This window comes from Melitaea cinxia, chromosome 19, assembly GCF_905220565.1.
Source record: "Melitaea cinxia chromosome 19, ilMelCinx1.1, whole genome shotgun sequence".
NCBI classification, from domain to species: Eukaryota; Metazoa; Arthropoda; class Insecta; order Lepidoptera; family Nymphalidae; genus Melitaea; species Melitaea cinxia.
The window spans coordinates 15,372,043-15,443,044 of record NC_059412.1 but is presented as its reverse complement, the minus strand read 5'-3'; the positions used below and the strand labels follow the sequence as shown (position 1 = coordinate 15,443,044).

Sequence of the window (71,002 nt, the reverse complement as noted above, 5' to 3'; positions counted from 1 at the left end):
ATACGTTCCGGACCTCCGACACAGGAGAAAATGCTTCTGCTTTCCGTTGAGTGGGAAGCGTTTAAGCGTTTTAGCGTAATTTCATTAATGTAGACGCAAATTTATTTCCTATTATTAATATTTTAATTGACTAATAGTTTTAATCACTTCATACACAATTAGGCTATCCTGACCGTAATTGAAGAGTTATGGTCATTCAAAAGTAAAAAAGTAGATATTTGAAAATTACAAAAATCGGAAACATCAACATTTTTTAGTTGCCCGCTTCGTGCGAAATGTTCCACTAGCTATAATGCATGACACGTGAATATGATATTACACAAACTTAGGAATATTAACAGTAATTAATGACTTTATCAAAGCCTACTTACATAATTCCTAATTTTTCATGAAAGAAAATTTGATTTAAGACTTTGTTGACCGTTCTCTAATAAGTGTGTAAACAATTTCAGGAATTCAGTGCGAACAACAATCCACTTTGTGAACCCCGAGTCCCTGTACGCATGGTGAGTATTTTAATTAAATTCCTAAAGCTCGTTTAGAACTATTTAACAGATTACCATAGTGTAAAAAATACAAGGGACACTACACTAATTATATATTTCAGGACTTTATTTTCAGAAAAAGATTACCAGATGTTTTTTTCCTAGAAAAACCTAATTTAATTGCGTTCGAACAGATTGTGAACGGATTGTTCAAGTGCAACTTCTTTACAACCGTTGTGATTTGAACTTCGGCGAAACGAAATAGCATCACGATAAAGAAACCAACACATGAATGTATAGTAGTGTATTCTATCAGTCTACTGTATTCTCACAAGTCTCACTTCGCTGTGTGTGACTTGCACAAACACACTATTTTTTTATTCAAATATCCCATTGCAAACGAGTTTGCTTTCAAATTTAGTCGTTGGTGGAACTACAGAGCTACAGCTACACCTTGTTTTGAAAATTTTCTTCTGAATTGTAAATTCAAACGAGTAAGCCCGATCTGATAGCGTGTTTACTTGGTGTTATGTAAGTTAGTTACTTTTGATATTAATTATCTACTGTTAATTGTTACAGGGGTGCGGTAAGGAGTTCGACTATCGGAGCTGCTGCGTCTACATATAATCGAGCACGAGAATCATCGCTGTCCAGTACCCGCATGCGGTAGAATCTTTGCTACCAGAGAAGAACTAAATAAACACACGCAAACACACGTTAGAAATAAACCTTACAGGCACGGCAAGGATAGCAAAAGTGATGCGAAAAGATTGGCTCGGGGAGGACAGCTGATGGTTTATAAAGAAAATAGGCGCAGTGAATGAGCGGTCACCGACCCGCCCGCCCAGCGTGGTGACTACGGGCACCACACATGAGTTCACGTCATTTGTGGCGCGAGCTTGTGAACTTGTGGAGGCCTGTGTCCAGCAGTGGCCTGCAATGGGCTGTAGTGATAGTGATAATGTTAAGGTTAAACACTGTGATAGATTGTGATAACATACTCACTGTGATAACTAGTGTCTTAATAGTTTTAAAACTTAAACAATTAAATTAGGATTTGCAAATAGATACACACGAGTTCACTCCATTTCTAGCGCGAACTTGTGGAGGCCTATGTCCAGCAGTGGACTGTATTAGGCTGAAGTGATGATGAGTGACGAAGACTTCTGTTGTGCGTCCTGACGACGGTCAAAGAAATTGTCAATCATATACAAACCAAAATGAATACCAAAAATTGTAAATGTATTTTTAAGTTAAATTAGATGTCACTTGTTGAAATACACATTGTAAATAAATGGGATTTTTATAATTATAGAGCTTTTCTTTGTTTGTTTTTTTTAACGCCCTAATCTCAGGAAGTAGGTACTGAAAAATAATTCGTGTTGAATAGCCCATATACCGAGTGAATGAACTAACGCAGGTGAACTCGCAGAGCACAGCTAGTCGCATACAAAGCAATTACTTTAATTGTACAACACCTTTATCAATAACTTTAACGTTACACTCGATAACAATATTGCAATGAGCATAAATTGTTTCTAACATTAATTCTGCTTTAGCCTGTAATATCCCACAACTGGGCCTCTTTCCCTATGAGTGACGATCTGTTACATCCCTGTACTGTAGGGGTTAATGAGTAAGTGCTTCATCAGCACCTTTAACTCCGGAGAACGTGCTAGTGAGTGAGTGTCTAAATCCAGAAGTTCCCGACCCGAACTCAACCCAAAGTCATAGCATTGACCATTCTAAACCGGAAAAATCCCGGTATGCTGAGTCACGGAGAGAGTCCATTGTGCAGCAAGCGGTATCTAGCTGTTGAGGCATACACGCCTGACACAGCTCTGTATCCAGCACCGACCTAACCAACGTGACATCCCGACGGCATCCTGACACCGAGTCCAGCTGTTAAACAGTCAAATCAAAGATGAAGTGTGTGAAACTATTCCTGTGAGTCGAACTATTTCATTTTATTTATCCAGAAATTATCGTGAACAATTTCCAGTGAAAAAACCTTTTATATGTGTAGTCATAATTAACATGTTTATAGAAGTATTAAGGCATTTCATAATTTAATTTGTTAATATTTATTAAATTGAAACCTAATTGTAATTCAATATAATTCAACGCAGTCATTCTAATCAATTATTTCTCATAACTATTATCGCATCCGTAACGTATTGATTTCATTTGTATTATAATACCTTAGAATACTATACTACTCCTGTTTACAGATATCGTCTACTTTTAATTTTATTTTTCATATAAATATTTTTTAGATTCTATTTAATTTTGTTCAAAATGTCGAAATCAGATTCCAAAAAGGAATTAAGAGAGACTCGAGTTGAAGAAGAAGAAATCCCATTAAATACAATATTAAAATTTATAAAACCTTTTACCGGTGACCGAGATAAACTTACTGCCTTTTTAAGGAATTGCGACAGCGCAATCGCCTTGGCATCTTCACGACAGGAAGATTTAATCCTAAAATACATCCTCAGTCAATTAGAGGGTAAAGCTGAGACAGCTTGTTCCATAATAGACTTCGATTCCTGGGCATCTTTAAAAGAATTTCTTAACTCGTGAATTCCCAGTGTCACCTCTAGGTGACAGAGATTGAAGTTTTTTTTTTTAACGCATAAAATTAAAAAATAAGTAAAAATATTATTATCACGATAAAATCAACAGTTAGTAGTTATTTATATAATTTTTTGGCAACTCTGATTCATGCGTCACCCGTCAAATTATTCAAATGTTTCAAACGGTTAAGAAAATTTTGTGCGTGAGAGCGGTTTTGTAACTTTTTATTGCTGTAAAAATGAATAAAGGGTAAGTACTGTGAAAATTATTTTTGCGAATTGTTGTTATGGAATGTAACATGTAATCTATATAATAGTATTGCAAAAATCAGTAGCTTTTGTACTAATAATCTCGGCCAAATTCTTAAGTGTCACCTGCAGGTGACACTGGGCATTATTACTACAAAATTACTGTTTTGGTTGCGTTCATAACATCTTATTTTTTTCTTTTAGGTTGACGTTGAATGAAATACTTGATACATTAGAAAGTGAAGATGGCTTAGATGGTGACATCATTTTATTTCCGCCTGGAGATGGGGTCTTTACTGATGAAGAGAGTGGGGACGAAAATGAAGCTAATTTCCTTCACCTTCCGAGTAGAATGTTACGGTCAGAAGTAGAAATACAGGCTAGACCTACCAATACAAACATTGAAGATGAACGGGTTGGAAATCAGGAACCGGCTCCAAAGAAAAAAAAGAAAAAAGAATTTATGTACGAACCAAGTCGTACATTAATTAACCTATTTGCGAATCAGAGAATTTATTAAATAAATTGGTTATTAATATAATAATTATTCAATACGTTTCGATCTATCAAGGCGATTGCGCGTGCTCGCACACCGGGTCATTTGATCATTATCAAGGATCAATAAATTAATTTATTTAATTAATTGTGATTCGGGTTTATTTCATATTAACAAGTAAAAAGTGTGTAGAGTCAATCAAGGACGCTACATCCTTTTATGGTCCTTCGAGCCGGATGGCGCTTAGAATATCTTACGCAACTATCAGTCCGCAGCAAGTGGAGGCTACCACAAGAGAATATCAGGATCAACGACATAGTGCTCATTCAAGACACTAACTTGCCGGCCGGGAGGTGGCTACTCGACCGCGTCCTGCAGCTACACCCTGGAAACGACGGTTACGTAAGGGTTGTTACCCTAAAAACAAAAAACGGCCTTATGAAACGCCCGGTCGTTAAACTGTCAATATTACCAGTTAATGAACAAAAATCAAATGTAAACCAAGATGACGTTAAGCAAGTATATCACGTTACCAAAACAAGCAAGAAAAATACCTATAGCTTTTCGAAACTGGTGCTTAAAATTTTATTTTTTATAATGACATTTATATCAAGATCAGAAGGCTCGTTTAATATTACGCCGCTTAGAAATAATTAAAGTTTGTACTTCGACAAGATAACAAAAATGTCTCTAATCAAAGACGAGTGGCGCCTAGTCGTCTACTACGACATGAATCCCTACTGGGAGGGCTCATTAACATTAAGCAAGTACTTAGATTATTTACAAAACATTTGTAATAGTGAACAAGAGCATTCACAATGTGCAGCGATCATCATCATCATTACAATTACATCACGGTTATGAACAATTAAATCATTATAATAATGTTATGATGAATAAGCATACTGTGCGCACGCGACGAGGAATAATAAACGGAGTAGGTAATTTAGCAAACTCTTTATTCGGAATTTTGGATAGTAATTTCGCTGAAAAATATGAGCAAGACATTCAACTCATCAAGCACAATCAAGAGCATCTCGCCACACTCTGGAAGAACCAGACCTCAATTGTTGAAGCCGAGTTAAATGTATTGAAACGCACGGAGAACGTTATGAACAAGCAACACAAGCTCATCAACCAACGATTAAATCAAGTAGAACAACAATTATACGCCGTCAAAAAGGAAAGCTTTATAAATAACGACTTTATTCTCTCCGCAATAATAGCCAACAACATATTATCTCATCTCAAGGACATACAGAATATCCTACTAGACACTATGACTAACATTTATAACGGCCAGCTCAGCTTACACCTCCTGACACCTGATCAACTACGCCAAGAACTAACCACAATTTCAACTAAATTATCGAAAGACTTATCACTACCTTTTGAGAACATAAGTTTACCTAATATTTATCATTTATTAAAGGTAAAAGCTAGAATGTCAACAAACTACCTATTATTTGAAACTAAAATACCTCAAGTTCACCGAGATACCTACGAAATTCATAAAATCATCGCCGTACCACGTTTAGTAAATAATAACATCATGATTCATATAAAACCAGTATCTAGTTTCCTAGCTATTAATTTACAGAAAGAGGCTCTGTTGCCTATAACTGAAAGTGAGTTAAAATCGTGTCTACAACAAGAGTCAGGCACTCTTTTATGTAAGACCGGGTCTCCGGTGTACACCCTGAAGGACGATGAAAGTCTTTGTGAAAGGGATGTAGCCACCGGAAGATGCAGGATTTATGGGGAACCGTGCCTATCACAGTGGCATGAATTAAATCAAGTGATTACTTACTTTTATTTTTATTGTAAACAACAGAACGTAAAAATACTATGCGACGATCAAGTTTCATCGTTACCGTTATTGTATTCTGGCTTATTGACAATAAATGACGGATGTATACTGAAGTTCAAGGACTTCACTGTGTATACTCATAAACAAGAAATGAGTACTTTGCACTTCAAGCCGAAATTATTGCTCCAAAGTTATCTCCGATAAACTACTTTTATCGGTTCCGACCCTCGGTGCTACTAACGCAAGCGACAAAGACGACGTCAGCGAGCATTCGAAGCGGCTAATGCAGCTGCAGGAGCAGATCGAAGAGATGAAGCAGACTGTTCCGTTGTATGACAGCGTTAGCAGCCACGACATTCATCATTATACGGCAACCTACATCATCGTTGCCGTGGCTACCGTCGGGATTGCTATTTGGGGATCGCGCAAGATCCTCCGCAGGCGGTCGGCGTAGGCGGCGGCGGAGCGCACGGAGCGGCCGACGCTGGCCACCCCGCGGCCGGCGGCAGCTCGGCGGCGGCCGCCCTCCTCCACAACGGTTATTAACCAGCAGTGTGTGTGTAGTGCGAGTAATAAGTGCGTTAGTGGTGTTCCGCGGTACAAATTTACGTCACCGACCTTCCGCTCGGTGACGATAGTGTTAAATTTAATTCTATTTAGATCATTAGTTTGTATTTTTCTTACTAACAAGTGTAGTTTAAGAACAAATTGGAATCACCTTATATCATCATCTCATCACTACTAACTTTTCAACTTTTCGGTGTGGGAGCATGTACGAACCAAGTCGTACATTAATTAACCTATTTGCGAATCAGCGAATTTATTAAATAAATTGGTTATTAATATAATAATTATTCAGTACGTTTCGATCTATCAAGGCGATTGCGCGTGCTCGCACACCGGGTCATTTGATCATTATCAAGGATCAATAAATTAATTTATTTAATTAATTGTGATTCGGGTTTATTTCATATTAACAAGTAAAAAGTGTGTAGAGTCAGTCAAGGACGCTACAATTTACGATAGCAAAATGGACAAATAATGCAACACATTTTACTCCTTGTGGAAAAGGCGACGGCGAGGAAGATGTTCATAACATCATCGATGAGGAACTGTGTGCCACCGATTGTTTTGAGTTATTAGTTACTGAAGACGTAATAAAGTATATATCAGATATGAGCAATTCCTATGCTTTACAAAGAAACCACACCTTGAATGTCACTCCTGAAGAAATTAGGGTTTATATAGCAATATTGTTACTGACTGGTTATTTGTCGCCCAAATATATGCGGATGTTATGGGAGAAAAGGGAAGACACCCATAATGAATTGGTATCTTCGAGCATGAGGGGCAATCGATTTTTCGAAATACAACAATATCTACATTTATGTGATAGTACAGCTTTACCAGAAAATGATAAATTTGCTAAGGTTCGCAAATATTTTGATATGCTCACTTATAATTTTACCGCACATTTCTCTAAAGCACGATCAACACATATTTCGATTGACGAAACTATTGTGCCGTATTTTGGGAGACATGGTACCAAACAGCACATCCACGGGAAGCCCATCCGCTTTGGCTATAAACTTTGGTCAGCGGCCACACGGCATGGGTACCTTGTCAACTGCGAACTTTATCAAGATTCAACTGGCCCGAATCTGAAACTACAACCTGATTATGGTTTAGGTGCTGCTGTCATTTTAGAATTGCACTCCAGGCTACCACAAAATCTTGGTCCATACAACCTGTATTTCGACAATTTTTTCACTGGCTTCCCTTTGCTGAAATATTTAGATAAAAATAATATTGGAGGGACTGGAACTATTAGGGAAAACCGCCTGGAAAACTGTGACCTTATGAACGCCAAGGAGATAAAAAAAGAAGCCTAGGGGTGAGCTGATTTACAAGGTCTCAAAGAAATCATTGTCGCTAAGTAGCATGACAATAGTGTCGTGAATGTAGCCTCCAATTGTCACGGACTATTACCAATAACAAAAGTGGACCGGATTGGTGTAGTCAATAAAAAAAGAAGAAAAATTCAAGTTGACTGCCCATCAACAATCCAATACATGGGTGGTGTAGATCGCTTCGATGAGAATGTCGATTCTATGAGGATAGGTTAACGAGGAAAGAAATGGTGGTTTCCACTGTTCGCTTTTGGACTGGATGCATCATGTCAAAATGCTTGGCTGATGCATAGAAAGCGTAACACTAACTGGACCTACTGCGAGTTTCGTAGAGCTGACGTGACATCCTATCTACAAAAATACGGCAAACCCCCAACAAAAGACACAAAATGCGGAGTACCTCTTGAATCAAGGGTTTCACTCGATACCAGATTATCAGGAACTTCAGCGGATCATGGGGAGGTGGATTGCTCACAGCGCCGTTGTGGACCATGCCATCAACGTACCAGAAAAATGTGTTCGAAGTGTAATGTCGGTTTACATCTAAAGTGCTGGTATAAGTTCCATAATAAGTAAAAAATAAAGAACACACTTTACATCTAAACATATTAACTACATACAAACAAACATTTACAATTACACGCACTACATTTATTATTATTTTCATGTTTCTTTTACCCATAATAAAACTGCAGAAAAAATAAGTCATATTCATTTAACTACCCAAATTACGGTAAAGGTATAAAGTACGCCCAGTGTCACCTCCAGGTGACACATCCCTTTTAAAAAAAAAAGGGATGAAAATTTTATTTTTGTTATTAATTATGTTTTAAATATCTAAACACGTCAATTAACGCAAAAAAAATAATACTTATCCATTTTTCGTTAAGCTTGGGAATTGACGGGTTAAAACCCAATTCGGTGAGCGTAAACATTACGCCCACCTTCTCACAGAATTACAAGACTGTAAACAAGGCAATCTAGAAACTGTTAGCCAGTTTTCCCTTTGGGTAGAAACTTGCTTACAGAAATTATTAACAGAGGTCACAGTTTCTAATTCTAAGAAAATGGAGCTAGCGGGTAGGTTAGCAGCTATGGAGGACCTCGCCCTTCATACTTTCACACCAGGTTTACATCCCCGAATTTCCAACCTTGTAAGGTGTAGAGACCCTAAGAATCTAAATGATGCTATAAACTGTGCCATTTCAGAGGAGAAAATCCAACAGTTCTCTTTTCGTAACAATTTCAAACAAAAATCTAATGAAACAATCCCCAAAAGAAACGACTTTAATGACAGACCCGATCAAAATATAATTATAATAATGACAAAAATCAATATGCCTCTTCTAAAGAAGCGCCGTTTTGTAGATATTGTAAGAAAATCGGTCATACCTTAGATAACTGTAGGCTCCGCGAATACAATAATAAAAAATATTCGAATGGACCTACTAGAACATTTACACCATACCAATCAACTTCAAAACCGAATAATTATAAACCAGGTCCCCACATAAATTATGCAGAGAATGACGAAATTGAAGGTGAAAATGAAACGGATAAGAATTTAAACTAATTACTGCCCCGTATAAGTATCACACGGGTCAGTCTCTTCCTACCAAAGTCGATACTCACGCTAAATCAAAGACCAATGGACAGGGTAACCAGCCCCAAACTCACGGTCTTTCCTTCAAACAGAGCCATGGATAGGGTACTCAGCCCCAAACTGGCGGTCTTCCTTGTAAAAAAATTGAACAAATCTATGAAATTAATACCAAGAGAAAGTATTTACCTTACGTCGTAGTCCAAACATCTGCCAATAAAAATCCACTTGCCTTTCTCGTAGACTCTGGAGCATCCCTTTGCATCTTAAAAAATGATTGCATAACCAATCCAACACAGCTATGCGATACCAGTGTCAAGGTAAAAGGTATAGACTCAAAGGGTGATAACGCAATAAAAAGTTTAGGTTACCTTAATTTACAATTATAATTCTCTCAAGACTTACAAATAATACATAAATTCAATTATGACTCAAAGTCCCTATCTCTGCATACGGTTCATATTTGGTCTTCGCAAATATGACCATGTCTCCGATTTTCGCAATCAACTCAAGTGGCTCCCTATCCGCTTTCGCAGGAATACTCACATCCTTTCTTTACTATATTGTGTACTTTTCCATCCAGATACACCGCTTTATCTAAAAAATCGCTTTGAGTTTCTCTGTGACACTCATGAACGTTCCCTCAGGTCATCTTCAACCTTAACACTAAAAACTCCTTCTCATACTACTTCCTTTTATTCAAACTCCTTTTCTGTTAAAGCTGTACAACTTTGGAACTCTCTTCCTCTCTCTATAAGAAAAGCTCAATCTCTTGCTTGTTTTAAAAAATATCTAAAGGCGCATTTTTTGTCACTAAATACCTCATAATTATCATTATCAGCTTCATAAATATATATATTATGTAGTATTTGTTTATGTAGTATATATGTATATATTTATTTGTATATATGTATGTGTATGTATATTATGTGTATATGTATGTGTATATGTATACTTACTTCTGTTAATATCATACTGCTTGTTAACTATACGCCAATTCTTTATCAACTGTTTGTACACTTCCCTCCCGCTTCTCTTTTTCTTCGCTATGTCCTATGCCCAAAGGTTGTCTGGAAGAAATCGCTCTTAGCGATAAGACCGCCTTTGTACATCTTTCTTTTCATGTATCACTTTTTTTGTAATGTTTCTTTGTGGTGTACAATAAAGAGTATTTATTATTATTATTATTATGTCCCTTGAAATAAAAGATAGTAATATTAAATTATCATTTAATGAACCTTCCTATACTATTATGCCTCGAACAGAAACAGTAATTGAATGCTGTGTTAAAAATCCTGAAATGAAAGAAGAGATAATATTTGACCAACACATTTCGGACTCATTGCTTTTATCTAATTGTATAGTAAAATTAAAAAATAACAACAGAATTAACCTAACAGTACTCAACGTATCAGATGAACCTATACATATAAATTCGAATTTATTATTCACATTATCCCCAATTGATAATACCGAATTAGGACACAGAAGACAAGGTCAAATAGGAACTAATAGTATTAAAAGAAGCTTACAATTATTCCAACTCCTTTAAACATCACACTTAAATACTGAAGAAATCGATAAACTAAAAGAAATTTGTAATCAATATGCCGATATATTCCATTTACCAGACGATGAATTGACCTCAACAGAAGTCATCCAACACAAAATTCAAACAACAACTTCGCAACTGATTAGTGTCAAATCTTATAGATTCCCGGAAGTACATAGGGAAGAAGTAAAGTCTCAAATAATGAAAATGTTAAGCCAAAACATTATCCGACCCTCAAAATCTCCATGGTCATCACCTATTTGGATTGTACCAAAGAAATTAGATTCATCTGGACAAAGAAAATGGAGGATTGTAATAGACTATAGGAAACTAAATGATATAACGATTGGAGAAAGTTATCCAATCCCTCAAATTAGCGAAATATTAGACCAATTAGGCCAAAGTAAATATTTTTCGACGCTAGACTTAGCATCCAGGTTTCATCAAATAGATATGAACCCTAAAGATGCACCCAAAACAGCATTTAGTGTACCACAAGGTCATTTCGAATTTAATCGAATGCCCTTTGGTCTTAAAAATGCTCCTGCAACATTCCAGAGAACAACGAACACTGTCCTATCTGGGTTACAGGGTATACATTGTTTTGTGTACCTGGATGATATTGTTGTCTACTTTCACGACCTGTCTTCCCATATCGAGAAACTATATCTAATTTTCGAAAGATTAAGAAACTTTAACCTCAAACTACAGCCCGAAAAATGCGAGTTTCATCGCAAAGAAGTCGCATACTCAGGTCACATAATTAGTGACAAAGGAATTAAACCTAACCCTGATAAAATTAAAGCTGTCATGCAGTTCCCTGTGCCGCAATGTCCTAAAGATATCAAGTCTTTTCTTGGTCTAGCTTCTTATTATCGTCGTTTTATTCCAGAATTTTCAAAATATGCTAAATCATTAACAAATCTCCTCGAGAAAGATGTCCCTTTTAATTGAACAAATAGTCAACAATTAGCTTTTGAACAACTTAAAGAAAAACTAGTCACAGCTCCGATTCTTATATATCCAGATTTCACATAACTGTTCCTTTTAACTTGTGATGCATCTAATTATGCCATCTCAGCCGTTCTGTCACAAGGCGATGTGGGTAAAGATAGACCCATCGCTTATGCATCCCGAACATTAAATAAGGCAGAATGTAATTACAGTGTTACCGAGAAGGAATGTTTAGGAATCCTCTATGGCACAAAGACCTTCCGTCCCTATCTGTTTGGTAGTCGGTTTACGGTAATCACATACCATAAGCCTCTGAATTGGCTTTTCAACAGCAAAAACCCCGGATCGAGGTTAGTACATTGGCGTCTAAAATTAGAAGAATACGGCTATGAAATTCAATATAAAAAGGGTAAAATGAATTTCAAACGCAGATGCACTCTCGAGATATCCAGTTAACCCTGTACAAGAACAAAATAATCAAAATCCTACAGCTGATTTTAATAGACCTGAAAACTTTCCTGAAACTATTGATTCACCTGACAACCTTGACTTACCAGATGACTTTATACTCCCTGAAGATTTAGAACTGCCGTAGGATTTTAATATTCCCACTCCGCCATCTATCGATAGTAATGTTAGCAATGACGACACATACTCCAAATGCTTGAAAACTTTAAATAATAGATTATTAAAATTTAATACTAAAATTGACGAATATAACGAAAGTCTATTAAGAACAAAAATTAAACATGTAGTCATACCTACTTCTATTGACCTCGAGCATCAAATCATTACGTTGCAGATATTATTGGAAACTTATCGGAGTCTACAGAATTTCTATCTAAAGAAAGAACCTTACACTCATTTGTAACGTTTCAAAAAGATAATACAAATTATTATTTATTATTCGTTAAAGTATACCATTATGAAAAGAATACGTATGAAGAAGCTTAATTAATCTAAAAACCGAATTTATTTCTTTAGTATAACTGTAAAACCTGTAAGGTCAGGTTTTAACTGAATTAATGACCCTTGCTGTAATGAAATGAAATTTAAATCCCAAGAACCAAAATTAACACCAATAAAATTAATTGAGGCAAAGGAAAAACTTACAAATATCGCATATGACCAATTTATGACAGATATCGATAAAATAATAAATGAGCCTAATCCACTTGTCAAATATGATTCACATTATCGATTATCCTATACTTACATACTGTTTGTTTTAATTTTAATTTTTATATGTTTTAAAATTTACCAGAAATTTGGAAATTGTTCTAACTTTAAATTAAAAGCAACAAATCCCGATGCAACAATCGGACCCAGTCAGGAAACAGATGAAATACCAATTCCAAAACTCAGGATAATTGCCTGAAACTTAGCATTAAAATGTAAGTTTCATCTTATGGGGGGGGGGGGCTGTTACATTCCTGTACTGTAGGGATTAATAATGAGTAAGTGCTTCATCAGCACCTTTAACTCCGGAGATTCATTCTATAGTAAAGTTCGAGTTCAATTCGGATCTGATCGCGGAATCATTTAACACTTGCCGAATTTCTCATGTCTAAGTTGTCATACATTTATTATATTATAAATTAATTATCGTAATAAATAAATTCTTTTTTAAAATTTTTTTAACTGTTCCAATGATAACAGATCGCTATCAGGTGTACATGATAACAACCGGGACCGACGGCTTAACGTGCTCTCCGAGGCACGGTGGGGAGACCCACAAGGACTGCACAAACACCCAGATCACGTCAAACATCTGTATGGCTAATACAAATGTTTGTCATGTGCGGGGATCAAACCCACAACCGTCAGCGCAACAGCTACAAATCAGTGCCATAACCGTTGCGCCAACGCGTTTTCATTTCGCGCCAATTAATTTTGTAAGAATCGTTAATGTATTATTATAAGTAAGTATTATTACTGCGCTTTTGTTAAGAATAACAAAAATAATAAATACTCTGTATTGTATACCGTAAAGAAACAAGAGAGAATGTCACGGTATTCTGAGTTAAAAATTAACCAAGTTTATGGCATATTTCAGTAGGAACCAACCCGCAGTGGAACAGCTTGGTGGATTAAGCTTCAATTCTTCTCCTGCATGGAGAAAGAGGTCTATGCCCAGCTGTGGGATGTTACAGGCGGCCCACCTGATGGTATGCTGTTACCTGTAAACTGTGGTCGCGTTTATAACACAGTCACATCGTAAGCGCGTTGCCCACCCTACTCTCGTACATACCCAGGAGCTCTTTACCTTACTTACCACAGGAACACAACACTGCTCGAAGTATTCTTCGGCAGTAATCTTTTATAAAAGTTGAGCTACTGTCCCAATCGATGTGCAGGATATGTGGATATGGCCTACTTCAATAAATTAAAACAGAGTATCCGTATTCAGTAATATTGTACTCGTATAAGAGATTTAGAAAAACTTCTTCATAATTTTTAACCGACTTCAAAAAAGTAGGAGGTTACTCAATTCGACCGTATTTTTATATATGTTCGGGGATAACTTCGTCGTTTATGAACCGATTTTGATAATTGTTTTTTTTTTTTTTTGGTGGAAAGAAGATATCCCTAGTTTAGTACCATGATAAGGAAACCAGGATCTGATGATGGGATCCCAGAGAAATCGAGGGTATCTCGAAAATCCGCATAACTTTTTACTGGGTGTACCGATTTTGATAATTTTTAATTTAATCGAAAGCCGATGTTTATCATCACTTTTGAATTTCATCGAGATCTGATAACAACTTTTGGAGTAATCTTTGATAATGCGTATTTGACTAATTTTTCGTCTACTTACGTTGTATTACTTCTCGATATAATTGAAGTCAGTTTTTTTTGTCTGCCTGTAAACACAATTATTTATCACTTATTGTGTTAGAGATCGATAATCCGACATACGTGCTGTGTGGCTACGGCACTAAAGAATTTAGCCACCCCCTCTTTTCCCGTGGGCGTCGTAAGAAGCGACTAAGAGATAACAAGGTTCCACAACCACCTTGGAACTTAAGAAGCCGACCGACGGCGGGATAACCATCCAACTGCTAGCTTTGAAATACACAGGCCGAAGACGGCAGCAGCGTCTTCGGTGCGACAAAGCCAGTACTGCGGTCACCAACCCGCCTGCCCAGCGTGGTGACTATGGGCAAAACACATGAGTTCACGTTATTTTTGGCGTAAACTTGTGGAGGCCTATGTCCAGCAGTGGACTGTATAGGCTGTAATGATGAATCCGACATAAAGTGGTCTAATGGTAGGGGATTTTGGTAGTGATTCGAGTGATCCGGGATAACATAATGGGGTTAGCCTTACACCTTATAAAGTAGGTACTCCAACCATACTTAAGCTCTCTGCAAAGTGGTGAACGCCTTTTTTTACGTGGGGAAAATCCATAATGGATACCCTCCAGCGCGGGGGCACCAGAGGGTTATGTCAGACTCCTACTGACTAAAAAACCACGACATGTGAGCAGTCGTGCGCCTGGGTGGGGCGAGATGGGGTCGCGCTAGCATTCACCACCTCGCCCCGGCGGTAGGCCCGGGCAAAACTTCCGGGCCCCGGCACAAATAGTATCGAACGCCTAGGACAACCTATAAGATTAGTAAATTAAATCTATTGTTAGAAAATTCGAACGTGTCAAATTACTATGCTGCACTATCTCCCAAAATTTGACAACCGTTAGTGTGGAGCATCTTTGATCTGACCGCCTAAAAAGTCTATCACTTACACGGCAGATTAATATTTTTCCGTTATCAGTAACACTACGTAGGGCTCATATAGGTACTATTAATATTTGACGTGCTCTAACCTCAAACCTATTTCTTCGTGACTGACTAAACTATAAGCAAGTTACTTTACTCTTTGGACTAAACGCTCTCCCCACCTCTGAAAGGGTGTACATAAACTAAACTTTTATTTTCTTTTTAGTACCTAAACGAAGCTCGAATAAATCCACATTTAGCTTCCTGGCTTCCACTACCATAATAAGTAGCATACCACCCGAACACGATACTCTCTTTTCAAAATTAAAACTTTTATTTTTTATATGTATTAAATATTTAAAAAGGTTTTTTTTTGTTGATGTTACGGTCGAAAATTTTGAAGTTAAGGATGAGTATTATTTAGAAAAGTTTTTTTCAAATAGTTCTGGCCAATGGCCATTCGACGGCAATGCTTGTAAGGGTATACAGTTAATTATCTAAAAAATAACTTTAGATACCTATTAATCAAAATATTTCTGTAATATTTTTTGGAAGAAAGAATAAACAAATACATTTATCCACTACAGGCTGTTGCATGTTTATAATATACTATCAAATAAAGTGGTTAAGGGCTATATTTGTGTCATTTAAATGATTGGCATGATCTCCTAAAAAAAATGAGTTATTAACTTTTTATCGATGTATTGTACCGTTCTGTATTTCATTAAATTCAGCAAGATTCCGAAAAATATTGCGACTACCACAGACGACAATAAATACTTACAAAATTATTGCAACCTCAGATCAACAAGTATTATAAACTCAAACTATTTTTGTACTAAGAAGAAGGCTTAACGGTTCTATCGTAGTTAATTACACTGCAAAATCAAATCCATACAATATTTGGTAATTAATGAGGATATTAATAGTAGTATTAAAATAATTATTTATTTTTACTAAAACTTATTGAAAGAAAACGATGAAAATGCTCTTTTTAGTGTTATTTTTTGAAACTAACGCTCTTATACAAACTTTGGCAGTGATTCAAAGAGCCTTTGTTTAGGAAACGAAACACAACCTATTTGTACTGTCAAGTCTGTCATTCTGACATTCTATGAGATTAAGAATTTCAAAGTTTTGACAGTTAGAGAATTTCGCGCTCCTACATTTCCAGATAAACGAAAATCATTCAAAAATACTACTACTTGTATGTTAAAAGTATTAAACGATAAATATAGTAACAAAATGAGTGACGACGATGTTAGTATAATGGAGGTTGATGAGGTGGAACCGACACCAAAAAAGCTGATTGGAGGTCCAAGTAAATCGACGTCTAATTTGCCGTGGATAGAAAAATATCGACCTCAAACGTTCGCTGATATTGTAGGCAATGAGGACACCGTGTCGCGGTTGTCTGTTTTCGCCCGCACTGGGAATGCTCCAAACATAATCATCGCCGGTCCGCCTGGTGTCGGCAAAACGACCACAATTCTCTGTTTGGCGCGAGCACTGCTCGGATCCGCATTTAAAGAGGCCGTGCTTGAACTCAACGCTTCTAATGATCGCGGTATCGATGTCGTCCGCAACAAAATCAAAATGTTTGCCCAGCAGAAAGTTAGTATGACCAGCTGCTATACTTTATAATACTAAAAAATTATTGATTACTCTTGTAATCTCACTATATATCTAATCAAAATCAAAAACAGCTTAATTCAAATAGGCTTCAAAAGCACCTTCAAATTGTCATTTATTTTTAATATATTAAACAAGGTCAGTAAACAAGCGTACGGCTCACCTGATGATAAGCTGTTACTGTAGCTTATAGACGCCTGCAACACCAGAAGCATTGCAAGCGCGTTGCCTACCCAATCCCCCCCCAAGAGCTCTGGTCTCCTTACCAACAGGAACAATACTGTTTGAAAACAGTACTAAATAGCTACGGTCTTCTGTAAGGCTGAGGTATTACCCCCAGTGGGGCTGCTCTTTATTTTGAGCAGGAAATTCTTGCTGTGCCTTACCTCAGTTTTACAAATTATTTTTAAAAGTGAAGCTACCACCTTTGAAATGCAGACTATGCAGAAAACCCGGCAAAAAACTCCACTGTTACTTTTTTATTTTTTAAGTTTTAAGCTGTTTTTATAAAAATGTAGTAATATTTTGTATGTGTCACTAAGTCTACACATCTTTATCATTTATGTAATCCTGCACCAAATAAAGCTTTAGCTCTTAATTTCTTTTTAATATGAACTTTAAATCTATGTTCTGTAATACATGTTCAAAATTGTTGTGGGATTTTATTATACAAGCAAATACCATAACCCAAAAAGAAGACGTATTCTTTGCAAAGTCAGAAACTTAGAGTTACAGTTTTGTTATTCCTTCTCGTGTTTATACTGCAATTATTACTCTTTATAAGAGTAACAATCATGTGTGGGGATCGACCCAGCAACCGCCAGCGCAATATTTACAAACCAGTGCTGTTGCTGTTGTGCCAATGCTTCGTCTTTATTAGTAAATAATTACTGCATAACTCAAAATCACACAGTTTAATGATGAAATAAAATGAGTTAATTTATTTCTATGTAAACTACTATCTATACATATATATAAAAATGAATGTTATCTGTATGTCCTTTATAGAATCGTAAACTATGTATTTGATCTTGTCATGATCTTCAGCAAAGTGTTGTGCATGAGGTTTCTGAGTTGGTTGGAGAGGGAACAAAAAAATAAAATAAAAAAAGCATAGCAATACACGCAGGGTACAGAATATAATAGAATATTTCTTATTTCTTTATTTTAGAATTTATACTGAAACTCCAGTCTAAAATGATTATAGCTATTGTCTATAACGAGAAGTGGTATATATTTTGTAATTTAATAAATGGTATAATAATGTAGGTAACTCTGCCTGCGGGGCGACACAAAATAGTGATACTAGACGAGGCAGACAGCATGACTGATGGTGCGCAGCAGGCACTGCGGCGGACGATGGAGCTCTACTCGAGCACAACGCGATTTGCTCTTGCTGCCAACAACAGTGAAAAGATTATTGAACCAATACAATCCCGCTGCGCCGTACTGCGGTACACCAGGCTCACAGATGCCCAGATATTGGCCAAGGTTCCTTCATGTTTTGTTATGTTTTACCTTTTGTATTGAGTCATATTTATACATTGCTAACAAACGTAACTTAAAAGTATGTGTAGATGTGGATGTAGACATTTATTATTTATTATACACAGTATTTAAGATAAAAGCAGTAGCAGTATTTTAATTGAATGCTTTACTGAAAAGTTACCGACTTGCTTGTCTATCGCCTTTCCATAATATGAGACCCATTATCTTGAGTGGTTACTTTTTAAATGTTTATCTTTAGATATAAATTGTTTTTATTTAAGTTATTATTAAAACACATTTTAATTTTCCATAGTATTAGATGTCATTGGTAATTATCATTTATTTCAACTGACTGCCTGAATAAACAATAATAGATAAATGAGTATTAGCCTGAGCTCATTTTTCTTCCAGGTGATTGAGGTATGTGAAAAGGAGCAGTTGTCTTACACAGAAGAGGGCGTAAATGCCATAGTGTTTACAGCACAAGGTGACCTGCGCTCCGCCCTGAACAACCTGCAGGCCACGGCGCAGGGGTTCGCGCACGTCAGCCCCGACAACGTGTTCAAGGTGTGCGACGAGCCACACCCTATGCTCGTACGTGGCATGCTCGAGTCTTGTATTCGCCAAGATATTCACGAGGCTTACAAGGTTTGTGCACGAGAAGCATGTGATCAGTTACTATAATTATACGTTACGTTTGCTTAACAAAAATCACATGAGGGCCCAGCAGGATATATCTAAAATAAAAATAAAAAAATTGAGCAAAATAAAAACTATCTCGCTCAAGATCTGGAGTGACCCGCTAATACCCTAGAGTAGTAGCTAAATATCACTGTTCTTATTTAATTTCATGTACCTGTGATGAGTTAGGTGGAGTTCGGCGATGTTTCTGGTGTCGCAGGCGTCAATAGGCTAGTGTAATCGCTTACCATCATGTGGGCTGTACCTAGCTGTACAAATAAAATATGTGGCAGGTGATAGCCAAGCTGTGCAAGCTGGGCTACGCGGCGGAGGACATCGTCGGCAACGTGTTCCGCGTGTGCAAGACGCTGGACGTGGACGAGGACGTGAAGCTGGCGCTCATCCGCGAGGTGGGGCGCACGCACCTGCGCGTGGCGGACGGGCTCGCCTCGCCGCTGCAGCTGGCGGCGCTGCTGGCGCGCGCCTGCCGCGCCGCCGCGCGCCGCCCGCCCGACTGGTAGCGCCGCCCGCCCACTGGTGGCGCCGCCCGCCCACTGGTGGCGCCGCCCGCCCACTGGTAGCGCCGCCGGCCGGCTGGGGGCGTCGCGCACTGTACGCGCTGCACGGTGTAGAGTGGACGAGGTCTCCAGTGCGAGTTGTGTGACTTTAATGATTAATTCGATTTTGGTGTAAATATATTTTGTATGTTTAAAGGTAGTATTTCATTATCTTTTGCTCAAACATTTATAAATGCTACTACTTACTGAAACTCATCTTTTTAGTAGTACTGTTACGGTTCAGACAATTTTTAAAAACTAATAGCAACTGGTGAAAATTGAAAAATAAAACATGTTCGTATAAAATATATATTTCACATTTCAATAAAAAAATTAAAACAAAAGAATGTTATAAATGATAATGTATAAAATATAACAATATTAGATTCAATTATATTCACAATAATATCCATACATCAAACTTAAACATTATCATATAATATTTTATATAATTTCATCAAACTGGAATGTGTCCATAACTGTATCACCGTGCGCTGGCGATCAGCTTGTTGTGCTCGCCCATCAGACTCTGGAAATTATAATTAAATTTATAATATATACAATTTTTAGCAAAAAAAAAAATGAGTTAAATGAGTAATTTCATTGGAAACAAGAACATTGCACGGGATAATTACAACCGCTACTACTAACGTTATGTTTGTATTTTTAAGCTCATTAGAATGGCCAGATAATTAGAATAATAAACTGGTTAGAATATTCGTACGAGATGAGGGTTATGTGTGTCAGTAGGACATGTTCAGGCTATTTCTTTATAAATTCAAACTGTCGCTATTTATAATGCGACAATTTTAAGTCTACATAATAATTTGATTCTATATGGCATACAGTTTTTATATTGTTTTTACACGTTCGTTGCAATTTTTATATTGTTTTTACACGTTCGTTGGCTGGGCTGAGGCCGTCCCAGTGCGGGCAGCGAGGTACCTGCGTCAGTGCAGCACGTGCTGCTGCTTCACCGGCGCGCTCGCGATCATCTTCTGGTGCTCGCCGCTCAGCGCCTGCCACACACACTCGCTCAAACCCTCATTTTACATTTCTCATGTGCATCTAACTCTACTAAAGTACCCAAACGTAGCCAAGAGAGAATTCTGCCACTCCAGTGGATATGAGTCATATCAAATAAAATTTTTCATCTCCAAGTACCTACTTATAAAACTATATACTGTGAGGAAGTCGTCGGAGCTTGGTGGTGGAGTTGAAAAACTTTATTCATATAAAATTCAGGCTTGAATCGTTTATTCCAGTTTCCTCTCATGCGAACCACACGTGCAAGCACCCTGAGAGTATTCATGCATATGACGTCACCTCCTAGTGTATTGTTTAAAGCTTGCGAGGTGTTAAGGTGGACGACCGACGACCAGCACTCCGAGATTAGCAATCTGCAAGGCATTAACTTCCTCCACCGAAAGTGTATAAGCGTCCCTATAACAAACAAGGAGCCGTCGCATCCTTGGTGTAACATGTGTGTATGGCTCAATACTGTGCTCGATTGTTTATGGTGGACAGTATAACAAGCCACAACAGGCCCGTGAGACCGGGAGCAGTGCGATACGTACTTTGAAGTACTTGACGGTCTTGACGCGCAGCTCGAGCGTGGCGTCCTCGTCGCACACGAACAGCGTCTGCGGGTGCTGCTGGAAGGCCGACACCGTCCACATGTGGTTCACGCCCTCCTCCACCGCCTTGGCCAGCGCCAGCGCCTTGTGCACGCCCGTGATCAAGATCATCACCTGCACACGTCGACATTAATCTAATAAACGGATAGACAATCGAGGAGTTCTCTTGTATTAGTTCAGTCGACTTTATTTTCGTAAACAGTCGTGCTCGTGAGTGCTCTTTAGGTCAGGACGTCGTGATTGCGTGCGTTAGCGATTTCGTGACGCCCTACTATATTGACGAGGACACCGCTGGGTCTTAGTGGGTAGTCTAGTCGTAGATCGTGTCGGGAGTCCCACACTCCCGTCGCCGTTATCGGCAGGATCAGTACGTAAAAGCATTTCCCATTCCCAGGATAAGAAAAGGTGGTGCCACCACTTTGGTGGACACCTCAAAAATATATATAATAAGGGGTAAAGTGAAGCGCACCTCTTGGGCGTCCATGACGGTGCCGACGCCGACGGTGAGCGCCTGGCGCGGCACCTTGGAGATGTCGTTGCCGAAGAAGCGCTTGTTGGCCTCCAGCGTGTCGTAGGCCAGCGTCTTGACGCGCGTGCGCGACACCAGCGACGAGCCCGGCTCGTTGAACGCGATGTGCCCGTCCGGCCCGATGCCTACGCGACCAAACGCTCACTTTTTACTCTTTTTCACACTAGCAACTAATTGTGTCAATGCTGGCAAGTTTAATATCAAGCCTTTAGTTATTATAATTAAAAAAAAAAATTGCTGTCTCATTCACTCCCATAAGAGTCAAATTCAGAAATTTTATTAGTGTTAATTCGCTAATGATAATGTTTCAAAAATAATTAATTTGTCGACCCTCATGTTCCTACACACAGTAACGACCAGTATTAAGACATCATATGACGTAATTAAAGAACCCACTACTGACCACCGATGAAGAGACGGACCCCGCCGGCCTCCTTGATGAGGTTCTCGAAGCGCTGGCACTCCGCCACGAGGTTCGGCGCGTTCCCGTCCAGCACGTGCGCGTGCGCGGGGTCGATGTCGATGTGCTTGAAGAACTCGTTCCACATGTAGTAGTGGTACGACTCGGGGTGGTCGCGCGGGAGTCCTGGATGGAACGGGACCGATAAATTAATCATCAAGATAAGAACATTTGCTATTTCATATCATCGACTTCGTCAGCGTTCAATGTAGTACAATAAACCGTTGAATGTTTTAGTTTTATTGCATTCATTTTCATTTTATACTTTAAGATGGAATAGACACAAAAAACGACAGATTTATCCACAAGTAACAAAAATAATTGTGTTTGATCGCAAACGAAAAAAAACCGATTCGACAAGTAATATGGACGTAAGTAGACGCAAAGATTAACAAACGTACTACTCGTTACTACGATTTTTGAGAGTTTCCCTCGATTTATCTGGGATTCCATCATCGGATCTTGGTTTCCTTATCATGGTACCACACTTGGGATATCTCCTTTCCAAGAAAAAAAGAATTATCAAAATCGGTTTAAAAACGACGAAGTTATCCCCCAAACATAATTAAATATATATATATATATATATACATGATCGAATTGAGTAGTCTCTTCCTTTTTTGGAGTCGGTTAAAAATGCAGCTTAGCAAGTAAATGAATTAAAAATAATAACAGAAAAAAAGGCCGGAATTTTTTTGACTATATTCAAAATAAAATTATTTTATTTTGTGTTGAAAATGCTTATTTTTCTCTAAGCCCTTCTTCATTTTGCGTTACTCTCAATAAATTTGAAAGAAAAAAGTTTTTTGATTCTCACTGTATGGCGCCAAAGTTTCACCATTTTAATTTCCTAAAGTTAGTGAAACGACCATTGAGGTTTTTTATATTTCGAAAAAAAAACGAGAAGTCAGAAGTGCAATGACACCTCACGGTTACAAATTAAATAGATCTAAGTGCTATTCCAGTGCGAAAAACTTAATCATTTAATATCGTTTAGTTTAATGGCTTGCGATGGTCCCAAAGAGTAGAGATGATATCGCTAGTCACATCTTCGGTCGGGTAAAAGAAAGTTACTTTAATTCCTTCTATTGCAGTTACAAGCAGTAGAAGTGAAGTCGTCGAACACTAACCGACGTATTCGTCCATATTAAAAGTGGTGACGTATTTGAAGGAAATGCGGCCCTCCTTGTAGAAGTCGATGAGGCGGCGGTACATGCCAAGCGGCGTGCCGCCGGTGGGCAGGCCCAGCACGAACCGGCGGTCGGGCCCCGGCGCGAACTCCGTGATGCGTTGTAACACGAAGCGCGCCGCCCAGTCCGCCACCACCGACGCGTCCTCTAAGATTATGAGCCGCATGCTGGCCACCAACCGATCCACAAACCTGGGGGATTGGATGGTAGAGTTGGCACTTACGATGCTTCTTGTGTTGCGGTTGTATATAAGCTATACGGTTATCGCTTACCATCAGGTAAGCCATAGGCTTATTTGCCGACCTATTTGTATTAAAAAAACAACGCATATTATTAACCTACTCCTTTACATATTGACTCAACAATATCAATAAAGCACGTATTTGCGATTACTGTTGATCGGTATTTAACTGCAAACAACAACCAAGGCTCGGTGATAAGGTGTCGATGTCCTAATTATCGGTATAATATATAATTATAGAAGCGAGGCGGTTTACTTGACTTGATTTACAATAAATTCAGCAATTAATCAAGTATGATGAAAAACAATCAAATGGGATGTCGGAGAGGTCTTAGGTTTAGGAAAAAATATATTTATTACACTATAAAAACAAACAAGAATGCTATATTTCTTATACATATTAAATATAATCATCGTCGTTTCAAAAATCCGCTATATAAACTATTTTTTATTTAGCTCTGCATAAAAACATTACTTAAAAATTTTGTTGGTATGATTATAAGCTTTTTTGTGGTCTATATTAAAAAGTATTTCAGCCATAGCAGTCAATAATTCTGATAATATTATAACTTGTTTGTTTTTATGTAAATTAAAATAGCATGGAGCAATAAAAATCACGAAATGATAAACGAAATAAAATAATAAGCGTGTATTAAGATGTTCTCTGAAGTCAATAACCTTTCGAGTCACTAACCTCTAAAAATCCTTTACCAAAGTTATGCCTTTGCGTAGTTGCACCTTGACGCAATTATATTCGTTAAATACGACTATACTGCAAGAAGTAACTAGGTACTACTAGTATTTATTTATGACAAGTGTTTATAATACTGTGGGAATGCAGTTGCACACAAATGTTTTTTGAAATGTTGGCAGATCGTTCTAATTTTAGAATGGAAGGAGCCAATAAAAAACTATAAAGGACAAAAACAACTAACCAATCACAAAAAGCTGCTAACTTTTACATGTCTTGTGATTGGTTAATTTAAATAATATTACATGATAGTATTACAGTATTGGCTGCCGGCAAACTTATTTACGACTCGTTTGACAGTTGTCAGCCGTCAACATTAAATGACACAATTGTCATTGTTAAGAATGTTGTTCATTGCCAGTTTCAGTTACAGTAAGAATTTTTTCGTTAATTTCCAAAAAATGCTAAGAAATCAAGAAAATAAAACACTCGAATCGGATAAATGATATTTATTTTCTAATTTAATTGTAATTATTACGAGTACCTAAAATATCAAACAACGTAGAACTAAGTCTAACAACGTACCGGCCAAAACCAACAACGTAATTCTAACGGAGTTTCACTCGCTTTTGAATAGAATATTAATGTTAAAATGTGTAATGTTTAAATTACACCGAGAGAGCACAATGACAATAATAAGTAAAATGACCAATTAAGTATTCTTCTATCAATAAAATATTACTGCCACTCATACTGCAAAACAATCTTTTAAAAAAAAATGAGACCTCATTTTAGGCGAAAAAATGTAGAAATAATTGCTCAATAAATTAAATTAATAATTGTGATGGCAGTGTGATTAAAAATATATTTATATAATAAAATATCTGTTCTCAAGTTGCCAAGGCAAACAGATTCTTTTCCACCGTAAAGATTCCATTAGATAACTCAGTCTTTGACAATGTGAACATGTTGTTGACACTGTATACCAGTCTTTCCCACAGATAATGTTAACTGCATGGTTTCGATTTGTGCTTTGTTTAATGTTAACATAATGTATGCCCCCTGTTTCAAGTAGTCTCTTTTATATAAGTGTGGTACTTCACTAACTGTACCTATAAAGTATATTCCTATTAAACAATACTTCAAGAATACTTGTAACATTTCCAAATATTGCAGATATTAAACCTCCTAATAGATTATCAATTTAAGAAAAAACTATAATTATATACATTGACAATGTAATTATATTCATTTTCCTGTTAAATATCTAGTGTTTAAAAAACTATTAAAACAAAAACATTGTTTTGTCCACATTTTTCTAAACAACTCTTACATAATACCTTACTACAATAATTGAGTAATAAACAGGAAGTATAATATTTAGTTGATAAGCAACGGTCAAAAAGAGAAAAAGAGATTTTTGATTTTATAATCATTGGTAATAAAATTTGGATTCGACACTGAATCATAGTAGGACTTAAATATTTCAACTCAAAATATTCTAAGGATTGGCCACTGACCGTGTGTATGTTTAAGAACACATAGTCTTTAATTTCTAGCAAATACCAAAATTACACGTCTTCTATCACAGTTAAGAATGTATAACTTTAACAAATTACGTTCAACAAAGCTGAATGAAAACTGATCGTAATGTAAACAGTACAGTAACTAGGGTTTCTAAGGAGTTTCTTATGCTAGTAATTGTATCTGAAGTCTATTACTGTTATCTAAATATATAATATCAAATGTCAATATGTGCCAAGATTACCGAATCATCTTACGATCTAGGAGCCTGAAGACTTTTGTAATATACAAATCTTTCTCATACAACTTAAAAGGAACTACTATTTAATACGAATTATGAAGAAATAAATTTTCCACATATAATCGTACCTCGGTGCATCACGGTTGTAACCTCTGCTGACGCTACTTTCACATCGCACGCCACACAATAAACTCGCCACTTTTGAGAACTTTCATTGTACAGGCTTGAATTCTCGGTGCAGCACGATTTTAAAGTTAAAACAAATTTAACTTTTTTAGACTCAGACACTTGCGGTTTTTAAGTATAAACGAGTACATACCACGATATAGTTTTTTGAAACGCTGTTGGAAACGCTCAGACAGGATGTTGCAGTTTTGTTAAGAAAAGTGAAACCCACCTTGCCAAAATTTAACTCGAGAGGAACATACTGCCATTTTGGAATTACGCAACAATAAAGACCTTTATGTTCTGTAAGCGGACCAAGGAAATGCGAGTGTGGTGATGAATGTCGATACATAAAGAAAGGTGAATTACAATCCTACGTCAAGAGTGACCAAGAAAACCAATAAGTTAATCCAGGAACATCGGGACATAATTTTGGGATGCAGTAAGTAGCAATCTTTTAAGACCACGCATTATACAGACGCCAAAATTATATGGGCTACCTAAAATTTATAAAATGGGTGTACCACTACGGCCTATATTTAGCCAGATTGATTCGCCTACATATGAACTAGCCAAACATATAACAAGAACGCTGCAACCGCTTGTGGGAAAAACATTCTCCTATGTTAAATACTCTTGACATTTCGTAAAGTTTTACAGGATACATTGGTCGACAATGATGAATGTATGGTCAGTTTTGATGTCGAGTCACTTTTTACTATTGTACCTATAATAGATTGTCTAGAGGTTATACGACAAAGACTCCAACAAAACAATATCCCGACAGGATGCGTTACGTTATTGCGACATTGCCTCGAACCGAATTTCTTTGTGTATAGGAGTCAGTACTATCTACAGATAGATGGCGTAGCTATGGGTAGTCCAGTGGCGCTATTGGTAGCTAATTTTTGGATTGAATATATTGAAGACAAGGCATTATCATCGGGGCCGAGCATCATTAAAATCTGGAAAAGATATGTTGACGATGTGTATGCGGTAATTCGGGGAGGGGGGGGTTGGAGCAATACTTAACGCACATAAACAACATCTGTCATAAAATCAAGTTTACATGCGAAATAGAGAAAGAAAGAAGTTTACCTTTCCCGGATGTACGCACTTATATACGACCGGACAAAACTATAGGCCACTCAGTATTTCGGAAGCCTACACACACTGATCGGTACCTGCACGGTTCATCTCACCACCAACCATGTCACCTTGCGTCTGTATGCAAAACGCTTACGAATCGTGCTCATGCTCTGAGCGATGAGCACCACATAGAAGAGGAGCTAAAGCATGTCGACGTAGTTTTGCGTAAAAATGGACATAGAACGGTATCATAGCTTTTATCGAGGCAACGGTTTCGACCACAAGAAGCTCAAAGACGGCCAGCTTTCTCACCTTTTGTAAAAGGAGTAACAGACAAGATAGAAAGGTTACTGAAAAAGCAGTATAACATCAAAACTGTTTACACACCTTACACACAAGGTTGATTGCAGCTGTGGAAGCTCTTATATCGGTCAAACCAAGCGATCTATAGCCACACGAATAAATGAACACATAAAAGCTGTGAAAACAACGATCAACAGAAATCGGCAATCGCAGAACATATATTACAATCGGGATCGAACCACTGGATAGAACTTGATAAGCCTAAGGTTCTCTCTAACGAATGCCACTATATACCGAGGCTAGTTCGCGAAGCTATAGAAATTCGGAAATACAAAAATTTCAATCGCGAAGATGGTTTTGTGTTGGCAAATGCGTGGAATCCAGTGTTGGAACTTTGTAAAATTAACAAACGTTTTCAAATAAAACAAAAAAGTGACGTTGTTAGTGTAGTTTGCCGGGAGTCTGTGTCTAAAGTGAGTGATGGGGTGGGTTTCAAAAGAACGAGACGGAGAGTAGAAAGATACTGCCCGTGATGAATGACAGGTGACACATCGCTCCACAGCAGTCTCGTCGTGACCACGGGCCATGCAACTGGTCCGAAATATCGACAAAAATTGTCAAAAAACTATATCGGTATGTACTCGTTTATACTTAAAAATAGACTAAAACAAATTTTCCACCGAAACCGTCGAGATCCAAGGAGTTCATGTTAACATCTAAAATACGTACTAACTTACGCGAGACCCTACAGTCACCGCCGACTTCCGGCGATAGATGAGCGATTTTTTTATCGGTTATAAATAAATGAAGTATTAAGTGTTCCACAAGAGCCAACAAAAATAAAATCGGCGTATCTCAGTCTGATCTCGTCGGTCAATGGAATTCCCTTAGGTTTCTATTCCTAAATTATCACCAAACTTTTTTTTCTAATTCAGCTTATATACGACTTGCACTTCCAACGAAATCGACCAGCGTATGTTTCGATCGTTTCGGGTTGACAGCAATCACACAGCCTCACCCACCGTCACCCGGCACTCCCGAAAAGGCGGCTCTAGGGCGCGAAGAACGCGGGGTGGGCGGTGCCGGCGAAGGGCGCGAGGGCCGCCAGAGGCGAGGGCGCGAGGGGCGCCACGGGCGAGGGTGCGAGGGGCACCAGGGGCGATGGCGCGAGGGGCACCAGGGGCGAGGGCGCGAGGGGCACCAGGGGTGAAGACGCGGGGGCGGGCTGTCAGTCGGCCCGCGCACGCTTGGCGGGCGGCGGGCCCTCTCCACTCCAGTGCGTGTAGTCGGGCAGCCACTTAGCCAGCTGCGCGTCGAAGAACTCCTCCAGCCTCTTCGCGTCCTTGTAGATTTGAGACTCCGGCTGCGAAACAGAAATCAGGGATGCATACTTAAATATATATTGTACTTCGGTCACAATGTAACATCTACAACTATAGGTATATATGATTGTAAGATTCGAGTCTATGAGCGACGCGATTTGTACCATATTTACATATCTCTACCCTGACTTTGACGCACGCTTGGCCCTAGACACTTAAAATTATTAGAGCTCCTGGATATTGCACAAAACCAGGACCTTCTGAGTATCTTAATTCTGAATTTATATGTCACATTTAATGTTATTTTAGATCAGTTAAAAAAATATCGACTCCTGTCAGTGTCACAGACCAGTGCTCAACTTTAACTTACTTTGTAGTGCTCGAACATGTAGTAAATATCTTATATATAAAATTCTGAGAATCGGCCGACATGTATTTCATATAGTTCGCGTCATGTAAAAAGAACGCTGGCCTATTTGGTGGTATGGGGTACGGGACGGGAGTGTTTATCACGTGTCGCATGCTTGCCGGTGTGCTATTGGTTGGACAGTTCGACGTCGACTCAAAATACTATCGCGCACAAAAGTTTTAAATTATGAAATAGTTTTACATAGAGAAATGAGAAAAATTATTTATAATAAATAATTCGCGTCATTTAAAAAGAACGCTGGCTGTCAATATGCGCAAAGGCCTTTTAAAGTGTTGCCAACTCTTGAAAAAACTTTTTCGTGCTGTCCATTTTTTGGAACAGTCTTATTTGGTAAACAAACCACTGCCAATCGTAATTCACGTTTTTTCCGCATTTATCACTCACCTTCACAACACATTTTTTTTTTTTTTTTTTTTAAGAGGAGGTAAATCTTCAAAAGACACCTTTTGGCTATTGTTGGTAGGTAGTGTAGGATTTTTACCCACTAAAACCCTCCTCTCTTGCTTTAGTAACCAACACCCCGGAACCGCGTTAGCATTACTTCGAGGTGTTTGGTACTCCACCCTGCCGGTTTTATAACGGCATGTCCCCCGATCCCTATTTCTCCTCTTTTTTCTTCTCCTGCAGGACCACTCTCACATACTCCGACATTCTTTGCCAATTGTCACTCGTCGCCATCATCCATGGAATGACTACTTCTGCCCTATCAGGCATTTCCTTCTCATTCTGATAACGTAGCCGCATTTCAGACCAGCGGCGACAGTCAAAGAAGGTGTGCTCGGCGGAATCTATGTGTTCCGGATAGTACTGACAGTATGGATCGCTTCGGATCCCCATACGATGCAAGTACTCGTTAAACTGTCCATGTCCTGATAAGAACTGGGTTAAGTAGTAATCCAGTTCCCCCTGCCTACGCAGCATCCAGTCACGGACCCGTTTAATAATACGGTACGTCCACCTTCCCTTTTCACTGGCGTCCCAACGCTCCTGCCAAAAATTCAGCGTTTCCTTGCGTTCCCGGGTCCTAACATCTAATAAAGGTCCGCGGCCATCCCTCCGAGCATCAAAAATGCGTCTCCTCTCGAACACCAAAAGGTCAATTGGAATCACACCCGCAATGACCAGGGCTGCATCCTCAGAAACCGTTCGATAGGCACAGGCTATCCTTAGCGCTCCTCTACGTTGTACAGATGCAAGTTGTCTACGGTTTTTCTCAACTTTGAGTGCCTCAGACCAGACTTCTGCTCCGTAGAGCATTATTGAGCTTGAAACACTCATAAGCAATTTTCTACGGCTACTTCTTGGTCCCCCGATATTTGGCATTAGTCGGGAGAGGCTTGCCACCGCCTTTGCCGCTTTAGTGGCAGCATAAACAACCTGATCTCTAAACGTAAGTTTCGAGTCGATCGTAACTCCGAGGTATTTCAGGGACCCTCTGCTTTCAATGTGCTGATCCACGACAAGTGCGCGAAAGGGAGTCGGAAACCACCTCTGAGCTGTAAGTACTACCACCTCAGTCTTCGCTTTGGCCAAAGCCATACCGTGTTTATTTAACCACGCGTTTACTTCCGTAGCGACTAGGCTGGCCAATTTTTGCGCGGTCTCATATGAACGTGCAAGTATCAGTGCTGCCACATCGTCAGCAAACCCCTCCAGAATCACCTCATCTGGTAACTTTAGGCGGAGGAGAGCATCATAAAGGATGATCCAAAGTTCTGGTCCTAGGACCGAACCCTGAGCCGCTCCCCCTCTCAGCTTCATCCTCATTTCTCCCATCGTAGTCTCATATATCAAAAAACGATCACGTAGATAATCGTCTAAGATCCTAATGAGGTAATTTGAAAGACCTAATTTGTGAAGCGCTTTCATTATATCTGGCCATCTTGCTGAATTAAAAGCATTTTTGACGTCGAACGTCATCATTATACACACTGGGCGGGTCCGATGGTTACCCGTCCAAGCCCGTCTGGCGAATGAAAGCGCTTCAGAAATGGCACCAATGGTGCTGCGATTCGGTCGAAAGCCGTGCTGGTTTTCAGCTAGTCCCACCACATCAGCCACTTCCCTCCTCAGTCGATTTCTTATGAGGCTCTCAAAAATCTTTCCTGCGACATCAAGCATGCAAAGTGGTCTATATGATGAAGGTGTGTAGGGAGAACCTTTTCCTTTGTCCAATAAGACTAATCGCTGCAGCTTCCATCTTTTCGGGAAGACCCCAGCCGTGATGCAGGCGTTGTAGGTATCAAGAAGCAATTTTTCATGCCGCTTCATAAGAACCTTATATGCTTCAACGGGAACACCGTCTGGACCCGGGGCCTTACCTCCTTTAAGGCACCTAACAACCTCCCGCAGCTCCACTGCTGAAAAAGGTGGGCACTCGTCATCAGGTATCACAGTCTGAACGTAAACCCGGTCGTCGCGGTCAGGAAATAGAGCTTCGACTATTTCCTTCATCGCCTGAGGTTCCATGGGTGCTACGGGTCTGCGACCCATAAATTTTTGAGTGACTATACGGTAGCCATTTCCCCACAGATCGTCATCCACTTCTTTGCAAATTGCCTTCCAGCACCTCCCCTTGCTCTCCTTTATAGCAATGACGAGCCGCTTTTTCGCCGCTTTGTACTCGTCGTTCTTCTGCTGACCAGTACCTCGTCTTCGCGATCTCTGAGCTTGCCTCCGAAGACGCAAGCACTCAGTCCTAATCAGCGCAATTTCAGCGGTCCACCAGTAAACTGGCTTCCTGTGTGGGCATGTGGAACGGCGGGGCATCGCAGCATCGCACCCTGCAACGATAACATCCATCGATCGACCGACGTACTTCTCTACCCCCTCCCGCGACTCTGTGGGTAGCTCTGAATAGGTCCTGATCCTGTCAGAGACTGCTTGTTGGAAAGCACCTTCGTCCATTCTCGATATTCTCCATCCATTCCGCTTCACTCGACGCTCCGGCACAATCGAGGATTTCCCCTTCTGATTATGGACCAAATAGGAAATGTATTGATGATCGCTTGCTGTATACTCTTCCAGAACAGCCCAATCCGAGATCATTCCAGCCATCTGTTGAGTAGCGAAAGTAAGATCTAAAATTGACCCACGTACACCATATCTCCGGAAAGTAGGAACATTTCCCCTATTAACAATGACAAGATCAAGACCCGCCATCATGTCCAGGAGTTCATTTCCTCGAGTATCACTGTAATCCATGCCCCATGCAACCGATTTTGCATTGAAGTCACCACCTATCACGATTTCTCCCTCAAGGTGACGGACGACTCGTTCGAGATCATCAACTCTCTTTCGGAAATCAGTGATAGGCTCGTTGGGGGTGAAATAGCATGACACAAAGGTCGCCACTGGCGTAACCACCCATACAATGCCGTCTCTCGAGCCGTTGTCTTTGGTTGAAAAACGCTCTAGCTCCGGAATCCAGATAGCTGCCGTCCCCGAGGGGTCACATAACCAATTTGGTCCAGATACAGCGTGGTATTGTTCTGAAACCAGAACAATATCCGCTCGAGACTCACAATTCCGCGCCAGAAGCAGATCAAGAGCCAGTCTGCATCGTTGTAAATTAATCTGCAACACCTTAGCCATTTTTCTTTTTTAATACCTCACGATACGACGCACAACGTCCAGAGCCCGTCATGTGATCTGTTGAGCGCCCGTCTCCTACCGCAGCACAGAGGTGACAGCTCGGTGGGTTAGTGCAAGTCCTCGACTGGTGGTCCGCCCGCCCACAGCGCCAGCAGAGTCCACTCCTATCAACTTCCGCCTTACATGTGCCAGCCATATGGCCTGGTCCATGGCAACGGTAACACCGGTCCAGGCGCTCCCAGCGCCGAATTCGGCAGATCAACCAACCCACCTTGACCTTTCCCAACGTTTCCAAAGTGGAAGCATCCGTGAGTCCCGCCTCGATGAAAGCGCGAACACCTCCCCATTTATTTGGTTTAGTTATATTAACTTTGAGCTGTTCAACTTCGGTGCCAAGAGCTTGTGCCAGGGACGCCTTCACCTCGTCCACTGTCGTCGCGGCGTCTAACCCGTCAATTACAACTGTAGTGGTTGGGATGAGATGTCGCACCTCAACACTTCCGCCGGCTGCCTCAGTGATCCTCTTTTCAAGAGTAGAGCGATCTTTAACAGATCCCTCAAACTCGATAAGAAGTCCACCCTTCCTCGCTGTTCTAACTGATCTAACACATATGGCGTGATCCTCCAGGCAGAGATTCGACCGTAGAGCCTTCAAAACTTCGCCAGATGATCTTGATTCATCAGGAGTGATCAGTACCGCCTCCGGTCGATGTCGCATCTTGGACTTTTTGGTCTTTTTGGTTACCGTTGTCCATGTAGACCCTGGTCCTCCTGATATGCTGTTTCCTAGTCCTGCTCGTTCCACTGTTACAGCTTCATCTCCGTCGCTGTTTTCCTTCTTCTTTTTCCTTTTCTTCTTTCTCTTAACTTTGTCTAAGCTAACCCTCTGATTTTGCGGCTCTTGTTCATTCTCTTGCGTCTGAACCAGACCTGGGGTGAGGCGTAATTTTTTCCTTTTCTTACGCGTAACAAGACTAAAGTTCCCCTCCTGATCAATAGAGACGTCCTCTTCTGGTCCCTCGGGAGGGCTCGTCGCTGGCCGCTTCTTTTGATTTGTTATCCTCGTTGGAGTCCTTTTCGCAGCTTGTTGTAGTAGAAGTTCTTTCTCTTGTATTTGCTCTTGAAGATTTGTTCTCATCTTCCGTTCCTCTAGCGCAATCCTCCGTTGAGCACTTTTCCACTCCTTTCGATGTACTAAGGAAGTAAGGAGCAATGTGTAAGTCCCTTTAACTTTATTAGTAACTTCGGTCGGTACTGTTCTTTTGATCTTTATCAAGTCGAGTGTAGACTTCAAAATGTCGCGAATCTCCTCGATCATCAGGTCCTCCCTGGCTATCATTTCGTCACGTTCTGTGATGAAGCTAGCAATCTCTGCCAACCCCAATTTTGTTCCTTCTACATTTTCAGCAGCTGCACCAGACAATGGTGTATCCATTGGTACATCTGCTGCTTTGTAAACTTCTTCTATCTCTTCTACTTTTTTATTAATTTTAGTTAAAACATCCATTTGAATCCCACGAGAATGCTCGGAAATAGAAGTCCACCAACACAGAGCCGGCATGTGAGGTAAGGCGACTTTAAAACTGTACAATGAAGTGGCGCCTGGTGCTCCAAGGGAAATCGTTTGCGACAACATCTTACGCCCTGCTGCCATTCAGCTATCGGCACGATTGTCTTTACACCTTAGCTTGGGCTGAGTTCCAAGGTGGTAGTGGAACTGTGCTTTCCCTTAGTCGCCTCTTACGACACCCACGGGAAGAGAGAGGGGTGGCTATATTCTTTGGTGCCGTAGCCACACAGCACAAGTTCCAAGATGGTTGTGGAACCTTGTTTATCCCTTAGTCGCCTCTTACGACACCCACGGGAAGAGAGGGGGTGGCTAAATTCTTTAGTGCCGTAGCCACACAGCAACCTTCACAACACATTAGCATACGGACACTTGTAAAACTCCATTTACTATTTATTTCACTAAAAAACAAATATCAATTTATCATTTTAAACACATAAAAACTATTAAGATACGAATATCGAGAGTAGAAATATTTAATATTTTTGAATACGACATTTCAATAACTAAAAAAATTGATATTGCTTTTGTTTGAAAAAAAATTGTAATTTTGTAAAGTGATAATTATTATACTTATTTAGTCCGAATTATTCGCACTGTTATTTCTAGTATTTTTTAATGTACCTACCAATAACCATTATACGAAGCCGCGAGTGAAAGCCTAATAAAAAAATAAAACAGTAGTACTTTTGTGCGCGAGTATAACCATGCGCAAACGCACCCCCTCCAGTTTCTTTCAGCGTTCTTTTTACATGACGCGAACTATACCCCTAAGTAACATAGGGGGGGGATAAAGGCTTAATAAAGGCTAATAGCTTATATGACAAAACAACGTTTGCGGGGTAAGCTAGTTAGTACTAAATATGTATGTGCTTACGTCAACTTACAACTTCCAACTTATACTTACTTTACTAATACAGAATCCTACGCACATTTTGACAATATCGGTTTCTAAACGCTTATCTAATTGAACAAATTAATTTGTTGTTCAATGAACTGCCATCGCTACTCAGTGGATATAGGTCAGGGTGTAATAGTTATTTCTGACACAAGCTCGTACCGGGTTGTATCTGTAAGCGTTGCGGAAAAGCAGGCGCACGTCGGCCACGAACTGCGAGATGTGAGTGTAGCGGCCCTCCGCGCCCGGCTGCAGCTTCAGACGGATCATGTCCAGGCACATGGGCTGCTGGATCTGGAATGCGACTCAAAGATTTTATTTATTAAATTTTTTTATAAACCTGTAACACAACGGTTCCCTTTAGGATTTATTCCCGTGTCGGAGGTCCAGACACACACAATACGAGAATCACAAGCGACCAGACCACGGCGGTAGGTCGGCGGTACCTTCTGGTGGTAGTGCTTGTTGTGCGGCGGCACGGGCTCGCGGAAGGGCAGCGACAGCTCGTACTGGCAGTACAGCTCCAGCGTGAGGCGCTCGGCCACGCGCCGCGTGCGGCCCTCCAGCGCGCCCTCCGCCTCGCCGCCGTCCGCCAGGCTCACGCACAGCAGGCACTGCCACGACTCCGTCTCCCTGCGGGCAGGCACGGTACAGGGGCCGCTCACTGCGCTCACTGCGCTCACCGCTCGTCCGCCGTCACTCACTCGGGCAGCTTCTCGATGGTGGGGATGTGGCAGTACTGGTGGAAGACCTTGGGGCACTTGTCGCAGCACATGAGCTCGCCGCCGTCCATGCACACGGCGCACCAGTCCTCGTTGGGGTCGGCGCGGCCCGGCGCGTCCGTGGACGAGTGCACGGCGGCCGGCGACGCGGCGCTCTGCTCCGCCACCACCTGGGGGGGGGGGGTAACGTAAGTATTTGACTTCTGCACCATGAAACATGTTTCTAGCATTGGCGTATTTTAAACTATTTCTAGTATTGGTGTATTTTTTAATATTTCTTCATTTAAATTTTACATTATATTCATTAAATATAAATAGTAGGATTATATATCACAATATACAAGGTCAACGCTCAGACCACGACAAACATCTATATGGCCGATACAGATGTCTGTCGTGAGCGGGTCTGCGCCAACGCGTCGTCAATTATTAAAGTAAAAATCGTTTTAATAAATTTATTTAAACTGTGTCATCAAAAAATCAGAATGTGTCTTTTTGTCACCCCTTTGAATGAACGACGACCGAGAGGCATCTAACCTGTACACCGTTGGAGTCCAACTTGGCGATGGTAGCCATGAGGTCCTGCACGGACTCCGCACACACCTTATCCAGCTCCGACGCACAGCCCGCGCCGACTCCCTAGAACGCAAACAAAATCAGTCTCACGTTGAATACGCAGTAGGTGTACCTCCTGTGTATTCAAGTGTTTTTTATCTTTCAACATACACACACGGTCGTCTATTATATCTTTTTCCTAGTGATCATTTTGTGTTTGTGTTTATATTTGTCAAATTTGCTCATCTTTGTGACACGACGCTTTGACCGTTAATGACTGCGACACAGTTTTATGCTAATGTAGTTATTATTGTTACAGATTGTTTTTGCTATGTACCAAATATTTGAAATAAATAAATATGATTATTATTATTATTCTTAAGTTAAGCAACTTTACGTTTTTGTTATAACGACCAACTCTTACAATAAAGAGAAATGAAAAAAAAAATGTTACACTCAGACTTGGGCGGGAATCGAACCCACAACCCCCCGGACCAGTAGGCGGGGCCACCATAAATTTCGCCGTCGGGCTAATCGGACATTTTCATTCGGCGAGACGTACGTTGAGGCTGGGGCTCGGCGTCTCGGGGTTGGTGGAGGTGACGGCGGACGAGGCGCGCGCGCGGCCCAGCGTGATCTTGTAGTCGGGGGCGGGCGGCGCGGCGGCGTCGGCGCGCGGGGCGGGCGGCTCGGCGGCCAGCGCGTGCTGCGGGATGTGCCACTGGGCGGGCGGCGGCGGCGCGGGCGACGGCGTGCGCGGCCCGCCGCTGCGCCGCCCGCCCACCGGCGCCGCGCCCGGCGCGCCGTACGCGCCCAGCACTGCGCAGAGGCGGCCGTCACTACGACTGCCGTACAGCGGTCGGCGATTGATCGCGGCATGTTCTTTTAATTATCTACTCTCCCGATCGTGTGTGATCAAATTTTAGATAAAAGATTATATTTAAATACAGATTAAATATAAGTAAATTTTTTTAAATTCAGCATCGTAACATACGTTTTTAAAAAAACATCGAGGTGTTCTATTGCTTTAGAAATCGCACGATTAACGAAAAATAAACCGTGATATCTTATTAGTCTAGAGGAAGAGCCCCCTTCCTTGTGATATTTTGTGTTTTTTTTCCCGAAACCCTCCCCGGTCTTTCGAGGCTCACGTAATGAAGAGGGACGACCCCACAAGTACGTTACGCTTCAGCATCGAATGACCGTGTGCTCGCTCACTCTGGTAGGCGTGCGGCGGGTGCTGCGCGTGCGGCTGCAGCGGCTGGAGCGGGGCGGGCGGGCGGCCGCGCGCCCCGCCCGCGTTCAGCAGGCCTCGGAGGTTCATCTCGTTCATACCTGCCCGCGTTTGTTATGTTAATTATTGGACACAAATACACGTAATAGACGCTTTTGACACAATACAGTCATAATAGAAAATCCACGGACGCCGGCTCGAAGGACCAAAAAGATGTTTGTTACGTCTAAGTTGCTGCTGCTGATTATTGTAAATTAAAATTTACAATATTTAAATGCTATGGAGTAAGACCACGAACGCGCTGTATGATGACGATGCACTAACTGATTTGACGTAACTAATTTATTATGAGCGGTCAAGTCATACAATATTTTTATCAACTTATTTCAGAGATAGAATGAATTTAATTTTGTTCCTTGTCAAATTTGTGATCAATTAAATGCATGAATTTAATTTGTATTATAATGAAATGAAAATATTTATTTCACTATATCACCTTATACACATTTATCGAACATCAAAACATGAATTAATAAGTGAAACAACTGCTGCAGCGCGGCCCATACCGTGCAGGTGGTGCGGGTGCGTGGTGGACGTGACGTGCGCGTGGCGCAGCGGCGTGTGCGCGCGCGCGCGCGGCAGCGCCATGTAGCCCGGCACGCCCACGCCCACGCCCACGCCCATCCCCATGCCGCCCGACGCGCCGCCCACGCCCACGCCCATGCCCGGCGCGCCGCCCGTCACCGCTTGCACGTACGACTGCGCACGACAGGATACCCTCAATAACACAAACGTACAAGCCATCGGATTCACGTTAAAGATCACTAAAACCAACCTTGTATCTTGCCAAGGTCTAAGACATGAAAAGACAAAAGTTTTGTTAGAGGATATCTGCTAAATAGTATATAATATAGTAGTCATAATAATAAAAGTTAGCAAGGGCGAACTTATCTCTAAAAGAAATCTCTTCCAGTCAACCCCCAGTGAGTGATAATGTGAATAAAAAAGCAGAAGCCATTTTGATATAAGAAGTTAGATGACATCAAGTAAATACCACATAAGAATCACCCATAAATTACCACACACTGGGGGGGGGGGGGGTTGAGGTTCGACGAAAGTGACCAGTTGTGGCGAAAAAATTTGAATTTCACTTGACGTATTATGGATAGCCCCATATTAGAAGTGCATGTGTACGCTCAACAATGAGTAGAACCTGGTGCATGGCGACCTGCTGCAGCGCTACAACGGCCGAGTGCGGTGGCGCAACTTGATTGTGGTAGCCAGTCGGCGCCGGGCCGGGGCTGCCAGTAGGCCCGCCGGTCGCGCCACCAGAAGAACCTCCGGTCACGCCACTCGCCGCCGGCCCGCCCGCGCCGCCGTCTACCTTGCCATCAACCACGATAGCGCCGATGCTCGACAGAACTGGAAGCACGGGACACCGACAAAAGATTATTAGAGCCATGCCGCATAATCGGGGAGGATCGGCACCGCTCTTACGATGCTCCAGGTATTGCTGTTTATTGGTATACTGTTTTTGCCGACCTGGTCGTTTAATAAAAAGGTTGTTGTCAGTCAAGTGTGACGGACTAATATGTACGATTTTATTTTTGTGTTACCCACGCATTAGGAATTCTAACCATTTTTTGAATATCATATCAAAAATTGACCCCTCCAGCGGGGATCGAACCCGCGTCTCCAACTGATCGTTAAGCTATGGAACGATGTACCCGCTAGATCGAAATTTTTGATATGATGATTTTTATATTCGGTTTAAGCGAACCGTGGCGCCGTCTATAGTGAGTTCTTTACAGAGACCTGTAACTATTCAGTTTCATATTACAATACAAATTTTTGAGACGATACCGTGCTATTTTTTAATATGTACGATTTTATTTTTGTGTTACATATTAGGAATTCTAAACATTATTTTGAGCATCATATCTAATAATTCTATTGTATTAATTTTATTGCATTGATGTTTTAAGTGAAACTTCTTTAGAATCGTTGTGATTTGAAATTCAATGAAACGAAAATGCGTCGATAAAGAAACAAACACACGAATGTACAGGAGAGAATGAGATACAACACATTACATTATGTTTTGTACTCTCGGGGAAAAAAATCTCTCGCAGGCTAGTTTTCAGAAGTTAAACTTCTGGCGTGTGCGAAGCGTGTGCACGATACGTGTACCACAGGGCGGCACAGGGCGGCACAGGGCGGCACAGGGCGGCCCAGGGCGGCACAGGGCGGCGAGGAGCTCACCGCGCACGAGGTCGGGCAGCTTGTCCAGCGTCAGCGAGATGCGCACGGGGATCTCGGGGTTGGGGATGTCGGCGCGCCGGCTCTTGATGCGCTGCAGGTGCGCGCTCACGGCGCGCTTGCTGTGCAGCACGGCCGTGTCGCTGCCCTGCGCAGAGGGAGGCGTCAGACTGTGCTGTGCTGCGCTGTGCTGTGCTGTGCTGCGGCGCCGCACGCACCTGCTCCAGCGCGGCGCTCACGAAGTCCACGCAGTGGTCGGTGATGGCGGCCAGCTGCTCCAGCGCGTCCTTCTTCTCGCTCAGCGTGCGCTGCTTGCCGTCGCACACCTCGTTCAGCCGCAGCACCAGCTGCTTGCCGCGCGTGTTGATCGCGTTCGTGAGCCTGGGGAAGATGGCGTCTACGTTAATGCTATTCTGCTTTCGAGCATTGTTCTGTGGATGAGTGTGTAGTCGCTAGCATAGCGCCCTATATCTGTCTCTTTGCTTCTCAGTTATATAGGCCTATAAAGTCTCGTAATAGTAGTAGTAATAGGTAGTAGTAGGTGGTAGTAATGGTAGCAGTAGTAGTAATAGCAGTAGGTAGCGTTAGTAGTAGGTGAGTAATGACCAAAGCTCCCGAGGAGAATTGTTTACCGACTAAGTTACATGAAAAACTATGTACCGTTACATAGATTTACAGGGCCTACTCGATCGCAGACGTTACAGTTAGTGGGGAGCAGATACTGACTTGACGACGGTCTGCGTGATCTCGTGCACGAGCGCCTTCTTCTTGTCGGCGATGAGCGCCTGGCGGTCCCGGATGACCTTCATGGCGGAGCCCAGCAGCACGCGCTTGTAGCTCACCTCCGACAGCAGCGCCGCGATGCTGCTGCGCGCCTGCGGACACCACACACCTGCAGCCCGGGGGCTCCAACGCGTATCGCATTTGTTCCTTCGAGAGCTGGCAGAACTTTAATTATAATACGTAGAGAAAGTACGACCTGTACGTTATTTGACTATTGAGGAGGGCAAAAATCTTATTTTCTTTCCTTTATAGAAAAAAATTGGTTGCCTGTAAAGTCGGTATACGGGCGAAAGTTTTACGTGACAACGACTTTGAGTGGTAAAATAATTTTAATGTGAATATTCATTCGTATAGTAGGAAGAAGGATGAAATAATAGTAACAATTTAAAACATTTATTTTTATGTCTGTCTCTCTCGCTCTTAGGCGGGCTAACCATGCCCGAGTGGAAGGGACGCGTGCCTCTCACTCGCTCTCATCGTGAGCGCATAACGTGAGCGGAGCGTAACGCAGTTTCTTGAAGTGTCACCCGGCAAACCAATTTATAAGACGTTGTCACGTCAAAAGAAAATTACTTTGAAGTGATACGATACGAAATGCCTTCGGGTTGTGTTCATCGTGACACATTAATCAGGAAACTTGGTCACTAAAAAATACCGTGCTGAATCTGAATCTTAATCGTAGAACTCACAAGGTTGAAATAAATGGTATACCGTCATCTAGGTCTCTTGTACAGATGGGGGTTGCTCAAGGCTCAATTCTGGGTGCATTTTTGTTTTTAATATACATAAAAGACTTATTATATTTAGTTGAGAAGAATCATAAGATTGTATTGTTTGTTGATAATAACTCATATTAATTTGAGTCTTCCCACCGTGCCTTGGACAGCATGTTAAGCCGTTGGTCCCGGTTGTTATCATGTACACCTGATAGCGATCGCTACTCATAGTAGGGGATGTATCCGCCATTTCACATTGAAGCAGCGTGGTGGATTAAGCTCTGATCTTTCTCCTACAAAGGGAAAGAGACCTATGCCCAGCAGTGGGATGTTACAGGCTGAATACGAATGCGATACGCTAACAGACTGCCAGCGTACAGTACAAACAATAAATATCGGTACCTGCGCCGCCATCTCGGTGCTGAACTGGTACTTGTGGTCGCGGTGGTGCTGCAGCTGGCAGTCGCGGCACGTGAGCCGGTCGCACGTCTCGCAGAACAGCGCCAGCCGCTCCTGGGGAGGGCGCAGTGAGCGGTGAGCGGTGGTGGGGGCTAGCGGCCACGCCCAGCGGTGGGCGGGCGGTGGGCGGGCGGTACCTGCGGGTGGTCGCGGCAGAACATGTCGTGCGCGGCGCGGCCGCCCTGCGCCGCCTGCAGCTCCTGCACGGCCTCCTCCTTCGACTTGATCGTGTGGTCCTTCGTGATCTTCAGTCTGCGGACGTGAGAGTGACGACTGTCGTGATCTAATGCTCTTTATCTATTTATATATGTAGGTAACTATAAAGATAACTTAAATTTAAAAAAGAAGATGTACATGAGTTACTAATATAATTCATATAACAATAAAATGACAATAAATTTAAGTTACTTTTTAACCGACTTCCAAAAAAGGAGGAGGTTCTCAATTCGACTGTACTTTTTTTTTTTTTTTATGTATGTTACATCAGAACTTTTGACTGGGTGGAGCGATTTCGACAAATTTTCTTTTAATCGAAAGGTGGTGTGTGCCAATTGGTCCCATTTAAATTTATTTGAGATCTAACAACTACTTTTCGAGCTATATCTAATAATGCGTTTTTACTTGACGTTTTTTTCGTCGACCTACGTTGTATTATACCGCATAACTTTCTACTGGGAGTACCGATTTTGATAATTCTTTTTTTGTTGGAAAGGGAATATCCCTAGTTTGGTACCATAATAAGGAAACCAGGATCTGATGATGGGATCTCAGATAAATCGAGGGAAACTCTCGAAAATCCGCAATAACTTTTTACTGGGTGTACCGATTTTAATAATTTTAAATTTAATCGAAAGCTGATGTTTATCATGTGGTCACATATAAATTTCATTGAAATCTGATAACTACTTTTTGAGTAATCTTTGATTAACGCGCAGTTACTTGAGTATTTTTTCGTCGATCTACGTTGTATTATTCGTCGATGTAATTGAAGTCGGTTTTTTTTCGTTTGCGAGCAAACACAATTATAAAAAATACAAAGTGGACATTAATATAAAACCGATTTGAATACAACAATAATTAACAACAATATTTGTGCAATTATTGCTAACAAATGCAAAGCAGTAGAGTGTCGGTCACCTCTGATGCGCGTGTACGCAGTTGTCGCAGATGAACTCTGCGCAGTCGACGCAGTAGGAGGTGGCGGGCTCGGTGTCTTCGCAACTGTTGCACTGCTGCTCGCCGCCCGTCGAGCCTACGCAACAATAATAATATTTCCCAATACACTCACATGAATTTAGTAAAAAACGGTTATTTTTAATATTACAGACAGACACTCCAATTTTATTTATTTATTTGTATATATTCAGAATAGCGTGGTTCTTATGAACAAAGTAGTATAATTAGGGACACGAAAAAAGTATCGATACTTTGTGGTATCGAGTACATTTGCATTCAATTCCGATATTTTTGTAATCGATATTTTGCATTCGATACTTTTACTTAATGAGTACTTTTTGGCGGGAATCGCATCGAAAGTTATAAATGGAGAAGTATCGATACTTTTGTTTCAATACTTTTGTGAGTACGATACTAGCAGGGTGTAAAATGAATAATAGATAAGAGCGGCAAAGACGGTATTCAAGAAACAATAGATAAGAGGACAATAGATAATTACACAGTAATTAAGGTAAGTAGAGTTTACAACTGTAGAAACCTAAGTTGCGAACCGTTAGAATTAGCACAAAATAGATGCGTGCAATCGCTTTAGATGACACCAAAACTTTTTTTTTAGCTTCAGCCGACCCATCGTCAACCGATGAGGGCCGAGGCGAGAACTGGGACAAACTAACTACTATGGTACAATAGCGATTTTAAAGGGTACACACCCTTGTGAGCGGTTTTCGGCGCCCGGCCGGGACGCTTAAAAAGCCGCCCCTGACAATAGTAATTGCTCAGACAGAAATGTAAGCCTTCAGTAGTTATTATGTGTGACATACCGTTAGTGCCGGCCTGCTCCAGCGCAGTCTTCTCGATGACGAACCGCTGGTCGATCATGTTGCTCGGCTGGCAGTGCAGGCGACACGCCGAACACAGGATCGTGACGCGGCCTGCGCCTGCGATAGATGTATGGAATAACAAATGAAATCAAAAATATCGGACTGAAATCACAAACTGTCAAAACTGGACCAAAGTTTCTGAACTTCAGTGACCGGAAATATGTCGCAATCGAGGACCTTCGCGTAAGACGACAGCGCCAGCGGTACGACTGTTACGACTGTTACGACTTTACAGTGTGTAGTAATTTCTCATTTCGTTAGTTAGGGAGAACAACGCCTTCTCAACTTCGGCTAGCCCATCGGATAAAACGGTAGAGGGTTCCTTTCCAGTATTCTTACTGTAGAGAAGGCCGCCGGCGCACCCGAAAAATATTGTGTCGAAAACGTAATGACAAATATGAAGGAAGTACCCAAGAAGTCCCTGCTGCCGGCGAGCTTCTCGTCGACCTTGGCCTTGACGCAGGGCTCGCAGGCGGAGTGCAGGCACTCCATGAGCTTGGGCGTGCCGTCCGCCTGCGCCAGCGGCAGCTGGCAGAACACGCAGCGCAGCGCCAGGAACGACGTGCGCGCCGCGGGCGACGCCAGCGAGTCCGCGCGCTCGCCCTCCGCGCCCGCCGCGCCCCGCGCCTGCCAACAGGTAGCGTACGATGGCTAAATACATCTCCGTGCCTCGATTCTTCTTCTTCTTTAAAGACTATGGCCCCATCAGCTTTTCGCCGATGATTTTGCCAATGACAAGTACTGAAAGTGTATAAGTCCAGAGACGGTCCGTTTTTGACAGCCTCGATTACAATTCTCTGATGCAACCTACAGATAACCTCTAATAGATACCGTATGAAAGGGACTCTCAAGCCCGTAACAATTCGCACTATCACGCCTGTCACGCGAGACTTTAATTGACAACTTTACTTTCGGGCATCAGCAAATAAGCCCTAGTTTTCAAAACTACTGCTTTTTTCCAAAATTATTCAAAAACGGGATATTTATCATGATTTTTATTTTCATTTTGTGGAGCTCGATATTATCTCGTAAACAAGGCATTCCGTAGTTACTGTTTAATTCGTAGCTAATATAACTAACGATGTTAATTTAAAAACTGCTTTTTTGGCCCATTAAATATTTTCGAAAGGCTTTTTCCATAAATAGTTGTAATTGCTCTCAAACGAAAATGAAACCAACTTCAATTACATCGACTACAATGTGAAAAAACAGTCAAGTAAATACGCGTTACCAAAAATTAACAGATCTCGATGAAATTAAAATGAGACCACAAGACAACCCAGTGAAAACTTATGTGGCTTAATACACCTTAGTTCGACAAAAAATATCCAAGTAAATACGCATTATAGCATACTAGCTGACCCCGAAAACGTTGTCCATCTTTTTTTAACGACGCGACGGTTATAATTTGGCAAATCATTCCATTCTCATGTAGAAAGAGGCCTATGCTTAGCAATGGGACGGCTGAATTGTGTTGTAGTGAAGTTCAGTTATAATAGACAGCGATTAAATTGACTAGTTACTAATAAGTCAGTTTAATTACATAATAAATTTTTAGTAACTAGCTGTGCTCGCGACTTAGTCCGTGAGGAATTTAACAAAAAAAGTTATTATGTATTATGTAAGATTTTATTTTAGTGTTACCCACACATTAGGAATTCTAAACATTTTTTTTTTTGAATATCATATCAAAAAAAAAATGTTTAAAAAAGTTATTGTTCAGTTCGTATTTATAAAATAAATAAAACTCTAAAGTAAAAGTAGTTTAAGTTACTCCTTAATACATCAGCTATCTGCCAGTGACAGTGAAAACCCTCGAAAATCGTAATCAAATATCATTTTTTAAAAATTTTGTCTGTCTGTTTGTTCCGGCTATACTCTGAAACGGCTGGACTGATTTTAACGGGATTTGGTCACGTGGGGATCTCCCTGGACCTGGTTGCTAAGCAAAAGTAATAAGCGCGCAATCGGGTCGTTGCGGCGGGCGTGACTTTAACTATCGTTTCAAGATCAAGCGCCGACGCCGATTGAGTAAGAAAATAAAGATCCGTATCCGTGTCCGAATCTGCATATCTTGACACTAAATATCCGTTTCCGGATCCATGTCCGCTGATATACATTTTTGACGATCGGGCACGCACATCACTAATGGTTTTATAGTTTGTCCTTAGAAGATTTGGATAAAAATTGTAGTTTTATAAAACTGTATGTACCTTAATTAAAAGTTTTAATTTAATTTCGGCTAAGATCTAGATTAGGTAAAACCGAATTTCGGGACCGTAGGGGGATGGGGGAGGGGAGGGTGGGGAACACTACCCCTGGTACCACTATCACACCTCGGAACCCCATGGTTATGGAGATATCGATGGTTAAAGTTTTGAGGTTAGAAGAAGAATTGGTCATACGTTAGTTAAGTGGCCTCCAATTTATGGGGTGAAATGGGGGTGGGAGGGTAAAGGGTGGTGGGGAGGGTGGGTTTTTTAGCCCCCCGTAGTGTGCGTTTCGCGTAAACCCCGTGGTTTCGAAGATATCGTGTTTGAAGTTTTGGGGTTAACTTTACGTGATTCAGAGATATTACAATACCTTAGAGCTCCGTGTCTGACTCCACCTTAACTCCGGTGCAGCGGGAAGTGCACTCATATGCTCCATTCACCAACTTTCACATTTTATTTTCGAACAAATTTACGTAAAAACGATCTCGATTGCAAGATCAACAAACGATACGAACTGACGCTTAACGACTGACAAATCGACATTTTTAAACAAAATAACGCGTCAGACATAATATTCTAATAAAATTAGTAACATTGCGTGCTAGAATATAGGTTTAGAAATTCGAAAAATACCCAAAACCGAATCGGAGCACCCCACTGTCCACGTGGTCTTGGTCTGTCCTACCCCTAGAGTGTTTTTTTTGTGCCGCGGAGGCGCGGAGGGAGGGCAGCCCTCGCCCGCCGTGCGAAAGCGCGCGAACGAATGCGTAGAGGAGCGGCTGAGGCTGGTCGCCTTCGGCGGAACGGAGCATGAGTGAGCGTGCTTTCGCACGCAAGGGCGGAAGGGCTGCACTTCCCGCAGCGCCGGAGCCAAGCGTTCCCTCTAACTTTCGAAATTCTTCTTCTAACCTCAAAACTTTAACCATGGATATCTCCATAACCATGGGGTTCCGAGTTGTGACAGTGGTACCAGGGGTAGCGTTCCCCACCCTCTCCCCCCCATCCCCCCACGGTCCCGAAATTCGGTTTTACCTAATCTAAAGCTTTACCAACAATTGCTAAAGTCTATTAATAAAACACTTTAAACTGAAATACCAACAATAAAATTATATTGTCTGCATTAACAATGTTTAAAGGCTTGTAATTTATTGTGGTTTATAAATACAACAACTGTTTCATTTTTTGTAATCAGAGTTTTTGTTCACAGAGAAAGTTCTGCTAGTGTTTTTACAACAATTCTTCTGCACAGAAGATTTATGATACTAAATAGAAAGTATAAAATAAATATTTGCAATGTAAGTGCAAAAAAATGTGATTATTTATGACATCACATTAGAAACCTCTAAAACTATCAATCTTCTTCTACTATATTATGCACGTGTTATACATATAAACTTTCTTCTGAAATCACTCTATTTATTAAAGAACCACATCAAAACCAGCAGTTTTAAAGATATAAGGAAGTGACTTTGTTTTATACTATCTAATGATGATTATATGTATTTTTTTTAAAGTTTTACATAGAATAGATTAGACATTATTTTTGTTTTGAGTAGTCGTATAATTATAAAAATAAATTTAAAAAAAAGGTTACAAAAAGATTATTTAAGTAACAGACTTTTTAGTTAGCAAAAAAATTAAACCTTACAAGGTTTGATATTTTTTATAAAAATATTTTTTGATAGATGTCAAGAATTTATATTTTGAATTCTTCTTTATAATTTATGTTTTGCAATCTATTAACTTTATTATAAACTAGCCGGGTGGACAGACTTCGTTCTGTCAAAAGTTAATAGTAAACATTAATTTATTTTTAATTTTTTTAGTATTAAAACCTTCCGTGGGCCTTAAGGAACATACAACAAAATAAATTAGCTGAATTGTTCAAGCCATTCTCAAGTTATGTGCTTAGCAACATTCATTTTTATTTATGTAATTTTGCTACTACACTAGCTTACATTGTTTTTGATTCTATTATTCTTAATAAGTCGTTGGAGATATCGAAGATCTTATCATTACTTCCCTTGTTATCATATAGCTCATTCGCTAAAGTTGCGTTAATTACAAATAATTTTTCCTGTAGAAGTGGATATTTAAAATACATATTTGCCTTTCGAGTTGTTTTCTAACTATACCAACCATGTTTAAGAAACCAAATCCACAAGTTCTAGTTTACAACTTTAATAAGTAATATTTTTCAACATGCGTAGTTGTTTTAGCCCACTTTTGTCCTATTATTTTTATCTATTAAAATATATAAACAAAAATTATGAACCAAACATATTATTTTGTTATTTATCTAGCGTATTTATAGCAACATTAAAAAAAATAATACAAAAAATAAGTTAATTATAAAAGTCAGCAATAGTTTTAAACTTTTGTATTGTATAAAATAAAAACACATACGTTTCCTCGAGACGCCGTGCCGTCGGCTAGCTCATCTGGCGTCTCCTCTTTGATGGTCACGCCGAGCAAAGGACCTAGGTCCATTAGGGCCCTCTCGATCTCCTCTCCGCATTCGCCTCCCGCAGAAAAACTTGCGTTATCCATTTTTAAAACTTTTAAAATAACTGTATCTCACGTAGCACGCTTCAGCCTCATTTTCACGGGAGAAATGTTTATCCGGGACTTTCACTCGCTACTAAACCTCGACGCTGGCGTACGTCAACATCACTAATTGAGTACTTATTGCAAGATGAGGATACTTCAAGACGATTTCTATTCGATATGTCGGAATCGAATTAGTAGAAAATAATTAGTTTACTGGGATGTAAAGTATCATCATAATTTACCACATCTTTACTTGTACTTTTAACAAAAAATGGATTAGTTTCTCTTACTAAAACTATTTTCAGTTCACAACTACACAAATGTGCGTCCTTTCAGGAATTTACATTGGTTGCAACCAGTAGACAAATGTAGAATTTTATGTCATAGCTGCGATATGGATTTGCCATTATATTTAATGTTATGTTCACCATAGACAATATAATGAAAAGGAGAATAAATATACATACAAAATCTATATTACATAACCATGGTTATTATATATAATATGAAATAATCGCTGCTAGACCAGCTATCGTGGGTTCCATTCCCACAAATAAAGTAAAGATAAGGAAGTATATTTTTGTTGTGATCTGATCCTTGCACGTATTTGCGGATCCTTGATTCGGGATTCACATTTATCTGTGGGGCGTTGAATACGAAACGTTAATTTCATAAAAATAAAATTTTAATCGTCTTTAGATTAGATCCTATTAGAATTTGATTAGAATGCAACTCTGATTCTGATTACAATGTTGACATTAGTTGACAGAGCGAATGAGGTGGTGACATCGTGACAACACGTCAAAATCGTTCAAAGCGAAAATGGCTGACTCTGGGCCTAGTAAAAGCGATATTGAAGCAATATTTCAAAGATTACGTTCGATTCCTGCGAATAAAGTGCGTATAATCAACTAATAACATGTGGAAGTATCGAGGTTTAGTGATGATTTTAACATTGTTGTTGTGGAGCAGGTATGTTTCGACTGCAATGCGAAGAACCCTACGTGGTCGTCGGTGACGTACGGGGTGTTCATCTGCCTGGACTGCTCGGCGGTGCACCGCAGCCTCGGCGTGCATCTCACATTCGTGCGATCCACGCAGCTCGACACCAACTGGACGTGGAAGCAGTTGAGGAACATGCAACTCGGCGGCAACGTTAACGCGGTATGGTGAAATAATTGCCCGAACAGTTGTTTGAATTTCAAGTCATTTTCGTCTAAAGTGAACATATATAACTGCGTTTTCTGCTTATATGTCTAAAAATTCAGTGGTTACTGTATTTCCGTATAGCTATAGCATAAACTTCAAAATTCGTGTTTTTCTCCCCCAGACCCAGTTCTTCCGCTCGCATGGATTAGCCACAGAGGACGCAAGACAAAAGTATAACTCTCGAGTTGCACAGTTGTACCGAGACAAGCTGAGTGCTATGTCAGAGCAAGCTATGAAGACTTATGGAACTAAGGTCAGAACAGTTCTTCACACAGTTACAATGACAGTTTTACATTTCATTTATTTCATATTATTGAAACGTCCAGAAATATTGTGCAATTATTTTAAATTGTACTAGGAACAAATGACAACATCAAAAATACATACATACATATGTAACACATTTTCGGAGTAAGATTTTAAAATGTTATCACACATGCTATAGGATTAAAATTTATTATAATTGTTTGTAACTGTTGGGATTCATTACCAATTTATATAAAATATGTTAAATAAAATAATAAAATATGTTAACAGTTGCATCTGGATCCAGCCCCGGTGGAAACAAAGGAGCCTAAGGAGAAAGAGGTAGACTGGTTTGCGGAGAATGCCAGCCTATCTGACACTAACGCTAATGACATTGCACCGCAGGTAACCCACTGCCACTTGACACAATGGCAGCACTCGCCTGTCATTCCATTATTTAATAAAGACTGTTTTTCTGTTAATTTTAATATTTTCATCAAACTGTTTTTTGTTTTATTTTTATTGAATTGAGCAATTCATATGCAATCCTTAAGTTTCATAATAAATTTTCTTTTTTGTTATCGTAATAATTATAACAGTGTATATAAGTGTGATTGAATTTTGATGTGTTTGTTTTTCTACCATTTCACTAACTAGATGTTTTGCTAAAGTAATATTTTGTTCATCTATAAATAAATATTACTTCTACTTCTGGTTAAAATGGCTTTCAATATAATTAAATATTAAAATGAAACTCAAAATCCTTTGTGTCAAAACTATGAAATATCCTGCTCAAAATCTGTAGCACTGGGGATGTACCTTGACATTACCGAATATAATAATTTTTAAACATTTTTGAATATCATATCAAAAATTGACCGCTCCAGCGGGGTTCGAACCCGCGTCTCCGACTGACCGTGTCGGCGCTCTAGCCAATTAAGCTATGGAACGATGTACCCGCTAGAGCGAAATTTTTGATATGATGATTTTTATTTTCGGTTTAAGCGAACCGTGGCGCCGTCTATCGTATATAACAATTTTTTTTATATCTGTCACCACTTCAGCGATAAGCCCATGAGTGATTCATCTTTACTTTTTTTCAAAATTAACTTCACTTTTAAATTTCTCATATTATTTTATCTGAGAAACAGCTGTCTAATAAAAAAAAAATTCAAGTTATGTAATAAGGTAGAATTATTCAATAATTATCCTTAGCATTGAAGTTTTTGGAAAAATGTTATGCTTATTCTTAGAATCTCTTCAAAGCTAACAAAATTTTAACTAAAGGCAATAGATGATTTTAATAGTGTGTAATGTTTGAGTGTGATGTCGTAATATAATACAAATTGTACCAGGAGCCCAGCACAGGGCAGGCAGTCAACAACTCAAGCTCACTAAGTTCGGCGGCGCGCCTGTGGGGGTCAGCACCACAGAAGACTGCACCAGCTCGCCGCTCGGGGGTGAGTCTAGTCGCTAATACTTGTCAGTCAGTCAGTTAGTTCAGCCTATTGCAGTCCACTGCTGGACATAGGCCTCCCCAAGTTCGCGCCAGACATACCGATTTTCCGCAGCCAGGTATAATTTTGGTTGGCAATACTAATACTTGTAGTAATAATGTATTCTATGCAGTAACTATTCAATGCATTTCTACCATATACATCATATGTAATTTGTTATGAGCATACAAATTGCTTAACGTGCTCTCCGAGGCACGGTGGGGAGACCTACAAAGACTGTACAAACGCCCAGACCACGGCAAACACCTGTATGGCAAATACAAATGTTTTTCATGTGCGGGGATCGAACACGTAACCGCCAGCGCAACAGGCACAATCCACGGTTGGTCCCGGTTGTTATCATGTACACCTCATAGCGATTGTTACTCGTAGTAAGGAATATGTATAATATTGTGAACCAAGTAATTGACTCGTCATATTTGGTTTCAAAATTAAATTTTAAGTGTCCACGTTTAAATTCTAGACATAAAATTACATTTGACATCCCAGCTACAAGAACAAAATTTTATAAAAACGCGTTTATTAACAGAAGTTGTGCCCAGTACAATAATTTGTTTATAAATATTGACATTTTTCATCTCTCTCTCAATCAATTTAAATTGCATGTGATGAATGCTTTAATTTAATGTATCTTTGACAGATGTTATGATATTCTTGATGTTCTTCTTAATTTAATTTTATTTTTTGATTTTAATTTAATTATGATTTTAATTGTAGCTTGATACTTAATTATTTGATTTGTGATTTTTTAAACTGTTTTTTTTTAATTTATTTGTTCCATAATGCCCGTAATGATTTTTGAATTTCTTTATTGATTACTTTTTTTCTCTCAATGATTGTTAATCAATTTATAGTAATGTTTTTAGTATTATTATTAAGTTTTTTGATATTGAACTATTGTTGTGAAGCATCTCTTCTGAACTTTGTCATATGTTCTTTTTTAATATCGGAAACTATTTTTGGTTAAGTGATACTATTGTGTTGTGTTTTCCTGTATATTTATGTAATACCGTTTGTTTCCAAAATAAAGTAAAAATAAAATAAAAATAAAATATATCTGCCAACACGTGTTGGAGCAGCATGCTAGATTAAGCTGTGATCCTACTCCTACACGGGGAAAGAGGCTTATGCCCAGTAGTGGGATATTACAGGCTGAAGCGTAAGCGTAATACGAATTGCGTAGTAGTATTATCATTAAGAATTATTAATTTTTTTTTGTTATAATATAATTTCATTGCCACTTCAGCTGGGCGCACGTAAAGGAGGCCTGGGAGCTGTGAAGGTAGCCTCGAACTTTGATGAGATTGAGCGAGAGGCGTTGATGGCTGAGAAACTTAAATTGGAGGTAAATAAATAGTAGTTGTAAATATTTTATAATTTTACATTTGTGGTTCATGTTAAGTGGATATTAGTTTTTTTCTAAACTATCTCTAAGGTCATTAAATTAAATACCCTATATTTAACTGAATCAGTTGAATCGACGTACTACTGTTACTTCTTCTTCTTCTTCTTCTTCTTCTTGAAAGACTATGGCTCCATCAGGTTTTCGCCGATGATTGTGCCAATGACAAGTACCTACTGAAAGTGTAAAGTCCGGAAACGGTCCGATTTGGACAGTACAATAGTGGGATAAGCCGCTTAAACTGCAGTTATACTACTGTTACTGCGCCGACATATATTGTAAAAAATGACAATCGGACCTGTCGCAGGCTTCGGCGGCGGAGTCCGAGGCGACGAAGCAGAGCCGGGAGACGGAGCTGGCGGCGCTGCAGAGCCTGGGCGCCGAGCTGGCGTCGCTGCGGCTGGCGGGCGCCGAGCGCCTGGGGCTCGCCGGCCGGGGCTCCGGCCGCGCCGCCGCCGCGTCAGTACCCTACATCTGCACCATATGCGATACTCGACGGTGTTTGTGCTTGTGTGTATTGGGCGTGTCTGGACCCCCCCACAGGAGTAAACCCTAGTGGGTTGTGGTAAAGTGAGGCATTTATTTATTATCACACGCGTGTGTACCATTCCCGTTCGGGATGGATATTTGTATTTTGTATAAATATTTCTTTCCGGTTTGAATTGCTTTCGTTATGGGAATCCCCACCGTGTCTCGGAAAGCCCATTAAGCCGTCGGTCCCGGTCGTTATCATGAATACGTGATAGCGGTCTGTTACGCGGCACCTCCCGGTAGTCTTTTTAGAATAAACACACAAGTTGTTCAAATATTGATAAAGTTTATTTTATAGTCCAAACACTGACATTAACTGTCCCTAAAAACACCTCACTTTCCTTTTCTGGATAAAAAATATATATAGTGACGCGCTGGATGGTAAATGGCAACTGACTCGACCGTATGGAAAATGGAATATTTAAAAGTAATTGAAATAGGCCGCTATTTCAAGCACCAACCGCGAATTAAACCTAGGTATAACAGGTCGTTACTCTCAGTGGGCAACACATCCGCCGACCCGCAGTGGAGCGAGCTCGGCGGGTGCGGCTCGATGCAATAACACTAACGCGAACAATCGACTTGCAGGGGCGTGTCGCACTCGGCGGCGCGCGCCATGACAGACATCGCGCAGGAGGGCGTGGCGCCGCGCGCCGCCGAGCTGGACGACTTCGGCTCCTTCATGATCAGGTGCGTGGGCTGGACGGTTGCAGCATATTGATGGTAACGAGGTATTTCGATGTGATATCTTCTTGTGGGACAGTAAACCGCTCCGTTGCGGTGCCAGTCTGTCTGGCTTCCCTTTCTCTCACGTATACGGCAGCGGTAGGTAGGCTCCTCCTCTCTGACTCTTAGCGCTAGATTTGTTTAAGTTATCACTTCTATCGGGCGTCCCGAAATGTACACGTTTTTTTTTTAATACATTTATTTAGGTAAACATTTAGTTTGATCATGTCATGTTCTTCAGCAGTGTTGTGCATACGTCTGCAAAGATTTCTGAGTTGGTTTGACCAAAAAATAACAAAAAGCGTAGTAACGCAGAATTAGCAAGTTGAAGTGGCAGTGGGCTGGTCATCTGTGTCGCAGGACCGATGGCCGTTGGAGTAGACGGGTCCTAGAGTGGAGACCGCGTCTTGGCAAACGCAGTGTAGGACGTTCTCCAACCCGTTAGACCGACGATCTACGTAAGATTGCCGGTGTAGGTTGGATGAGGATTGCGGAAAACCGGGATGTCTGGCGCGAACTTGGGGAGGCCTATGTCCAGCAGTGGACTGCCATAGGCAGAAGTAATGATGATGAGTGATGTAGCAACGCGCGCAGGGTACAGCTAGTATTAAATAAATGAACTCATGTTTATTTACTGGGATTTCTCACGTTCAGAATAAGCTCTCTTCGTTAAAAAGACAAAAAAAAAAATACAGTTTCAAAGCCATGTCAAAAATATTCAGAAGTTAAATATTCATTTTAGTTTTTTAAAATGAAAACGTACGGAGACATGAAGTGACATACGTACGTGTGCGTGTCAGGAACGAGCCGTACGGCAGCGGGGACCGGCTGGGCGGGCTGCTGGCGGAGCCCCCGCGCGAGGACGACTGGGAGAGCATCGAGCCCGAGCCCGCGCGGCCCGTGCGCGGCATGCTGGCCGAGCGCCCCGCCCCCGCGCCCGCCCCGGCGCCCGCCCCCGCCCCCGCCCGCGCGCGCCCCTCGCGCCGCGCCGAGCCCGAGGACGACTCCGCCGTCAAGAAGTTCGGCTCGGCCAAGTCCATCAGCTCCTCGCAGTTCTTCGGCGAGCAGGTGAGTCGCGTCCGCTGACACAAATCCCGTTAATGATCCCTTGCTGTGAGTAGCCTAATCGCCTCTACGGAAGGCCGATCGCCCCCGTCGTTTCACCGTATTAAAATCTTATATTTAATTTTTTGAAGTTAAAGTTCTTTAAGCACGCTCAATTTGGTGAGTAAGCTGATGAATGCGTGACGAGAGCGTTGCGAAAAGTGCGATCGGTCGACACGACAGTAAGTTGAGACTTCACTTCTTCAGGAGTTTCACTGTAATTATGTTTTTTTATTACGTTTTATTTTTATTTGGAAAGCGAACAATAGGGGATCGTACAAATTTTCAGAAAGCGTTTTAAAAATTAATCTTTATGGATATGGATATTTCCATGAAATTTTTTTTTATGGACTCAAAATCATGTTTTAATATTGTTTGTGTAAAAATCTTAGATTATTAAGTTTTTTGGTTTGTACAATTTCAAGGCATCAAATTCTCAGAACTTGACTATTGAACTTCAATAGTCAAGTTCTGAGAATTTGATGCCTTGAAATTGTACAAAAAAAAAAAAAAAACTTAATAACTTAAAATTGTGCAAATTGTACCTATTTAAATTTAAATTTTTAGTATAAATTTTCAAAATTCATATAATACAGCTTAAAACGTAACTTAAAAATAATATATAATGTATTTGGATTTGGAATCTTACATAATGAAAGAATTTTAATGAAGAGATGTCTATTGACTGCTACATGTAAAGATGCCTGATGATGGTCCAATAAAGGATCGAAACGTCGCATGAATTTGCAATTAGTGGTTTGATTGGCACCTTATGTCCACTTTCCTGCGAACCGTCAAAGAATAAATAATAATTTTGCGATTTGTCTGTCAGAGTTACCCTTGTCGATCAAAGTTACCCTTGTCAACCAAAGTTACCCTTGTCGATCAAAGTTACCCCTGTCGATCAAAGTTACCCTTGTCAATGCAAGTTACCCCGAGTGACCGTACCAGTTACCGTGAGGTCCCGTTGTCCGCAGGAGCCGCGCTGGGGCGGGCACGAGAGCAGCCTGTCGCGCTTCTCGGGCAGCAGCAGCATCTCGTCCGCCGAGCTGTTCGGCGAGCCGCCGCAGCGCGCGCCCGCCTTCGCGTCCGCGCCCGACCTGCACGAGGTGCCCGCCCGCCCCATTGTTGTTTCTCCATGTACAAGACCACGCTACATTGCCGCCAGTTCGACACCAGCAATTTATACTAAGCTAACTCCTAAAAGTGAACTTTACAATAGAGGCTTATAAAAGGGAAAAACGTGATACCTTTTATATTAATTAAGAAACCTTTTTGAAATTTGGTATCTTTAATAGTTAATTTATTCATTGCAATTTAATTTTTTTTTTTTATTACATATAAAAAACACATTTTGTCAAGTTCGCATTAGAAAAACAAACTTATCGAAAAGTCGAATTGGCGTAGTATAAATTGTTGGTGTCGAATTGATTGATGATATGTCCCTATACTATACGCGGATATATTCCTTACTATCAATAACGATCGCTATCAGGTGTACATGATAACAACCGGGGCCGACGGCTTAACGTGCTCTCCGAGGCACGGTGGGGAGACCCTAAAGGACTGCACAAACACCCAGACCATGGCAAACACCTGTATGGCCAATACAAATTTTTGTCATGTGCGGGGATCGAACCCGCAACCGCCAGCGCAACAGGCACAATCCATGGCTGTGACGTTGCGCCAATGCCTCAATATATCCGCCAACTCGCATTGGAGCACCGTGGTGGATTAAGCTCTGATCCTTCTGCTACGTGGGGAAAGAGGCCTATGCCCAATATTGGGATATTTACAGACTGAAGCGTGATTCTGTGTTTTTTCACGGGCTTTTTTCCGCAACTCGACGGTGCGCTTTTTTTGCGTGTTTGTTGTTGTTTTTTCACGGGGAGCGTGATACTATACGCAATGGTATGTGATAACAAATCCCACTATCTAGTGTAATGTCACATATTTTGCTGTTTTCAACTATAAATTATTATTTATTAAATTAAAACATCAGTAGTGACATTATTTTTATTTTCATTTAAATAACAGATATATTCAATTTTGAAATGCGCTGTCACAAAACTTTCGACTCCTCCGCATGTCACACAATATTACAGTTCACGTCCCCCTGTCACATTTTCCCCCTCCACTTGTGACGTAATTTATGAACAATAATATCGATACCAACAATTTATACTACGCCAACTCGAATTTTCGAGTTCGTTTCTTTAATGGGGGCTTGATAAAATGTGATTTATAACTACAAAAAAAAAAAATTGTTAACTACTAAAGATACAAAATTTCAAATAAGTTTCGTAATTAATATAAACGGTATCACGTTTTTAACTTTTATAAGCTTCTATGGTATAGTTCACTTTTATAAATTAGCTTAGTATAAATTGTTGGTGTCGATATATGGTCCCTAAAAACAAACACAAACATTCATCAACGCGCACCAAGCCCACGCACGACTCCACCCGAGCGGTCTACGACCGCAGCACACACACACACACACACACACTAACACACACCTCTAACTGCGCGTGCGCAGGTGCGCGAGTCGGTGCGCGCGGGCGTGACCCGCGTGGCGGGGCGGCTGTCGTCGCTGGCCAACGGCGTGGTGTCGTCCATCCAGGAGCACTACGGGTACTGACCGCCGCGACCCACGTCCGTCTGCACCTGGGTTCTCTTTTATAAACTACTAACTCGAAGATATTTGCAGCGAAACCTGAAGTTTGCAACTTGGCGGAAGTTTGCCGTCAATTTTTATATTTAACAAGTAGTAGTAAATGAGAAGTTGCTAGTTGTTGAACTTCCCAGTTGGACCTCGGGTATATGCTCCGAATCATTCTAGGAAAAAAGGCGTTGGACCAGACGCTGTCCGCTAATATCTCGAGTTAAACTAAATTGTATCGATTTCATTATTACTTATTTTGTACCAACTGAAGAAAAGTTTTAAAATCTAATTTTGTTGCATCCAAATAACCACTGAAAAATTAAAATGACGCCCGCAGGCCGTGATGCTCAGGACGACAATGATTGTGTCCATTTTTCTATAATTAGAGCTTTTTAATTTTATATCCAATTTTATATTATTACTATTATTATGGTCTTGTATGACAAGGAAGGGGATATGTTGAAATTAAAATAAGTAAATCATAGTGTAATAGATGTTTAAATATATAAAAATATAGTTCCAATTGTGTTAGCGGAGAGTTGTACATAATGTATTATATACCTAACGTAGAAGTTCTGTAGCTATTGTACAGTCCTTGTATACAGCGGCTCAGCGCTTACGTATGTTCCGTATAACATACACGCAGTCGCCATGTAAACAGGTTCATTTAATATTCAAGTTTCCAGATGCAGTTCACTTACTTTGTATGTGAATATGTTACACATTCAATTGTTTACCGGATTTGTTTTAATAATTATGAATACAAATTAAAGCTAAATATTAATTCTGTATCCTCACATCTTCCTTTAGCACTTTGAATATGCTTATAGTTCGCGTCATGTAAAAAGAACGCTGAAAGAAACTGGAGGGGGTGCGTTTGCGCATGGGTATACTCGCGCACAAGTACTACTGTTTTATTTTTTAATTAGGCTTTCACTCGCGGCTTCGTATAATGGTTATTGGTAGGTACATTAAAAAATACTAGAAATACAAGTGCGAATAATTCGAACTAAATAAGTATAATAATTATCACTTTACAAAATCACAATTTTTTTTTAAACAAAAGCAATAACAAATTTTTTAGTTATTGAAATGTCGTATTCAAAAATAATAATTATCTGTACTCTCGATATTCGTATCTTAATAGTTTTTATGTGTTTAAAATGATAAATTGATAATTGTTTTTTAGTGAAATAAATAGTAAATGGAGAATTTTGTAATTTAAAACTTTTGTGCGCGATAATAATTTGAGTCGACGTCGAACTGTCAACCGCAGTCAACCAATAGCACACCGGCAAGCATGCGACAAGTGATAAACACTCCCGTCCCCCTACCCCGTACCACCAAATAGACCGATAAATCGCTTCTGCGCAGCTTCAAGGCCAGCGTTCTTTTTACATGACGCGAACTATATCTATCTTTAACATTTTATTGTATAATATTACATGCTCTCGTTTTGTGCAATATATTTTTCTAAACTTAATGAGGTCAGTATGTAACAGATAATAAATAAAAAAGGAACAAAATTGAAAAAAATAATAAGTCTCTCAAATTAGCAAATGTCCTACAAAGCTAAGATCGCGCGAATTTGTAGAATTGGATTGTAAGTCAGCGAGGCTAGACAAATGATTGTTTGAATATCTTATTGAGTGATTGGTTTAATGGCTTTCATTTGGCCAGTGGGGCAAGGTTGATTCTGCCAATGTCACATAACACACGAACACTGTTTGCAGTTGAGATAACAGTCTCAGTTTAATTTTGAAAACAGGGAAAATAGTCAGAATCATTTATTATTATTCTTGGGCTTAATGGCTTTCAGTTGTGCCAAAGGGCACTGTCGATTTCGCCAATGTCACGTGGGATAGAAAAGACAAGAAGGAGAATGATCAGTGTGGTTGAGATTGTAAGCTACATTGATTATTGTAGACAGAAAAAAAAAATAGGCTTTTGTTGTTAAACCACAACCCGAAATAACGACAATAACATTTAAAGTACATCTAATATTTTAATTATATATTATACACACTTGGAAAAGAAAAACAGAACGTTCACATAGTCTACCGACAACTTAATTTTGTTAATTTCTATATATTTACACAAAAATGCACAAAAGGGACTAAACAACTATCATTGATTGATTGATTGGTTTAATGGCTTTTAGTTGTGCCAAAGGAGCACGGTTGACAACTATCATTATTGCGTCGAAAAATGGCCAGCCATGTACCAAAATTACATTTCTGACAAGACAAGTAACAATAAGTTTGTTGTTCAAACAATTGTTCTTTCTTGCATCAAAAACTAGTTTCCTCCGTAATTTACATAATCTCATACTTGACACTGGCAGAATGTTGCACAACGAACAGTTGCGACGCTGACATGCCATAAATTAAAGAAGAAGAAGTTTGTTGTTGTTTCCATACATTCTGATATGTAAACAAACGTTTGTCAACACGTTTTTCAATCGTGGACCGCGGCCTTTGTCTAACCTCTGTATTGTTGCTGTTAAGTAATTCGCGTATAATTGCTTACATTCCAATCCCCACTCGGTGTTTCGTATTATGACCGGCGCACAATGGCCCGTTTCACTAAATTGCATTTACGTTGTATTCCGTGGAATGTAAGAATTATATTCAGTAGGACTGGTATGGATTGTTATTATTAGATATATTTGAACTAGACTTAAGTTAAGCAGTCTCCGCATCAGTCCTACGACACTTATAAATTCGGACAATAATTTAACATTCTCTACAACACTTTGTAAATAAATTTGATACAATATGAATGCATTAGTATTTCGTATTAAATAAAGCACATATCCTACTCTCCTGCCTGGAGAAGAGGTTTTTCCAGCCGTGGGGTTACAGGTGTATCACTGTTCAGAAGCACTTGTAAAATTACTGGTACTAGTTTTTATTTCTGTTTTGTTTTCGAATTGTTAAAAATATGACCAAATTAGTTTTTTAACTATGTTATACCTTCTATGATTTGTTGTAATTATTTATAGTATTGTATTGAATACAAGTCTAGATGTCGCCGGCGCTCTACATTTTATGATCTTATATGACTACGGTTAGATTCCCGTTGTTTATTGGCGTTCTTCACACTGTTCGTTTACAGCTGTCGGCGAGCCGCGCCTCGCGCTGCCTCTAACGATGTTAGAAGTACTTTGGCATTTTGTTAACAACTATTCCAACATTTGTATAGAAGCGATAGGTTTATTAGATAATAATTATTAATAAAATAAACTATATTTGCTTCTTTTGGTTTTATTGTGAACGCTCCATACAATATTAAAAATATATAAATCTTCTTCTATTATTCAAATTCATATAACACTTAACTGCACTTCTTAGCTACTATACACACATTTTCCAACGATACGGTCGAGGGCACGTAATATACGAGCCGGGCGTCGAACCCGCACTCCTTCAGATACGACGCTCGACCCCAGTCCAAGAGAATCTTAGCACGTTTCCCGATTTCCTCGCGTTGCACCTGGCTAAGGATCAGGTTCCTGGCGCCCCGGTCGCCCCCTGCCGCCCCGGCGCCCCGGTCGCCCCCGTCGCCCCGGGCGCGCCGCTCCCGGCTGCGGCCGTCCCCGCACGTCGCCCACGACACGATGCCCAGGAGAACGTTAAACTCCTCCGCATCCACGCCTACTTCCTATTGTATAAGAAAATACTGTTTACACTGAAAATATCGTAACATATTCCAACTTTTTTTGTTTTCATTCAGGGCTAATATTTGTAATGCGATCTATAATAGCTATTTAATTTTTATGGCTTGGGTAGTGTGTCATGGGTGACGTTACACGATGAGTAGTGGCCGTTTGAAATGTGGTGGGTTGTGGTCTATCTGGCGTGTGATGTCGGATGTGGGGCGAGGGCTGTAGTGTGCGATGTGGGACGTGGTGTGTAGTGAGGGTTGTGGTACAGAAGTGGGGGAGTGGTACCGCGAGGGGCTGCGAGGCCAGGCAGGCGGCGCGCTGGCAGCGGTGGTGGCAGCAGGTGGCGAGCACGGCGCCGCGCACCGCGCCCGCCGCGCCCGGAGACGTGATGCAGCGCAGCGCATAGTCTAGTCATGTACGGCTTTGAGTTAACAACAGCAACTGGTAGAGGTGAGGTAGGGCACAGCAGGAATTTCCTGCTCAAAATATGGAGCAGCCCGACTGGGGTAGTGCCTCGACCTTACAGAAGACCACAGGTAAATAATACTGTTTTCAAGCAGTATTGTGTTCCTGTTGGTGAGTAAGGTGACCAGAGCTCCTGGGGGGATTAGGGGTTTGGGTTGGCAACGCGCTTGCGATGCTTCTGGTCTTGCAGGCGTCTATAAGCTACGGTAATCGCTTACCATCAGGTGAGCCGTACGCTTGTTTGCCGACCTAGTGACATAAAAAAAAAGCAAAGACTCGAAACTAATCAGTAACAGAACTACCAGTTGGTTCGCACTACTTTCTGATTTAGAATCGTTATGATCGTCGAATAAAATTAAGGCGAAATCACAATCTAATAACTAGTTAAGTCCCGCAGTTTAATCCGCGTTAATGGGAAGAAAAAGTGAACAAAAATATAAAGCATATAAATCAAACTCAAAAAGAATTTTTCAATTTGGACCAGTAGTTCCTGAGATTAGCACGTTCAATCAAAAAAATAATTCAGCTTTATAATTTTTTAGAAGTTTTTTTTTATTAATTTTTGTTTCTGTAGAAACACAAAATTAGGCTTTCGAATAATACAAATATAAATTACCAGTAGCGACTCCACAGAGGTGTTTGGCGAGACCAACTAGAGCATTACAAGCGCTCGCGGCCGGTACACGCTCCAGCGCCAGATGCGCGAGGTCCGCTCGGATCCTCTGGACGTTAGAGGATTTATCTGAACTTTTCTCTACACTATCAAGTCCAGTGCTCTGGTTTCCATGTTCTCGAGTGTCGCGCAACTTATTGTCGCGTTTATGGCGCAGCGACGCCCGGTCTACGAGAAGTACATTACTGTCTGTACCTTGACACCAGGCCCACCATGCATAGTATGATAGGTGACCTGAAATACACAAAATTATTGTTCAACAAAGTTAATTTATAAGTGCAGCACAACAGCTTTAAACAGCTCTTTCTAAAATTTTTGAAACAAAGTTGTAAAAGGAGAATGATTCAATGACAATCATTTAGAGAGTAGAAATGATTACAATGTAATTCAGAGTGTAAATGATATGGTTTTTTTTATATCACTAGGTTGGCAAACAAGCGTACGGCTCATTTGATGGTAAGAGATTACCGTAGCTTATAGACGTCTGCAACACGGGAAGCATCGCAAGCGCGTTGCCGATCCAATCCCTAATCCCCCCCAGGAGCTCTGGTCACCTTACTCACCAACAGGAACACAATACTGCTTGAAAGCAGTATTATTTAGCTGTGATCTTCTGTAAGGTCGAGGTACTTCCCCAGTCAGGCTGCTCCATATTTTGAGCAAGAAAATCCTGTGCCCTACCTCAGTTAAGTGTGAATTGGTTTTTACAATAGGATAGAAACTCCTATACAGATTGATATGAAGATGATAACATTAGATTAACCCCAATTATTAACTACACAATAGCAGTACATTTACAGCAGTGAAGAACAATAATAAAAAATGTACCTTTTCCAGCCCCTAACTCTACATAGCAAGTGTTAGGTTTGCAGAGCTGCTCATTTTCCACAATGTGCAACAGCTGGGAAGCCTGTCTCAAGTGTCGTAATGAACTCTCAGTTCGGCCAGGCTCATTGAATTCATCTAGTACTGTCGTATGGATTGGTTGCTCTGGAAACGTTAGTATCTTGTCTTTCAGATGACCTGTGAAGGCAGTAGAATTTTTAAATACAATCTTGATAAAAAAAAAACTATATTGAAATTTGTAATCCAGGTACGCTATTAGCATTTATAACTTGTTTATTTTATTGTTTAATTCAATATTTCAAAGTCTAACTTATTTTGGTGACAGGTCCGAATAAACATTCAATTCATGCTTGTGGTAGTTTGGCTAAATTATGTTTGTATCAGACAAACTAGCACAAGCACAAATTTGTTTATTCAGACAATATCATTTTAGAAGAAGAAGCAACTTTAGAAGCATTTAGGGCCTGTTTTGCCAAGTGTGGATAGAGTTTACCTACAAATAAGTTACCTACAAATTTTGTTTCATTTCAATTAATAAACTATACATTTAAGATACATATTTTCCAATAGATATATCTCATAAATATAGTGGAATTTGATGAGTGAATTGATTTGAATTTGGCTAAAAGGAGTAATACATTAATAACTTTTATCTGTTGGATATCATCATCCACGACTGGTGAAACAGGCACATAGTTTTAGTTTTAACTTACTGTCGTACAAAGCATTAACTTTATCAATGACTTTTAGTATTGTCTCTAGCGGTATCTTGCTGAGTGGTATGCGGGGAAACTCTTCCGGCTCTGTAGCATCATTGATATTGGGTATTATGTACTCTGGTTGCTGTTGTTGGCGCGCATTGCAGATAGATAAATGCTTTTCAAGTTTACTGGCATAACAGGTACTGAAAATAAAATTTTAGAATATACCTTATCAGCTGATATAAGTATTTATATATTTTTCTTAGAATATTTATTTATTATTTAAAAACGGAAACTTACTGCTTTGGATCATTCGGACAAGGTATACGTTTATCGTCCTGAAAATTAAGAATATGTAAGAATCTGTTCCATTTCTATTGCGTTAATTTTGTTAGTGAGGCTATAATGTTAGGTTACTGAAGTACTGGATAAAAGGCGATAGATTGCGATGTACCTTGCCATCTTCAGTTCTCGGCTGCGGTTCGTGCTCACCGCAGTACTGTCTTCCTGGCCGCACAGTCATTCTACACAATCGCTTCTTTCTCATAACATAGTACTGACATTGAGGGCTGTTTGAGGAAAATTTCGATTGTTTATGTTCTTCGTCCATTCTTATTAAACTTATTTTGTTTACGTTTATACCATTTACAGTTTGTTTACACTTGACACTTTTAGGTACTCTTCAAAGAGTATGTACTCTTTGCTTGACACTAACTTTAGGTTATGTTTTGTGTGACTGTCACTGATTCAAAATAAATAAGATATCAAAGAGTATAAAGGTATAAGACGAAGATAGATAAAGATATAAGATGTTGTTGCTAGCCTTTTTACGTGGGGAAAATCCTCATGGATAGGTACTCTCCAGCGCGGGGGCACCGAAGAGGTTACGTCAGACTTTTACTGACCAACAACTGATCTGACCAAAAACCATTAACCTGTAACCACCACGTGTGAGCAGTCATACCTCATACGCCTGGGTGGGGCGAGGTGGGGTCAGAGCAAATATCCATATGACGCTATTCAATAATAAAGAATATAATAATAAAAATTGTAGATGTAGTTAATCTAATCTAAGACGACACGTTGGCGCAACGGTCACAGCACTGGTTTGTGGCTGTTGCGCTGGCGGTTGCGGGTTCGATCCCCGCGCATGACATACGTTTGTATTGGCCATACAGAATACAGATGTTTGCCGTGGTCTGGGTGTTTGTTCAGTCCTTGTGGGTCTTCCCAAAAGAAAGAGAGCACGTTAACCCATCAGTCCCGGTTGTTATCATGTACCTACACCTGATAGCGATCGTTATTGGATTTGATCGGGATTGGTTGTGGATATTTTAAATGTAGGTAAGTGATATCCACAGGCTTATAATGCCACGAGCTTTTGTTATTCCAAATTTTTATTTTTTTTTTAAAATTATATTCGTGCACACCTATATATATTAAATAGCAGCGTGGTGGATTAAGCTCTGATCCTTCTCCTACATGGGGAAAGAGGCCTATTCACAGCAGTGGAATATTACAGGCTGAAGCGTAAGCACAGTGGCGTAGCGAGCTTAACACGCGCCCGGGGCACAATAGTACAATACCTTTTTAACTCCTCCGCCAATTAGAAAACCATATAATATGTATGTCCAACAATTTTTTGTTATACGGAGCATTTGGCGCCCCTTTGTGAGTAGCGCCTTGGGTATGGGTGCCCCCTTGTCGACTACTTGCTACGCCACTGCGTAAGTATAACTTATTCTAGGTAAGATGTGTATGTATTTGAAACATTTATTATTCGTATGATATTGATGTACTTATTGGATTTTTGAAGTTTTGAAATAGACTGATTAGTTTTTATTTAGTAAAAACAAAACGTAAAAACGAATTATTAGTGTAGTAAAAACTTTTTACTGGCAATTTTGTTTCTAACGTCAACTTCGTAAATTTTGAGGTTAGGCGTCGCATCGTTTTGGTTTGATATTGTTTTTCCTGTGTATTATGTAGTGTAGGTAGATATTGCAAAATGAGTTCACCAAGTAAAGAAACAGAAGAGCCCTCTTCGGGCAATGAGGAAGTGGCAAGTGCCGCAGGAGGCAGCGGTGACTCAAACGCAGACAAACGACCGCCCGCTAAGCGGCAAATTTCCACAGCAGTTATTGAAATATCAGACACTGATAGCGACGATTCCGACGTTTGTGCTGTTATTTCCTACCAGGCGTCTGCTGATGAAGTTAAGAGAATTAGACGAGGTCAATACAGTTTTTATTGTTACTTAGCACCGAAGTTTCCAGTTTGCGCGGGAATGTTGCTCACTTTAAATTAGCTAAAACTTAAATAGACTTTATGGTAGAGTAGATTAATTGTGATTCATAAAAATAATTGATAGTTGTCATTTTACAGATTATTCCTCGTCGTCATCATCATCTGACTATAGCTCAGATTCAGATTCTCCATGGGAGGATGACTCGGTAGTTATAAAAGATAAAATTTCCGAAAAGGTAGTTAAAACACAACTGAATCCTAGAGCTAATAGAATGGATGATCCTAAACTGAACCCTGCCTTAAAGGTAAACACTTAAGATATATATTTTTTATAATAATCAATTAAATAAATTTGTTTTTACTGAGTTTTTTATTTTATTTTATTAAACATTATTTGACTGAGTTTGTTTTATTTTTACAGTCACAAGATGTTATAGACAAAGTAAAATCGTATTGGGAAGAGGAGAAAGATTATACAAGTAAAGAAGTTACACTAACATGCGACCCCTTCCGCTTGTGCCGGCTACAGGGGCTTCTGGAGAACCCAGATATCATAAATAATATTGTTGACGACATGAACACACTGGATTGGTCGAGGAAAAAAATGGATCTTTATGAATTCCATCAAACAACAGATTTAGCTAATTTAACATGGCAGCGTAGCATAAGAGGAATTTATGACATGTTGAAGACTGAAATTATGACTTGGGTAGGCTGTTTATTGTACTTGTCATATTATGTTACACACTTAGGTGTTTCGACACGACTAAACAATATTGCACAAGCATGGAGTCAAGCTTAATAAATTAGGCCAACACCATGCATTTAACTTCAATATATATTTCAGGGATATTCCGGTATGGGTTATTTACCTTTATAAAACGGTACTTATCGAATCAAAATAACGGTAAGAGAATCATTCGGTAACCGAATCATATCGGTAATACAGTATCGAAATAAACCGGTAGTAGGCATAACGTTCGCGTCGTAAGTTTAAGCGGGCAATTCCCGTTCTTGTAGCTGCGCTGCGCTAGCTCGGATTGCGGTCCGAACGTAAACCATATCTCTATCTCATTCGCTCCCGTGTGTTGCGTGATTTTACTTAAAACTTATTTATTTGTGATAGACGACAGGCCCCGGGCGTGACGCACAGTGGGCTGAAATTCACGTTTCATAGACATTCAAATTTATTTTTTCAAGTGACGCTTTTTTTGCTTGAATGCGATTGATAATAACTTCTATATGCCTTATATAATGAACTTTCAGGTTTATAATCGTAAACAGCGCACTTAGAATTTTTTTAAAAAAAATTTGTATGGACTCGACATAATAAATGATGATATCTCCATAATCGCACAATTGCGCCTAATATCCTCTTAGGTTATTAAAATATAAATTATTTTTGATTTTTTGACATACTTCATGCTGCGGTCAAGCGTGCGTTTTTTTTTTTTAAATCTTTAAAAAATTTACCAATTTTGTTTTCTTTATTTTTTGGTTTTTAACTAATATCAAGATTTACATGGGTGTATATATACTTTACATTTACTCAAATTAGTAGTGTGCTATATTAGAAAGTGAAATTCATTAAAATCCATAAAAAGATTTAATTATTACAATAAAAATATAATATGATAAAATTAAATAAGGCTATGAATATATTATTTTTATTATTGCCTTTTCTGTATCACTATCTTCAGAGCCGAACTCAAAGTTAGAGTTTATTTCAGCAATATCCCTAAACTGGAATTCAGGTGTTTGAAAATTCAGCAGATCCAATGTTTCAGCAAACACATTTTTCTTTTTCTTTGCATTCATTCGTTGGGTCTTACTGCTGAAATATGTGTATCGCACGAATTATCATCATTTCAGCCTAATACAGTCCACAGCTAAACATAGGCCTCCTAATTGCCTAATGGCTTCTAAGAACAGTGAGGTCATTGTTTACGAAGACAGGGGGGAGGATCTTGGTTACTTAAGACCGAAATCCAAAACACCTTCATCCCCTGCATTGCCGACTGTCAGCGAACCCGCACCTAGTGGCTCGGAGCGCCTACAACAAAAGATCGAGAACCAGAAGGTTGAACAACGCAAAGCAAGGGCCGCACCTGAGTCTAAGCCGAGCTCGATGTCATTGGCGACCTTTATCCAGGCAACCATCTCCCCGAAACAAGGTAAGCTCCCGCATCACCCCTCTCCCAAAAAGGCTGGACAGGGAGAGCGACTATCGGGGACGCTGAGCGGGTTCACCAAAGACGACAGTCCGAGGCACCCGGAGGCGTCACTCGCCGCTCGAACTAGGGCCGATATGGGACAAGTAGAACCACCAAGACTTCGACCTGCGTCCACACCGTTTCAACATGCAGAGAACGCCCTAATCGAGTTCCTGGCCATAATAAAGGCAAACCGCGAGGTAAGCCTGGCCACCTGCAAAAAGATCATGCAGGCCTACCAGTACGATCACCAAAGGCTACTGGAGGTGGAACTCGAGGAAGCCGAAGCAGCCATATACAACAGCAAAACCCGACAAATACTCAAGGGCAAGATGTCGGGTAGGTATATGGCTGCATATAACACCACAGCAGGTTTTGTGAGCGCGGTCGAGTCTGAGGGGAGTGACGAGGAGTCTCAAACCTTCGACACACCTGAAGGGGACCCGGTGGTGGTAGTGGCCAGATGCACGAAAGTAATGCTGGGCGACCGGATGCTGCGGATGGCGAAAACCATCTCGGGCGACCGGGAAGCCGGTTTACCGTCCGTGACCTGGGGGCTACCATCGCTGGAGTGGATAAACGGTGTACCGGGATGCGGTAAGACAACTCGCATAGTCAGGGACTTCGATGAGGACACGGAGGTCGTGATTACGACCACAGTCGAGGCGGCCAAAGACCTAAAGGAAAAACTGGCGCACCGCTATGGCAACAAGGCCAAGCAAAAGGTGCGCACTATGGCATCCGTGCTGGTAAATGGTTTCCGTGAGGGCTCAAAAATCAAACGCCTAACGGTGGACGAAGCCCTCATGAACCATTTCGGAGCCATAGTAATGGCCGCCCGACTATCGGGAGCAGAGAAGGTAGTCCTCATTGGAGATATAAATCAGCTGCCGTACATCGACAGGGACAACCTGTTCGAAATGCGGTACCGCAGACCAAACCTGTTAACAACCATCTCATGTGAGTTGTCATGCACGCATCGTAACCCCAAAGACGTCGCCTTTGCCATCAGTGAGGTTTACAAGACCGTGTACAGCTCAAGCACAAAGATCCGATCTTTGCGAGTGGAGAGCCTCACGGGCGCGCGCATTCCTGTAGGAAGGGACCGGACCTTGTACCTGGTCTTTACGCAAGAGGAGAAGAGATTGCTGACTGACCAGGGATACGGGTCTGGTGAGGGATCGCGCGTCTTAACCATCCATGAGGCGCAGGGCCAGACCTATGAGGACGTCGTTGTCCTCCAGACGAAGACAAGGAGGCTCAAGATTCACGACAGCGTCTCGCACGCTGTAGTCGCGGTGACTAGGCATACCAACACCTGTGTCTATTACACCGACGACCGTGACGACGCAATTGGTCGCTTTGTGACGAAGGCAGCGGAAACTTCTGAAAAAGATATCCTCGAGCACAGCCTCAGGATGGCGATTCACCACAGGGATGCCGCCGTCATTGAGGGTGTGCTCGAAATGTTAAAATTGTAGCACACCTTACTTGTAGGAATAAATTGTATAAGGAAAAAACTTAGGAGTAAGAAAAAAAAAAAAAAAAAAAAAAAAAAAAAAAAAAAAAAAAAAAAAAAAAAAATTACTAATAATAACATAGGTTAAGTGTATATTGTAAGTAGGCCAAGTAGGCCATAAGTGTACATATAC

The 71,002-nt window shown here is 40.5% G+C and overlaps 6 protein-coding genes across 7 annotated transcripts in view; 3 read left to right on the top strand and 3 right to left on the bottom strand.

Moving 5' to 3' along the window:
- The first annotated feature begins 16,596 nt into the window (after window positions 1–16,596).
- Window positions 16,597–19,673, top strand: LOC123662622 (replication factor C subunit 2). The gene is made up of 4 exons (XM_045597437.1): window positions 16,597–16,965; window positions 18,253–18,474; window positions 18,883–19,119; window positions 19,446–19,673. Exons 1-4 carry the CDS (start codon window positions 16,597–16,599, stop codon window positions 19,671–19,673), a joined length of 1,056 nt encoding a protein of 351 aa, XP_045453393.1.
- Window positions 19,674–20,056: 383 nt separating this feature from the next.
- Window positions 20,057–23,691, bottom strand: LOC123662620 (glucosamine-6-phosphate isomerase). 2 transcript variants are annotated; one of them, XM_045597435.1, is made up of 6 exons: window positions 23,466–23,691; window positions 22,279–22,461; window positions 21,816–22,000; window positions 21,287–21,460; window positions 20,655–20,728; window positions 20,057–20,238 (listed from the first exon to the last, which is right to left on the bottom strand). In XM_045597435.1, exons 1-5 carry the CDS (start codon window positions 23,689–23,691, stop codon window positions 20,660–20,662), a joined length of 837 nt encoding a protein of 278 aa, XP_045453391.1. In that variant the 3' UTR covers window positions 20,057–20,238; window positions 20,655–20,659. The 2 variants fall into 2 exon arrangements, with proteins under 2 accessions (XP_045453391.1, XP_045453392.1); XM_045597436.1 differs by lacking the exon at window positions 20,655–20,728.
- Window positions 23,692–29,007: 5,316 nt separating this feature from the next.
- Window positions 29,008–49,138, bottom strand: LOC123662817 (transcription intermediary factor 1-alpha). The gene is made up of 22 exons (XM_045597613.1): window positions 48,995–49,138; window positions 47,095–47,116; window positions 45,071–45,084; window positions 44,786–45,002; window positions 44,316–44,432; window positions 43,456–43,570; window positions 42,456–42,570; window positions 42,262–42,372; window positions 41,087–41,235; window positions 40,579–40,741; window positions 40,364–40,508; window positions 39,315–39,523; window positions 38,937–38,954; window positions 38,836–38,860; window positions 38,668–38,757; window positions 38,086–38,202; window positions 37,430–37,686; window positions 36,850–36,951; window positions 36,295–36,482; window positions 36,037–36,223; window positions 35,753–35,884; window positions 29,008–29,142 (listed from the first exon to the last, which is right to left on the bottom strand). The coding sequence occupies exons 1-22, from the start codon at window positions 49,136–49,138 to the stop codon at window positions 29,008–29,010; spliced, it is 2,772 nt and encodes a 923-aa protein (XP_045453569.1).
- Window positions 49,139–49,960: 822 nt separating this feature from the next.
- On the top strand, window positions 49,961–59,316 carry LOC123662816 (ADP-ribosylation factor GTPase-activating protein 3). Its single transcript, XM_045597612.1, has 11 exons — window positions 49,961–50,035; window positions 50,111–50,302; window positions 50,469–50,600; window positions 50,885–50,998; window positions 51,949–52,053; window positions 53,357–53,455; window positions 53,820–54,010; window positions 54,632–54,733; window positions 55,570–55,837; window positions 56,851–56,982; window positions 58,413–59,316. Exons 1-11 carry the CDS (start codon window positions 49,961–49,963, stop codon window positions 58,512–58,514), a joined length of 1,512 nt encoding a protein of 503 aa, XP_045453568.1. The 3' UTR covers window positions 58,515–59,316.
- A 2,472-nt stretch (window positions 59,317–61,788) lies between these two features.
- Window positions 61,789–65,500, bottom strand: LOC123662815 (tRNA:m(4)X modification enzyme TRM13 homolog). Its single transcript, XM_045597611.1, has 7 exons — window positions 65,345–65,500; window positions 65,191–65,228; window positions 64,903–65,093; window positions 64,199–64,366; window positions 63,287–63,577; window positions 62,491–62,612; window positions 61,789–62,201 (listed from the first exon to the last, which is right to left on the bottom strand). Exons 1-7 carry the CDS (start codon window positions 65,498–65,500, stop codon window positions 61,875–61,877), a joined length of 1,293 nt encoding a protein of 430 aa, XP_045453567.1. The 3' UTR covers window positions 61,789–61,874.
- Window positions 65,501–66,898: 1,398 nt separating this feature from the next.
- LOC123662814 (prolyl 3-hydroxylase sudestada1) overlaps window positions 66,899–71,002 on the top strand; it is an 11,012-nt gene continuing 6,908 nt past the window's right edge. Inside the window, exons 1-3 of the mRNA XM_045597609.1 lie at window positions 66,899–67,124; window positions 67,276–67,442; window positions 67,559–67,846. Of these exons, the coding sequence (XP_045453565.1) occupies window positions 66,899–67,124; window positions 67,276–67,442; window positions 67,559–67,846 (681 nt within the window). The remainder of the gene's footprint in view (window positions 67,125–67,275; window positions 67,443–67,558; window positions 67,847–71,002) is intronic.

What these genes read in the sequence shown, in the direction of transcription:
- LOC123662815 (XM_045597611.1), bottom strand. Translation starts at nt 65,500, where the DNA reads ATGGACGAAGAACATAAACAATCGAAATTTTCCTCAAACAGCCCTCAA. An exon ending in CGAGAACTGAAGATGGCAAG is followed by an intron (nt 65,229 to 65,344) that starts GTACATCGCAAT and finishes CTTAATTTTCAG; the next exon opens with GACGATAAACGTATACCTTG. An exon ending in GCTCTGCAAACCTAACACTT is followed by an intron (nt 63,578 to 64,198) that starts GCTATGTAGAGT and finishes TGTGTATTTCAG; the next exon opens with GTCACCTATCATACTATGCA.
- LOC123662817 (XM_045597613.1), bottom strand. Translation starts at nt 49,138, where the DNA reads ATGGATAACGCAAGTTTTTCTGCGGGAGGCGAATGCGGAGAGGAGATC. An exon ending in CGCCGAGCCCCAGCCTCAAC is followed by an intron (nt 36,952 to 37,429) that starts GTACGTCTCGCC and finishes TTTGCGTTCTAG; the next exon opens with GGAGTCGGCGCGGGCTGTGC. An exon ending in ACAAGCACTACCACCAGAAG is followed by an intron (nt 35,885 to 36,036) that starts GTACCGCCGACC and finishes GTCGCATTCCAG; the next exon opens with ATCCAGCAGCCCATGTGCCT.
- LOC123662816 (XM_045597612.1), top strand. Translation starts at nt 49,961, where the DNA reads ATGGCTGACTCTGGGCCTAGTAAAAGCGATATTGAAGCAATATTTCAA. An exon ending in CTAATGACATTGCACCGCAG is followed by an intron (nt 50,999 to 51,948) that starts GTAACCCACTGC and finishes AAATTGTACCAG; the next exon opens with GAGCCCAGCACAGGGCAGGC. An exon ending in CTGAGAAACTTAAATTGGAG is followed by an intron (nt 53,456 to 53,819) that starts GTAAATAAATAG and finishes GACCTGTCGCAG; the next exon opens with GCTTCGGCGGCGGAGTCCGA.
- LOC123662622 (XM_045597437.1), top strand. Translation starts at nt 16,597, where the DNA reads ATGAGTGACGACGATGTTAGTATAATGGAGGTTGATGAGGTGGAACCG. An exon ending in AAATGTTTGCCCAGCAGAAA is followed by an intron (nt 16,966 to 18,252) that starts GTTAGTATGACC and finishes ATAATAATGTAG; the next exon opens with GTAACTCTGCCTGCGGGGCG. An exon ending in ATATTCACGAGGCTTACAAG is followed by an intron (nt 19,120 to 19,445) that starts GTTTGTGCACGA and finishes AATATGTGGCAG; the next exon opens with GTGATAGCCAAGCTGTGCAA.
- LOC123662620 (XM_045597435.1), bottom strand. Translation starts at nt 23,691, where the DNA reads ATGCGGCTCATAATCTTAGAGGACGCGTCGGTGGTGGCGGACTGGGCG. An exon ending in GGTCCGTCTCTTCATCGGTG is followed by an intron (nt 22,001 to 22,278) that starts GTCAGTAGTGGG and finishes TTGGTCGCGTAG; the next exon opens with GCATCGGGCCGGACGGGCAC. An exon ending in AGACCGTCAAGTACTTCAAA is followed by an intron (nt 20,729 to 21,286) that starts GTACGTATCGCA and finishes TGTGTGTGGCAG; the next exon opens with GCGCTGAGCGGCGAGCACCA.